Source organism: Hyperoodon ampullatus, assembly GCF_949752795.1.
Source record: "Hyperoodon ampullatus genome assembly, chromosome: 2".
Taxonomy (NCBI): domain Eukaryota; kingdom Metazoa; phylum Chordata; class Mammalia; order Artiodactyla; family Ziphiidae; genus Hyperoodon; species Hyperoodon ampullatus.
The window spans coordinates 75,542,170-75,614,258 of record NC_136915.1 but is presented as its reverse complement, the minus strand read 5'-3'; the positions used below and the strand labels follow the sequence as shown (position 1 = coordinate 75,614,258).

The 72,089-nt window shown below is 41.9% G+C and overlaps 1 protein-coding gene across 1 annotated transcript; it reads left to right on the top strand.

Moving 5' to 3' along the window:
- The first annotated feature begins 16,900 nt into the window (after positions 1-16,900).
- On the top strand, positions 16,901-64,832 carry LPAR3 (lysophosphatidic acid receptor 3). The gene is made up of 2 exons (XM_079697048.1): positions 16,901-17,651; positions 64,127-64,832. The coding sequence occupies exons 1-2, from the start codon at positions 16,916-16,918 to the stop codon at positions 64,456-64,458; spliced, it is 1,068 nt and encodes a 355-aa protein (XP_079553174.1). The 5' UTR covers positions 16,901-16,915; the 3' UTR covers positions 64,459-64,832.
- Positions 64,833-72,089: the final 7,257 nt, after the last annotated feature.

Below are 72,089 nucleotides of genomic sequence, written 5' to 3'. Positions count from 1 at the left end.
CTCTGGGACTAAGTAGTTTCAACTGGTAGTGAAAAGCACCAGTTAGTGACCCTGGACAGGGTGGTAGAGGGGAGAAGTTCTTGGGGTTGTAATGCCAGTGACCCACCCTGTCTGAGGGAGGGATTGCCTCCTTTGACCTCCCCTCCCTGGTAATCTCTCTTGGGATCCCTCTCCCCAACCTATTGGGAACAGACTTACCCTGTTGCTTTACTGGACTTGTCTCACTCCTCTGGGCCTGGCAGTGGGTTGAGGACTTTACATTGGCAATTTCATTCACTTTGCCCCAGTAACCCAGTAACCTGACAAGTTAGATCTTGTCTCCCTTTTGTAACAGAGGAAATTGAGGCTCGAAGAGGTTAAGTAACTATCCTCAGGCCCCACTGATAATAACAGTAATGAAATTAACACTCTGTGTCAGAGGCTATTCTAAGCACCTTATTTAAATCTCCCTATAGTCTTAGGAAGAAGGTGCTGTTGTTATCCCCATTTTATAGATGACAGAATTAAGGCACAGAGAGGTTAACTAACTTGCTGGTAAGTAAGGCTTCACACTCAGGCCAGTTATCTCCAGAGGCCATGCTCTTTTGCTCTTTTGATATCCAGTTTCCCCAACACCATTTGTTGAAGAGACCGTCTTTTCCCCATTGTATATTCTTGGCACCTTTGCCAAAGATCAATTGATCATATATGCATGGGTTGATTCCTAGGCTCTCTATTCTGTTCCATTGATCTATATGTCTGTCTTTATGTCAGAACCATACTTTTTTGATTACTGTAGTTTTGTATTACTATTGCTTTGTAGTATATTTTGAAACCAGGAAGTATGAGGCCTCTAGATTTGTTCTTTCTCAAGATTGTTATGGCTGTTTGGAATCCTTTGTGTTTTCACATGAATTTTAGGATTTCTTTTCTATTTCTGTAAAAAAAAGATGCTGCTGAGATTTTGATAGGAATTGTTTTGAATCTGTAAATTACCTTGAGTTGTATAGACATCTTAACAATATTAGATTCTAATCCATGAACACAGCATGTCTTTCCATTTATTTATGTCTTCTTTAATTTCTTCCATCATTGTTTTGTAGTTTTGAGTATACAAGTCTTTTGCCTCCTTGGTTATGTTTATTCTTAAGTGTTTTATTCAGTGTGATGCTATTGTAAATGAGTTGTTTTCTTAATTTCCTTTTCAGCTTGTTCGTTGTTAGCGTATAGAAATGCAACTGATTTTTGTATGTTGATTTTGTATCATACAACCTTACTGAATTCATCGATTAGTTCTAACAGTTATTTTTTGTGGGATCTTTAGGGTTTTCTACATATAAGATCATGTCATCTGCAAACATGATTTTACTCCTTCCTTTCTGATATAGATACCTTTTATATCCTTGTCTTGTCTGGCTAGGACTTGTGATACTTTGTTGAATAGAAGTGACCAGAGTGGGTCTCCTTGCCTTGTTTCTGATCTTAAAGGAAAAGCTTTCAGTTTTTCACCGTTGAGTATGATGTTCATTCTGGGGGTCATGCTCTTTAACCACTCTGCTTACCTGCTTATCTGCTAATACTTGAACCCAGAACCTGAAGCCTGTGTTCCTCTGCCACACCACATTGTCTCTCCTCTGCTTCCTCACCCCCTTCTACACTCCTGCCTCCCTGCTTTGTTTCAAGCAGCAGAAGAGGGAAGTGGCAGTCTCTTAAGCCTAGTCACTGTGGCTCTAGGCCTGTACTCTCAGGCAGGAGAAGAGTCTTTCCTGGACTGTAGTTATTTTAGTGTAAGTACAGGATGCCTTTGTTATTGGTCCTTGTTAAATTGAAGTGCTAGAGCATGAACAGTTAAAATTCCAGAATGCCAGTTGTATACTCTATTGAATTTTGGGGAAATTTTGAGTTGACTTTCTTGGGAGGTACTATCTACCATTTATTGAGTACACCCTATGTCCTAAGCATCTTGCTATGCACTTTATAAACATTGCTTTAATTATCCTTTCAACAATCGTATATAGTTGTTGTAGTTATTACGTTGTAGTTATTTTTAGAGAGGAAGGAAAAGTCTCTGGCCAGATTGGCAGTATGCCAGGTTAGAGCCATCGCTGAAAGTGATGAGCCTACATCTGACCCAGGTTCAGCTGACACCAAAGCTTCTGCTCCTTTCCCCCCGCTACCCAGCCCTCCTATGTGTCACAGCCTGCCATGCTCTCCTTGAAAGTGTTTAGGTGACCAGAACTCCACTGGTCTGGCCTTCCATTCTCTAAACCCTGTTTTAAATACCCATGCTAAAATGTCCATTTCTTTATTTATTCTGACCAATGAACGTCCATTATGCACTGGAGGAATAGAAATAAGCAAACCACAACAAAACAAAACAAAACTCCCATTCAAAAGAAAGGGAGACATGCAGCAGACATGATGAAACCCCTCTGGGCAGGAATTAAGACTTCTCTGCCCTGGTCCCTTCCTCTGCTTTATGTGAGAGGCTTCCTGGTGGTCCTGACTTTGACTCTGTTTCCTGGGAAGTTCTTCCTTGTCCATTACCCTCTGTGGCCATATCTGAAATGGGTGTTGGAAAGTGTGTGCTCCAGGCCACTCTGTGGCTTCCACAGCAGTATAATTCCTTAAAAAGTTTATAGGCTTCTGGTCTGTTTGCTTCTAGTCAGTTCCATACACCAATTACCACATCCAAATTCTATTTTGGACCAAGGTCTCAGGCATTTCTTTTTTCCCAACTTCTATGCTGGGCCCATCTCTCTTTTCCTCTCCTTAGTGGTTTCTGCCCTGAAGTCCTCTAAAACATGGACTTGGGCAGGAGGATGCATGCTTACTCTTTACTGTCGGCCTGACTTCTTTGTTCCAATGCCATGTTTTATTGAGAGGCCTTTGAGAAAGGCTGTGAGCAGTGATACTATTTTCTGCTCTACGAGGTCGAAGAAGCAGTTCACTTTTCTAACCTTCCAAGGCCTCCAGCTTCTGGATGCTGACCATTCTTTTCCACCTTTGCTTACAAACGATCCTTGCCTGAGCTCATCTCTTTCTGGGAATGCCTTGCTAAAAGCTGCGAGGAGCAGCCAGTGCCTGCTTATATCATGTTTCCTTCCAGTGCCTGCACCTAGAGCTGCCGGCTTCTTAGGCAGAGAGGCCTCCAAATACAGTGATTTGAAGACAACAGAAGTTTATTTTTCTCTCTTGTTAACAGTCCTGAGGTGAGTGGTTTGGATTTGAAGGGCTTCTTTTATCTTGTTTTTCCACTCTCCACCAGGGCAATGTTTCTCAAACTCCCTTTGTTTAAAGACTGGGTTATTTTTATTGCCGGTGTGCTGAAGACCAATACTTTTGGTTTATACTGCACTGATCACACACTTGTATTTTACAGCAGGGTCAAATTGTCACAAACATTTCTAGGTGTTTATTCACGATTTCTGTACTTATCTCCTCATTAATGGAAACTTGTCCCTGGACTACTTTGAGTTGTGCTTCTAGGGCTTTGCCCTGGTCTGAATGTTCAGTGCTGATCACAGGGCTGCTCGTGCTCCAGCTTGCAGGAAGCTGAAAGAGCTCGGAGGCACACACGCTATTTCAGGGCTAACCTGGAAGCAGCATACTTCATTCGTGCTCACAGTCCATGGGCAAGAAGTTAGTCACATGCCTCCCTGTAAGGAGGCTGGGAAATAGAGTTTTTTACTCTATAAGAAAAGGAAAACATGGTTTAACACTTTGTGCCATAGACCATAAAGCTAAATAATGATAAAAGAATTATTTATGAGAGAAATCGCAGGGCAGCAGACAATCATGGGCAAATGAGTTAGAAGAATTGTTCTGAGTTCAGTGCCCTGTCACTCAGGACAGGGCTTCTCAGAAATAGAGTCTGGGGTCCTGCTGGCCTTTTCACGCAACCAGGAGGTCAGAGGCTGGTTGTGCAGTGAGGTTAACAAGGGGGAAGTTCATGTGAGAAGAGGCTGAGAGCCATTCTCAGGAAGAAATCTAGAAATCAAATACCCAGGTTTGGAGCTGGAATCCACAAGGTGGTATTCAGAGTGCTGGGGCAGGGGCACATCTGAAGGCTTAGGACACTGCAGTAGTCAGGATCAGTGGGCATCAGGAAAGGGGTTCCAATAGTCTACCCTGAGTCCAAGCAAAGCACCGGGAGGAGGGAGAACAAAAGGTCCTGGCCAGTGTGAGCCAGACGAAGCCTCTCCAATCCCAAACCTGTCTGCCAGCTTGCAAATGCTATGCTACAAACAGCTAGTGAAGCCTGAGGCCACCATTGTTTTAGCCCCGCATTAAAACCTGGTGCTTAAACCTCAAACTTTATTCCTAATCCGACAGCTGAACTGAGGGAGGTTTCAGGTCCCAACTTGCATACATGCTACCCTTATGGTGACTTTCTTCTTGTTTATCTGAAGGCAGTTTGGGAGCTTAGTATGAGGGAGAGAGGACATGAGTGGTGTCAGGGCTTGAGCTAGTTCAGGAGTCATCCACATAGAGGAAAAAACTTGAGCAATCATAGCTCTTGTGGAAGAAAGTTTAAAGGGAAAAGAAAAGGGGGCTGAGAGCCAAGTCTAGGAGTATGTACACTTCAAGGCTGAAGAACAGCCTTGAAAAACAGGAGACAGAAATACTGAGGACAGTGGGAAAAGAACCAGGAAAAAGTAGGGTCACAGAGGCTTGGGAGGGGAGTTTCAAAAAGAGAATAACTCTCTCAGCGTCCACAGTGAAACCAAAGAAAAAGAGGACTGGAAACAAAGGAATTGTTATTGAATTATTCAATAAAATTGAACATATTTTTATTATGTGCTGATTACAGGCAAGGTTCTGTGTTTGTGCCTCAAAGAACAGGGAGACAGAAGGATACTAGCTCTGCTTCCAACAGGTTTGGAAGTGAGGCTAAGACGAATCAATATTTAATGTGATGTGTTGAATGCCACAGGAGAGCTACCAAGTATTTGTCAGCCAAATTTCTTGGAAGAATAGCCTATACTTTCTTTCCACTTCCATATCACCCGAGCATTAGTCAATACAGTGTGATCAAGTTTCTGTCTCTTCTGCTTTCAAACAGTGAACTAAAACTAACCAACACGTGAACCAGACACGCGTTGTCCACGCGCCTATATTGGGCATCAGGTGCACAGACATGAGTAAGAAACTGTTGTGGCCCTTCAGAAGCTCACAGTATGGTGGTAACGGCTGACACTGAGGCAGAGGCTGCTTCTACAGTGCAGTATCAGGGGAGTCCCCCTCCAGTGGCTAAAAGAGAGTCCGAATTTAGTAAATAAAAAGTCACCTTAGGAGAATGAATATACACATGTCTGAAAGTTCCAGGTATATAGATGTGTACAGGTTCCAGAGTCAAGGACCACCTCTGATCTCCCCCAAGTGCGTTTGTATTCATTTACGAAGAGTAGAGGTGAGGAATGCTAGAATAAGATGAAACTGTTGATGGAATAGAAATGAGTTTATTCCTGACCTCCCTCCCCCCAGTGCCTTGAGCCCCCATGCTTCTCTGTCTACTCAGGGACTAAGTCTAGCTTGTGTCCCCAGGGTCTAAAGGTCATCTGCCATTATAGCATCTCTACCTAGGTTGCAGCCTGCAGAGCTTCTGGGAGAGTAGCACTTATCCAGCGTCCCCCATGGCTGGCCCTGCCACTGGAAATGCCACTGTGGAGGATGGATCAGTAGTGCCACCAAAAGGCAGTCCTTGTAGTGATGGCTGCATGGCCTTGCATCAGGCTGCAGTGTCCCCTTTGGCTCAGGTCATCATTACCCTGACCCCCTCTGCTCTGCTCTCCTCACAGCACCTTAAGGAATACTGCTTCTTTCTCTGCAGTGTCTAGATTCAAACCTGGCTAACCTTAGGTCCTAATAAACACTTCAACCCATGTCATTTATTTCCATGGTATACAAGACCAAGAACACAGAGTTGGAACTGATCCTTGATTACACTGGAGGACATCTGTGAGGTAGACTTCAACATGCAGGGATCTGTTGGAATCCAGTGCAATCATCTTTATTGTATATAACGCCTCTAACTATGGGCAAATCACTCATTGACTGAATCACTGTGTGTAGCGAAATTTACTAGGGTTCTGGTACTCTAAGGGGACATAGGGGGCATCCAAAGAATTGTGATACTGGCCCATGCCTTTGGGAATATGGTTTATTCCTCTTTCCTTCTCTGAGAGTTGTTACACTTACAGCCAGGAAATATTATGTGTACTCAATCTTACTAAAAGATTTAAGAAAAATCTATAACATATTAACACCTTACAAATAGCACTGTTGTATTACAGTGTCTTTGAAGATATCTGTATTGCTCAGAGTTCCACAGGAAACATGATCTAGTTAATTTGGTATCTGGAGCGGGGGATGGTAACTTGGTAACTGGGGGAGGGCAGAATTCATGGAAACCAAGAGATAGTACAATGACCCAGAGCTAGAAACAGCAAGGAGCTTTTAACACCCCTCAACCTGGAAGCCAAGGGGAGGGAGAAGGAGAGGCTGCCTGCTAGGCACTAACCCAGCCAACCCATAGCAAACCAGCAGGGAGGGAGCAGGGGAAAGCAATGTCTCAGCCTTGCCCCACCCACTCCTCCCCACCTCTCGCTGTACCTCTCAGGGCAAGAGCTGGAGGGCAAGGAAACCGGTTGATTCAGTCCCACAGGGAAAAGAGCAAGTGGAGGAGGTTGGAGAGGGAGCTGGAGGGACCAATGGATGAGATCAGGCACAGCATTCAAATGCCTTTTATATGCATTTCCGTGACCTGGTTACCTTCACACAGATGTGCTGTTTTACTACGGGATGCGCATAGGGTGGGAGGGGGGGCAGGATGGGGATGGCTATGAGTTCCTTGCTTTAGTGATGAAACAGCAGTACCCTCCTTTAGAGCCTCTGAAGCCTTCATTAAAACAACCATTTCCAGGGGCTTCCCTGGTGGCGCAGTGGTTGAGAGTCCACCTGCCGATGCAGGGGACACGGGTTCGTGCCCTGGTCCGGGAAGATCCCACATGCCGTGGAGTGGCTGGTCCCGTGAGCCATGGCTGCTGGGCCTGCACGTCTGGAGCCTGTGCTCCACAACGGGAGAGGCCTCATCAGTAAGAGGCCCGCGTACCGCAAAAAAAAAAAAAAAAACAAAAAACAACCATTTCCCACTACAGCCACATGCTTTGAAAATATGACTGTCCTTTCTGTATAGAGTTTCAGAATTCAGTCAGGCATTAACCTGAGCTGGTGTGCTTTCCAGAAGCAAGGAGGGGTCACTGCAAATCACTATTCACCTATTGCTGGGAACAGCGGGGAATATTTAGAACAAGAGGCTGTTGAATACCCTTCTCAGGACTGGTGGCAGGAGATGGAGTCACAAAATGGAGAGTGAGCCAGGGAATGAATGCAGTTCATGGTTAAGTCAGGACAAACAGTTTGGACCAAAATTTTCTCTGTTGTGAATTTTATAATGTAAAGAAATCTAATTTTCTTCTTATGGGAAGTCATTGGCTGTAAGTAGGAACTTTGAAATTTCTCAAAATATATTTTCACAGAATGACGAAGTTCTTTGTACAAGAAGAATATCTCTTTCAGAGATGAATGCCCACACTTTAAATTTTGGCATTCTCTCCTCCTTCAAACATGTGATTACATGATGATCTAAGGATTATTTGGTATATAATAGAACATATGGGGTTATATTATATATAAGTATTATTCATTTTAAGCATTTTGATTAGTGTCTTTACTTTTAAGAGGGTCAGAGGACAAAATGTGTCTGTCATCTTTCCAGCCTAATGAATTAGATGAGATTAAAATCATTTACAATTGGTAAAGTAAACACAATTAGAGATTTACATTACATTTGGATAAGCTGAGTCAGGGAGTTTGCTGATCATATAAAATCCCTGTCTCACCTCGTTTGTTTGGTTTAGTTCTGTATGTTTTCAAGTTTGCCTTCCTGTTTAACCAAGAGGTTTAAGAGGTCTTCAGTCATCAGTGACATCTGAGGAACAATACATTAGATTATAGTTGTTTATTAAACAAGTCCTAGGGTAGCAGCTGTTTGTATATACCGTGGCCTCTTGTAAATCCACCCACTCGATGGAGAGAGAGAAAGCAGTGGTTGAAACAGCTGACATGCAACAGGAGGTCCTCCCTACCTACAGGACTCAGAAATGTGCACTGGCACAATAACCTGTTTATCTTGCTGAGCTCTGGCTGCAGTTGCCCCTGTGTGTCATTGAGCTGAAGATGACTTGAGGCATGGAAGTTTCTCATTTCCCAAGCGCACTGGGTGTGTGCCTGCTTCTCCTCTGTGGCTGCTGTCTTGGGGACTTTACTACCAGTAGAAGCACTCGGTGTGCTGTGGGACCTTGTTGCTCTGTGGAGAGCAGGGGGTCACAATCAGAACAATTTTATGTGCGTGAGTTTACCGTCCGTTCTTAAGAAACAGAGTAATGAAACTTTAACAAAGTTGAGTTCAGCTTTCTTAAGAGAAATGGTCTAGTGTATTAAGATAGAGTAGCAGATTTGTAAAAGCCCTACACTTAACAGGTACCCCTAAAGTAAACGTATTAGCTTTACCCAAGAATATCGAGGATCTCAATACTCTGTCAAAGATAATATCTGTTTAAGTTGAATCTCCAATAGGTGGCTACTCCTTTGTGTTATTTTACCACAGCAAAGAGTAAAATAACTGCTTATGAAACCTGCAGGCTTTATTTATTTTGCAATTACTGTGGTATAGTAGAATTGATAATATCCTCTCCCCTCTCTCTTTTTAAAATCTATTTTTAATATTTATTTATTTATAAGACCGTTTTATATTTACAGAAAACTTGAGCAGATAGAACAGAGAGTTCCCATGTTATACTCCCACTCCTACACACGGTTTCCCCTCCTATTATTAACATCTTACAGTAATATGGTATATTTGTTACAGTTAATGAACTGATGTGGATTCATCATTATTAACTAAAGTCCCACTCTATTTAGATTTTCTTACTTTCTACATAATGTTCCTTTTCTGTTCCAGGATCTGAGATACACATTATATTCAGATGTTATGTCTCCTTAGGTTCCTCTTAGCTGTGAAAGTTTCTCAGATTTTCTTTGTTTTTGATGACCTTGATGGTTTTTGAAAATGTCTCCCAACTGGGATTTGTCTGAGGTTTTTCTCAGATTAGGCTGTGGTTATGGGTTTGGGGAAGGAAGATTACAGAGTAAAGTGCCATTCTTAACATATTTTATCAAGGTTACAGACTAGCAACATGACTTATCACTGTTGTTGTTGACCTTGATCACCTGGCTGAAGTCATGTTTGTCAAGTTTCTCCACTGAAAAGTGAGCCTCCCCCTTTCATACTGTCCTCTTTGGGAGGAAGTCACCATGTACAGTCCACACTTACAGAGTGGGAAATATGTTCCCCTCCTTTAGAGTGGAATATCTACATAATTTATTTGGAATTCTTCTGCATGGGAGATATGTCTCTTCTTTTTCATTTATTTTTTTTTCAGTCATTTACTTCCAACAATGTGGGCTAATAGATTTTAAAAAAATACATTGGGTTATATAGTCCAATCCTACTTTATTTAATTTGTTGCTCAAATTGTTCTACCTTGGCCATTGGGTCTCCCTTTCTTTGGAAGTTATGTTCAAAGAGAAGTCATAATTTCTGATGTTCATACAGACAGTGGGTGGGGGGTCTCTACAGTGGGACTGCCCTTCAGACCACCCTCTCTTGTCTGCTCTGGTAAAGCCTCTGTTCAAGGGTGGCAAACACCACTCCTCACACCTCTCAGCCAGCAGGGCTTGGAGCCAAGTCTACAGAAGAAAATGAAAGAGTTCTGAGACCCAAATTAGAGAGTATGCAGCAGTAGAAGAAAGTAATAATGCTCAGTTTGGGTAGGGGGCACGTGTGCCCAAGGATACTTAATTTAATTCTACATTTAACTAGTATTTACTGAGTGCCTGCTGTGTGCTGGTCATTGTTCCACCACAAAGTCCCTGACTTCCTAAGCACACGGGGTTGGGGGGGGGCGCAGACCATAACCCCAAGCAGATGGTGTCAGGTAGTGAGAAATGCTGTAAAAAAAATAAAGCAGAGGAAAGGGCGATAGTGCCCTGAGGGCAGGGGTTTGGGTGAGGTGCTTTTTTTTACAAAAGGGCAGGGAATAGAATCTGGTGAAATGACATTTAAGCTGGAATGAGGTGGCAAAGTGAGCCCTGAAGGTATCTGGGGGAAGAGGCTTCTGGCAGGAGCAGCAGTTTAAGGGCCTTGAAACTAATGGCTAGAATGAACCTCAAGAATCATATGTGGATTTAAATCTCCCATACTATCCTAATTTTGCCATTAACATGAATTATTAAAAGAATTCAGTGAGCAAACATGATTGCTTAGAAGGAGTGGTCTCTTTTCTGGCCGCTAGCGTACCAACTAACCTAATCTCCAACTCCCATCTGGCTGGAGTTTCCAGATTGGGGAGGATAGTTCTACATTTGTAGACCACAGGAAAAGAAAATGTGCACAGCACCAAATGATCTTGTTTCAATGTACCCTGTTTTGTCCTAAGGGGAAAAAGAAAGTGTTATTGAAAGTCAACTAAAAGGCCAGCAGTAACTTGTCTCGTAAGATGTAGCTCGAAATAAGCTGCTTGAGTGGTTTTCACATGTCTTAATTTTCATAATTGTTTCCACATTATGGGCTGGCTGGACAGTTTTTCAGAGAATCAAGTTTGGGAGAGTCTAAATGAAAGCTTTACTCCTGAAGTTTTCATCTGGATTCCACATATAGACTTTCTAAACCATCATTTTATGAAGTCTTAAATTACTGAAGTTTGAAGTTGTGGTAATACCTCCAAAGTTTAACATCTTTTGTTTCTGGGTCAGAACTATTCAAACCCTCTAAACCTTAAGTATAAAAAAAGAAAAAGAAAAAGAAAAAAAAAACAGCTTGTGATTTGGCAGAATTAAAGTTTAGCAACGTTAGTCTTGAAATTGTATTGTGTGCCCTGCTTACTGTAAAATTTGAAAACATATTTTCAGAAAAAAATGCTTTTTCTGTACTTCTCAGGGCTTTTAAAACAAAATAAAAAACCCGAAGTGTATTTACAATGCCCAACTTTTTTTTATAGTGCAAGACAGTCTTTGAACGTGATTTGATGGGATCAGTCTATTTTGGTAATCCCATGGTTGTTGTTAAGTATGACTATAGTTCTTTTTCTGTCTGGTGTTTCATTTGTCTGTGGAGAGAAAATGTAGTGTTGTAGAGAAGCACACAAGCCTGGGAGCATAGCTGCCTGAAGAGAAGCCAGGATCTTCCACTTACTAGTTGTGCAACCTTAGGCGAGGTTGCTTCAGTTTCCTCACCTGCAAAATGGATATGCTAGTAGTATCTACATCACTGTGGGGAGGATTAAATGAGATGACCTACATAAAATGCTTAGTCCAACACCAGGCACAAAGTAATCACTCAAATATTAGCAATTAAAAATAGTAATAATGAAGTCAAGATATTAAGTAACTAACCCAAGAACACATAGTTAATTAGTGAAGTTCTCTAATTGGCATATTTAGTGGGTGATGTGTAAGTCATCAAAGGCATTTAACTGAACCTCTTCATTTTAGTGGGGGAAGAGATAGTGTCGGGTGCAGATTCATTTTTTTCCTTCCACACATGCTGATGCTATAGACATGAGCATAAAAGGCAAGGCCCCTGCTCTCCTGGAGCGAAATGGTCTAGCAGTGGGGGGTGAATAATAAAGGCAAACACACACACACAAAATACATCACAACTGGTAGAGAAAACAAGGCTCTCTGATAGCGAGACCTGGGGGTTACTTTCGATTGGTCAGAGAGGGGTATCTCTGTGGAGGGGATGTTTAGGCTTAGATAATAGAATCATACTTTAAGGTTTGAGAGAGGTCGAGAAACTATGTCGATAATTTGTTATAAGCTCACTAAAGTTTTTGGTAATTTCCACCTAAGAGAATATGGTAATCTGTAGTTAATATGTACTGGGAACTGTCAACAAGCTTGATAGCATATGGCAGAGAGAAAAAATCAAAAGTACTAATTCAGGAACTTCTAGTTATTCATATTTGGGGCTCTGGGGCAATTGTGTTAGGAAATGTTTTATAAGAGAGTTGGGGAAAGTGACGTCTTGATTTGGTCAGTTGTCAGCATATAAGATTTTGTGGTTACATGAAGTTTTAAGTAGAAAACCATTTTATTTTCGTTAACACTGGAAAATACTAAAGTGCACTGTGCTGCTAAGAGTAGTAATAATGAACATAAGTGAATCCTTGAGGCTTTTCCTTTGAGCATTAATTTTGATTTTTCATTGTCGTAGTTGTCAAAGAAAGGTAGATTAAGTAGGATATGTGCTCCTAAGACAGAATTTGTAGACTAACATTTAAAAGTCTATTTATTTATTTATTACAGAAAATGTGGAACATAGAAAAAACTGGAAAGAATTTTTAAAAAATGACCCGAAATTCTACCATTCTTAATTAACTATTTACACTTTGAGTTTTTTTCCTTATTTTCTTTCTATATCTTTTAAAAATAGTTAAGACATACAAACACAAGCACATTTGTGTGTGTTTATATGTATGTTATATATGTATGTATACATAAATATCTGTATATATACATATATATTTATAATTAAAATAATGGCATATGCTTTTCCTCATATTACTACAACTTCATAGTAAACATGGTTTTCAATGGCTGTATAATATTCCATCCTGTGGAATCTTTTTCATCAGTTCCCTATATGAACCTTTTATATTCTCATTGTCTATTTCTCCCAAAAGTAGAATTCGAGGCTTGGAGGTAAGGAACTGTGTGGTGGGAGTTCTGGTTAATCATGGTTTTCCTGTGGTTTTCAACTTTGTAAGACAAAACTGCTTCTCATTCTCAGGACGAATTTTGCTAAAATATGTCAAAGAACATGCCATTTTGGTGTTGATGGGGGAAAGTTGAACTTGAAGATTTTTGAAGTAAGAATCATTGAGGCTTTAGGGCATCATCTGATTACAAATTCAACCAAATTTATGAACCAAAATAAATGTTAAGACCCCTTTAAAAGGAAATTAGGATCCATAAACAAGACAAAAAGACAACTCTCAGAATGGGAGAAAATATTTGCAAATGAAGCAACTGACAAAGGATTAATTTCCAAAATGCACAAGCAGCTCATGCAGCTCAATATCAAAAAACAAACAACCCGATCCAAAAATGGGCAGAAGACCTAAATAGACATTTCTCCAAAGAAGATATACAGATTGCCAACAAACACACGAAAGAAAGCTCCACATCATTAATCATTAGAGAACTGCAAATCAAAACTACAATGAGGTATCATCTCACACCAGTCAGAATGGCCATCATCAAAAAATCTAGAAACAATAAATGCTGGAGAGGGTGTGGAGAAAAGGGAACCCTCTTGCACTGTTGGTGGGAATGTAAATTGATACAGCCACTATGGAGAACAGTATGGAGGTTCCTTAAAAGACTAAATATAGAACTACCATATGACCCAGCAATCCCACTACTGGGCATATACCCTGAGAAAACCATAATTCAAAAAGAGTCATGTACCAAATATTCATTGCAGCTCTATTTACAATAGCCAGGACATGGAAGCAACCTAAGTGTCCATCAACAGATGAATGGATAAAGAACATGTAGCACATATATACAATGGAATGTTACTCAGCCATGAAAAGGAATGAAATTGAGTTATTTGTAGTGAGGTAGATGGACCTAGAGTCTGTCATACAGAGAGAAGTAAGTCAGAAAGAGCAAAACAAATATCATATGCTAACACATATATATGGAATCTAAAAAAAAAAAAAAGGCCATGAAGAACCTAGGGGCAGGACGGGAATAAAGATGCAGACCTATTAGAGAATGGACTTGACATGGGGAGGGGGAAGGGTAAGCTGGGACAAAGTGAGAGAGCGGCATGGGCATATATACACTACCAAATGTAAAACTGATAGCTAGTGGGGAGCAGCCGCATAGCACAGGGAGATCAGCTCGGTGCTTTGTGACCACCTAGAGGGGTGGGATAGGGAGGGTGGGAGGGAGGGAGACGCAAGAGGGAAGAGATATGGAGATATATGTATATGTATAGCTGATTCACTTTGTTATAAAGCAGAAGCCAGCACACCATTGTAAAGCAATTATACTCCAATAAAGATGTTTAAAGAAAAAAAAGGAAATTAGGAAAATTTAAAGTTTTTTGGTAGTATGTTAATTCCTACATCTTTCTGACAATTTAATCTTGATTAAACTGATGAGTTAATCAAGAATAATATAATTTTAAAATTAGAAATGTGCTTCTCTTAGCTATCTAAAGCATGTAGCAAAATAAAAAGGATTTTTCATTCGTGATAGGACACATAATAATTGCATACATAGGGACTTCCCTGGTGGCGCAGTGGTTAAGAATCCACCTACCAGTGCAGGGGACATGGGTTCGAGCCCTGGTCCGGGAAGATCCCACATGCCGCGGAGCAACTAAGTCCGTGTGCCGTTGCTACTGAGCCTGCGCTCTAGAGCCGATGAGCCACAATTACTGAGCCTACGTGCTGCAACTACTGAAACCTGCAAACCTAGAGCCCATGCTCCGCAACAAGAGAAGCCACTGCCATGAGAAGACCGTGCACCGCAATGAAGAGTAGCCCCAGCTTGCTGCAACCAGAGAAAGCCCGCGCGCAGCAACGAAAACCAAGTGCAGCCCAAAATAAATAAATAAATTTATTTATTTAAAAAAATTGCATACATAAGAAGACACATGATCATTAAAATTTCTTATGTGGTTTTTGGATTTTTTTGTCTTGAATTTCTGTGTACTTTCAGTACTGTTGAAAGCTACATTTTCCCCTTGGATATTAAAATTGAATTTCACTAGATTAGTATCTGCTATTCAACTCCTATATGTGCTGGTGGGATTAGAAATATGATCTATCTCAAGGGCAGTTCAACAACATGTATCAGAAAACTTTAAATAAATTTATATTCTTTACTTCATCAACTTGAAATCCATAGATTAATCCTAAGGAAATAATTGGCCAAGTGTGTAAAGATTAATGCATAAGAATGTAGCCTTGCTTGTAAAAGTGAAATATTGGAAACAACCTAAATATTAGGGATGAGTTAAGTAAAGTGTGGTATTTTCAAACTGGAATATTATGAAGCTATTAAAATTATCATGTAGATCTATAGTTTTAATTTGGGAAAATTATCATGATGTAGTGTAGATATATTGCCCTGCTGTATCTTTGTTTTGTCCTTATTAAAATGGAATCCCCCTTCCTTGTAATTGAAAGGCACTAGAACCATTTGTCTCTTGAGACCACTCCCATTTTGTTTATTTTAAGCATATAAAATGATATTTTACCTTTCATTATTTACAGCAGGGATGCATATATCTAATTCATTAAAAATATCATTATACCATTAAAATATAAATATATAAAAAGAAGACTATCTATGATAAATTTCTATTTTGTACTACTTCAAGCTGATATTTGATCCACTTATCCTGATTCTGGATGTGGTATTGGACTGTAGAATTTATAAGAGCCTAAAGAGCTGGGGATTTCTAGTAAGCTTTTACTTTTAGAGCCACTTCATTCCCACCAGTGGACTGCTCAGTGCCTGGGCCTTCTGGATCTCCAGCTTTCCAGCAAAAAAGTTGTAACCTTGTTTCTTGAGAGAGAGCCCGTGGTCATTCTCCCCAGAAGCTAGATTTTCTGGCCTTCAACCCCAGTCTCCATTGATTGGACACTTCTTGGCTATAGCCAGACTACTGTGAGGCAGAACACCTGGTCTTCCTAATAAGCATAGATGGATGGGCATTGTTTGAGTCCTTGCCCAGCCCCTCCTTGGCCAGAATCCCTCACTTTTGGGCTGCAAGAGATCTAGTCCCGAGATTAGTGTCTTGCCTGTCTGTTTGATACCCCATTTTGGGGTCTACTTTCAGACATGTGTCTGGAGGACTTGCCCTTCCTTGGCAGGAGTGTTCTCACACCCTTGGACTCCAGATCCTAGTCTTACCCATGGAGGCCTGGTCTTCTACTACCATCAGTATTGAAGAGAGCCCAGGGAAGGAAACTAACTTGAAGTGATTGAGGTGGAAAATCCAATATGCAAACTCACACTGGTACAATTTGGATTAGGAGAATAAGAAAGAAGTGAACAAAAAGGTAAGGAAGGAAGATTGAGGCCAAAGTGGCCAGCCCTGCACCACATGCTTAACAAGTATTGTCATTGTAGTTTGAAACTAAAAGATGGCAAAAGGAGAATCAGGATTGGAATCAGAAGTGGTAGAAAATTAATCTCTTGGGGAAGCCATTTGGTCATGTGAAGAGTAACTCAACACCTGTTATCTGGGCAAGAATGTGCCTGGCATTACCAACCTGCCCTTGATTAATGAACAGAACCTATAAATAAGAAATGAGCTGGAAACCACCAGGAGAAGGCTTAACGTGCTAGGCTATAATTGTTACCAGTGTGGGGGGGATTATTGCAAGGCTCAGAATATTTGACCTATTACTGCCTCCATGACCATTCATTCATTCAGCCAACCAGCCAGCCAACCATTCAGCAAATACCTGTCTTGAGGCAGCCAGGGCAGATGGGTCCTGGGGTTGTCATGGTGAACAAAATAGACACAGACCCTCCCTCACTGTGCTTGTGCCTAAACTGGGAAACAGACAACGATGACTGATATGAGATAAATGCTGTGATAGGTGGTCGGGGGCCAGGGTCCTGGAGCAAAGGACATTTACACTGAGATTTGAAGGATGAACAGGAGTTGACTAGAACAAGGGGCTTAGCAATTGCAATTGGTGGTTTAGTGATTGATTTTTCCAAAGAGTGATATTTGTTTCTTTAAATTTCTTTCTAGGATGTTCAGTTCTTCTCCACAATGAATGAGTGTTACTATGATAAGCAGATGGACTTTTTTTATAATAGGAGCAACACTGACACTGCCAATGAGTGGACAGGAACGAAGCTTGTAACTGTTTTGTGTGTTGGAACATTTTTCTGCCTGTTTATCTTTTTTTCTAATTCTCTGGTCATCGCAGCAGTAATCAAAAACAGAAAGCTTCATTTCCCCTTCTACTACCTGTTGGCTAACCTAGCTGCTGCAGATTTCTTTGCTGGAATTGCCTATGTATACCTGATGTTTAACACTGGCCCAGTTTCAAAAACTCTGACTGTCAACCGCTGGTTTCTCCGCCAGGGGCTTCTGGACACTAGCTTAACAGCCTCCCTGACCAATTTGTTTGTTATTGCCGTGGAGAGGCACATGTCAATCATGAGGATGCGAGTCCACAGCAACCTGACCAAAAAGAGAGTGACGCTGCTCATCTTGCTCATCTGGGCCATTGCCATCTTTATGGGGGCTGTCCCCACACTGGGCTGGAATTGCCTCTGCGACATCTCTGCCTGCTCTTCCCTGGCCCCCATTTATAGCAGGAGTTACCTCATTTTCTGGACTGTGTCCAACCTCATGGCCTTCTTCATTATGGTCGTGGTGTACCTGCGGATCTACATGTACGTAAAGAGGAAAACCAACGTCTTATCTCCGCATACAAGTGGATCCATCAGCCACCGGAGGACACCCATGAAGCTAATGAAGACGGTGATGACTGTCTTAGGTAAGAGGAACCAAGTCAGCCATTATTCCCCTTCATTCAGCAAATATTTGTTGAGCACCTGCTGTATACAAGGCACTTACTAGGTAGTAGGAATGCAGCAGTGAACATGAACAGACCGAAACCCTCACCTGTCTGGAGCTTATACTCTAATAGGGGAAGACGATATAAGTATTCTAATGGGGACAAACAAAATAATTTTACAGTACATTTTATTATAAAATTTGTAAAATAAGATGTTGAGTGGTCTAATGGGGAAAAATAAAGCAGGGAAGAGAGGTAAGGAGTGCACTAAGCAGGTATAGTTTGCAATTTTAAAAAGTGTTGTGAGGGACAGCTTCACCTAGCAGGCGACATTTTAGCCAAGATGGGAGAGTGATGAGGGAGTGAACCATGTGGGTGTGGGGAGAAGGGTGTTCCAGGCAGCAGATGCAGTGAGCATAGGAGGCTGAACAGCAAGGGGGCCAGTGTGGCTGGAGTGGAGTGGAGGGAGGGTGGGAGGTGATGAGGTCAGAGAGTTGAGGTGGTATAGGTGGAGTGACTCAGATTCAGTCAGGCTGCACAGTTAATCACAAAGCCTTTGCTTTTCTGAGGGAGAGGAGGAGAAGACATTGGAAGGTTTTGAACGAGGGAGTGACGTGATCTGACTTGAATTTTTTTTTTAACATCTTTATTGGAGTATAATTGCTTTACAATGGTGTGTTAGTTTCTGCTTTATAACAAAGTGAATCAGTTATACGTATACATATATCCCCATATCTCTTTCCTCTTGCGTCTCCCTCCCTCCCACCCTCTCTATCCCACCCCTCTAGGTGGTCACAAAGCACTGAGCTGATCTCCCTGTGCTATGCAGCTGCTTCCCATGACTTGAATTTTAATGGCATCTCTCTGGCTGCTGTTTTGAGGAAGTACTGTAGTGGGGCAAGGGTAAAAACAGAGAACTGCTTAAGAGAGTATTTCAGTACTCAAGAGAGATGGTAATGACTAGGACCAGAGGGCAGTCTAGAGGTGATGCAACAAGGTTGCATTCTGAATTTTTTTACATGGTAGAGTCAATAGGATTTGCTGAGCAGTAAGGTATGAAGAAAGGCGGGAGGAGGAGGGGAGGGTGGAGCACGTCATTTGTGGAGATGCAGAAGACAGAAGAGAAGATTAGGGGGGAAGGTTGGGAGTCTGGCTTTGGACTAGCTAAGTTTAGGATTTTATTAGACAGTGAATTGAATTTCCCCTATTGAACTGATCCTATTGAATCAAGAGTTGAGGATTTAGGTCTGGGCTGGAGATCTATATTTGAGAGTCGTTTGGGGACAAATACGGTATTTTAAACCACAAGACTGGATGAGCCCACCATGGAGGTGAGTGTGGATGGAAGAGAGAAGAGGACTGAGGAGCAAGCCCTGGGGTACTCCAACGTAGGGAGGGTGGGAAGGCAGGGAACAACGTCACAAGAGTCCGGGAAAAGGAGAAGCCTGAAAACCCAGGAGAATATGGTGGCCTGGAGGCTGTGAGAAGGAAAGGGTGTATCAGCAATGTTAATACTCCTCAGAGGTGGAGTCAGATGTAGTCTTAGCAGAGTGGTAGTTGTTTGGTGACCTTGAGAAGATCAAAACTAGTGTAGCCAAGAGCCTGATGAGAAGGAAATGAAACGGAGGGAGGAGAGTCTTTAAGACAGAGTTTAAACAGCTCTGAAGAGTTTTGCTCTCCACTGTGAGCCCTGGACCAAGAAGACACTTTTGGGGCAAAGAACTTTCCCTTTATTTTGTTTTCTCTATGGCAGGTAGCCAGTTGTGCCCCAATTCCAGTCCCGGGTTACAGGTAGAATTTGTGATATGTGAGCAAACAAGAACTTTTGTGGCTTCACAGGCCTTGTGTTCTACGTTAGAGAGGTCATTTTCTCACCATGTGTGGTGGCTGCAGCCATGGGGACCATTATTGAGAGAGAGCCAGGACTATATTCCTTTTAATTCCCAATGTGAAGGAACTATAAAATGAATTCTTGGGAAACAATTCATAATAGAGGATGCAGGGTATATATGGTGTGGTATGGGAGCCATCATGATGTCTGTAGGTCGTGAAACTGCTAATAAGATTTGGAGGTCAGCAGACACATAGTGTGATAGTTAAAATAACTTGAAACTGAGGATTTATTTTTGTTAACAAATATTTATGTAGGGTTTAATATGTGTCAAGCATTGTCCTAAGTGTTTTACAGATATTAACTTATTTAATTCCCATGGCAACCCTGTGAGATATTCCCATGGCAACCCTGTGAGATAGGCGCTACTGTCATCCCCCTACCAGATGAAGAAACTGAGTGGAGAGTTTAAGCAGTATGCCCAAGGTCACTTGTTATTAATGGTGGAAGCAAGACTGACCAGTTGGCCTTTGGAGTCCACATGTTTATTACCACACTCTGTAGCTAGTTATGCTAGCTACACTCTGTAGCTAGTTTTGCTTTATTTGGACATTTTACTGGCCTCCTCTTCTGCTTTGACCACCTCATTCTCCTTTTAGTGTCTTGACAAGAACATAGACAACAGTAAGAAAAAGAGTAGTCACATTAATCCATTTTTCCACTCTTGAGCTAGAGCTATTGATGTTTTTGGTACTTATTGGTAGTGTCAGCAACTCTGCTACTTTCCCTGCTTAACTTGCAAGCATAAACATTTGCTTGGCTATGTATCTTGAGAAACTACCTGCCTAATTAAAGAGAAAACTTTTTTCCATCATGTTCTATATTATATACAGCACGAGATGGCAAAAAAAACTTCTGTCATCCTAGGTAGGACTTTTTGTGAGATGGTCATCATGGTCACCAGCTTCAGTGTCATATGTAACTTTGGAATGTATGGAAGGGCTTAAAATAAAAGAGCTGTGTGGTTTGGGCGGGTGTGGTGTTGGATAAGGGCAAAACCAGAAGAAACAGCGAAATTGCCGAGTAGGTTAAGAGAAGTCAGGGCATCAAGATGAAACAACATTGGGGAATTGGTTAACATCAGGAAGACAGTTTGGTGTGGAGGACCTGGGGAAGTTCCTCAGTGGTGAGACAGAGGGATCTGGTGGAAGACAAGAAGTCTGGGGACAGGGGAAATGAAACCGAAGAGCTAGGTGGTATGAGGTTTTTAGGCTTCCAGCTCCTGACTTCTTCAGATAACAGATTTGGGTTTTAGCCCCACCTCTGTGATTTTCTACAGGGGTGATCTGAAGCACATTAGCTCACCTTTTCTTGGTTAAATTTCCTCATCTGAGGTTGAATAGGTAAACTTTAAATTCTTTCCAAGTTATGAAATTCAGTAATCCTACCATGACAGTAAGAAGCCAAAGCCAACACAGAGTTCATGGATTGACTGTGTATCAAAGCACAGAGTCCCCTTCCATGAGAGCATCTTTCATGGTGTTCCTTAGGAAGGAAGCCCCTTAGTTGCTCTATCTGGTACATGTAAGAATTTGGTTGCCTAATACAGGTGTCTCTCATATGATAGTACATGCATTAGAAAAATCAACAGGACTGGCAGGACCTACCATCACTGTAGTCATTGGTTCTGAGTATATGGAAATTAATAGCTTAATACTTACTTCATTAATGATTACCTGATTTTAAAAACTTCATGATAAAATGCTAAACCTTTCTGTTTACTCCTTGATATATATTTTGTAGGAAAGGCTAATTTAAGATTAAAGTTTCTTATATATGTAACTTCTTTTAAGTCTTAGAAAGTTAATCAATAAATATATATCAACTGTCTGTTAAATAGCATCTAAGAGGCAAAGGGCTGCATGTATTCAGTGAGCTTAATCTCATTTCAGAGAAGGAAGAATGGATAACTAGGGGCTGTAGAGTTTGGGGAAGGCTTCTTAGGGAGCTTGAGGTGTGATCTGGAAGGATGGGTGGGATTTGTATTGGCAGGAGGGAAAGAATTCTATGTAGGAGAAACATTATAATCAGAAGTGTGATGGCAGAGACATGTAAAGCTTTTGCAGTAACACAAGGAAGGCCCCATGGAACTCAGATGCATGTTGATGTACAAGGGGAAATAACTCAGCTATGAGCCAGAAAAGTTTAGTTGGCCATCCTCTTTGGAAGGAGAGGGGTAGACCAGATGACCTTTGTGTTTCTCTGTGGCTTTAGGATTTTGGTTGAACACAAAAAGCATATAGAGCCGGATGGGGAGCAGACTCTTTCCTGGATGAGGGAGGTGGTGGTAGTGACGATGGCGGTGTGGATTTTAAGTCTGTGTGTGACTGGAAAGGCATCTAGGCATTGTGTTCCCATTTCAGCAGACCTGAGGCAGAATGCTGCTCACTTCTGGGTTATAATGTGTGATGGGCCCTTTACATGAAAGAAGTTGCTTATTTTTTTATTTTATTTATTTATTTATTTATTGGCTGCATTGGGTCTTCGTTGCTGCATGCGGGCTTTCTCCAGTTGCGGCAAGCTGGGGCCGCTTTTCGCTGCGGTGGGCAGGCCTCCCATTGCGGTGGCCTCTCTCGTTGAGGAGCACAGGATCCAGGAGTGCGGGCCTTAGCCGTTGCAGCACACGGGCTTAGCAGCTGTGGCTCACGGGCTCCAGAGCTCAGGCTCAGCAGCTGTGGCGCACAGGCCCAGCTGCTCCGAGGCATGTGGGATCTTCCCGGACCAGGGCTCGAACCCATGTCCCCTCCTTTGGCAGGCAGACTCCCAACCACTGCACCACCAGTTGCTTGTTGAATGTTCTCATCGAAAAGACATTGGAGACATATGATCCTACTTTCCACAGGGCACCAAGGCCCTGCCTAAGAGAGACTCCTGTATTTTGAAATCTTACTTGTCAGCCAGCCTAATCAGCCACAGCAACCCCAAACACATAAGATACCCCATGTGGAAACCTCTTATTTATTGTCAAACAACATACTATGTGAACTGTGCACACATGGATGTTTTATTTTCCAGGAAATGGGCTGGGCTTTCTTTTATTCTGCAGTATCTTGAAATGCAAAAGAAAAGAAAGATTCAAAGGATTTGTGAACCATACTTTTGAAATCTTTCGTAAACCTTCCTGTCTCTTAGGATGGTGATTTTCAAATTGCAAGTTGTGACCTACTGGCAAGTAGTGAACTCAATTAGGAGATTGTAACTGACACTTCTAAAAAATGACATAAAGTAGGAAAGAAGAGAAAATATCAGAGTGCATTGCGTATAGTAGGTGTAAGTGTATTTCATAATGTTTGTGCGTGTGTGAGACTGGATTATGGTGTGTGTGTGTGTATATATATATATATATATATATATATATATATTTTTTTTTTTTTTTTTTTTGGTATGGGTTATAGTGAAGAACATTTGAAAAACCATGGTCTTAGGGTCCAGGTTACTTTTCTGGCCAATAAGGATAGAGCTTTTCAAAAATATGGGCAACATTACAGTTAAGGGACTTTGAAAATATTTGTGGTCATTGAAACAAAGAGCTGGAATTTTTAATTTCTCCCTTCTACTTTTCCACTCCAATCAATGCTGAATCCACCTTGCCTTCTCTCCGGGGAGAGGGGAGGGGGACAAAGCGGTGGTAAGAGAAGAAACAGTACCAGGAGTTCTCATGCTAGGAAATGGGTGAAAATTTCGTGCCATATACGCCTTGCTAGAGTACTACTAACAATCATACATGACATTCCTGCGACACTATGTCGTTTTCAGTGTTTTAATACGTTATTCTCATTTGGTCTCATGGAAATTCTGTACGGTTAAGTGGGGAAGATAGCATTATCCTGTTTTCTTCCTACTCCCCTAAATGCACCCTCTACTCAGCTATAAGTAATTATTTACAGTTTTTCACTTTGCATTGCTAGGCCTTTGCTTCAGCTGGAATACCTTTCCTCTTGTTTTGCCTGGGAAACTTGCATTCGTCTTGTAAGATTCAACTCAAGGGCTTATCTTCTCTGAATCTTGCCTAGATGAATCTGATCCTACCTCCTTTGGGCCACTCTCTATCTTGTCCATACCTCAGTCAGTGTACTTCATTTGTTTACATGCCTTTATCTTGAACTAGGGTGTACATTCTTTGAAGTTGAGGTCTGTACCTTATTTATCTACCTTTGCATATGTAACGTGTAGCACGCTGTCTGGAACACACTTGTTGAGGTTATAACAGAAGGAACAAGTGAGGAAATCAGGTTTCCTCATGTGCAGTCTGACCTTTGGCAGGCTCTGGCTGTGACATGCCTGTGAGGTAAACAGTGGCATGAGGGGAGTGAGTGGGTATCCCATTTCATAGGGTGGGAAACTGAGGTCTATCTTGGGAAGAGGAAAACAAACGAACATTTTTTGATTGCTTACTATGAGGGGGTCTGCATCTTACACGCTTTTAGGATGTTCTTTCATTTAACCCTCATAACAACTCTCTGCAGATCTGTTTAATAGATGAGGAAACTCGGATGGACTTAAGCATCTTCCCCATAGACCCATACTGGAAAAAATAATAATAGTTAATATCCACTGTGTGCAATACATGGTTTCTGAGACACGTTTTATTGCATTTAATCTCCATGACAACCCTATGAGGGAGGTTCTGTTATTATTACCAGGAAACTGAGGCCCAGAGAGGTTCAGTGTCTTGCCCAAGATTAGTAGCAGAGCTGAGATTCAAATCCAAGCAGATTGGCTCCAGGAACCAATTTTTCAAGGTTAATTAGCAGCCTCTTGAAAGTGATAGGGCTAGAACAACATCTACCCACGTAATGACGTTTATAACTTGTATCTCCCTTAATTTCTAGTTAAGTTTATTTCAGTAAAGGTACTTGATCTCTCGATGTTTACCTTGCTCTTGATTTTTTCTTTTTTTTTTGAGGTACGCGGGCCTCTCACTGCTGTGGCCTCTCCCACTGCGGAGCACAGGCTCCGGACGTGCAAGCCCAGCGGCCACGGCTCACGGGCCCAGCCGCTCCGCGGCACGTGGGATCCTCCCGGACCGGGTCACGAACCCGCGTCCCCTGCATCGGCAGGCTGACTCTCAACCACCGCGCCACCAGGGAAGCCCAGCTCTTGATATGTTTTAAAGATTCTGCAGCTTGGTGACAGTTATGACAACATCTCCCAGGGAATGACAGCTCCACATTCTTCAAACTTTATGTTCATTAAAGTAGATGGCAAGAGCAGGGGCTTTGGAATAGGGAGGGAACCAGATTTAAATCCTGGCTTTGCAGCTTCCAAGTTGCATGACCCTGAGCAATTCACCTGACCTCCCTGTGACTTAGTTTCCCCATCTGTAAAATGGGGATAATATCAGTAGCCCTGGCATGGCAAGTTTTTATGGATACAATGAGACAATACACATAAAATACCTAGTGTAGTGCTTGACACATAGAAGGTACTAAACAATTTACATAGTAAGCACTAAGAAGAGTTCGGTAATCTGAAGAGCCTTGCCCTGTATTCAAGCAGAGTGCTCTTGTTTCCCCAGTAATGTCGCAGGTACTGTGGAGAGGGGGACTAGGGACCTACTGTTGGCACCATCATAACGGCAGGTTTTGTATTGTGGGCAAGTAGCCAGGAGGAAGCTAACTGGATGTGCTTTGCAAAGGCTATCCGACAGCAGACAAATGGCACCACTTCAGTTCCTGGAGACCCAGGCCAGTCTGAAAGCACGGTCACCACAGATCTGAAAAGCTCTGTGCTTGCATTGCTAGTCCCTGTAAACCATCTTCTACCACCCCCCCACCCCACCCCCACCGCCCCCAGTGCCGGTGAAATTCTGTTAATGATTCCTATCTCTGCCAAATGATCTTTGCATTAATAATTCATTTTGCTTTTGCAACATTTATGAATAAAACATGATAAGTGAGACCCTGACCATCAAATGTTAGCTTAATAAGAATCCTGTAATATAGCACCAACATCTTGTGTGTGGATCTATAAAACATTCCTCATGAGAAACTGTCCCCATCTTGCTAATGAATCCTACCAGGATTCCTAGTTAACCAAGTACTATTACCACCTTTACTAGGATTGGGAAATGTGCCCTTTGTCTGAAAAGAATTGGGAACACACACACACACACACACACACGCACGCATGCACACACACAGAAACCAGGAGTGAAGAGAAACTAACTACAGTCCCCAGGAATTCTGAAACATTTGTTTTTAGCTTCTGTGACCTTGTAGTGGCTTCTACATCACAGAAGCCTGCTTCCAATGTTTGCTGCCTTGCATGCCTTTGTAATCAAATATCTGTTAAAAAAAAAAAAAGTTAAAGCTTTGCTTTAAGAAATGCTGAGTGAAACGATCAGATTTTTGGCACTCAAGAGTTTGCTTGTTGCTGTGCAGTCATATCAGAATGACTAATTCTTTTCAGAGTCAAGCCACCCAGGCACCACTACTCAGTATGTTTTGTCCAGGGGTGTTTGTACTTTTGTCTTGAAAACAGCTAATCAAAGGAGCACCTTTGTGGCAGACGCTTTTCCTCTGGGCTTCATGTCATTGCAGCAGGGGCCTTCGGGAGAGGGACCTTTGCTTCCAGGCAAGCTGTAAATGAATGAGGACAAAAATGTAATCGCTCCCCAGGTGCTGCCCCCAACAATACAGTGTGACAGACCCCTCCATTCTGAGGGGGAACGTGGTGATTGAGAAAACCTCAACATCTGATGTTAGAGGGAAAATAGCTTCAAATTTAAAAAAAAATCCATCACTGTATGCCTCTCCATCCCACCTTTTCAAATTGTCTGCACTTCTTGATATCTTTTCTTAACCCCACATTTTTAGGAGTCTGTTCCTCCCCTTCTGCCTCTGCTATATGTAGCCCTTTGTTATCTCGAGTCTGGCTTTTGGTTCTTTTATTTTTTATTTTTTTTCCCGCTTTACTGTTTCAGATGCCTTCCTTTGCAGTCACTTCAAAAGTCATTTTACCAGATCTTTGTCGTCGTTTCCAGTGTAATCACTGCTCTGCCTTCTTCCTGCTTCTGTTGCCTCTGTATACCCCTTCAGTTCTTTTAATTTAAATCCATTCAGCTTCTTTTATTTCCCTATCACACTCCCTCCTTCAGAACTGTTTTTCTCTGGTTTTTCATCTTTTTAGAAACCTGAAACCTTCCTCTTCAGCCGGAACAATTATTGAATATTTCCTGAGTATAAGGTACAGGAACACTTCTCAGGTTCTACCTCTTTGTTTTTTTCCCCCAACTTTATTGAGGAATAATTGTCAAATATAATTGTATATTTTTAAAGTATACAACATGATGATTTGATAGACATACACATTGCAGAACGATTACCAAGATCAAGATAATTAACACATTTCATCTGTCACATAGTTAACTGTTCCTTTTTTTGTGGTGAGAATGCTTAAGAGACGCTCTCAGAAACTTTCAAGTATACAGTACTGTATTATTAACTACAGTCATCATGCTATACATTAGATCCTCAGAACTTACACTTCTTCTAACTGAAAATTTGTACCTTTGACCTACATCTCTCATTCCTCCTCCCCCTGCCTCTGGTACCCACCATTCTGTTTCATTTCTGTGAACTCAGCCTTTTGTCTTTTTTTTTTTAAAGATTCCACATATATGTGGTGTGTACAGCATTTGTCTTTCTCTGTCTGACTTATTTCACTTAACAGAGAAGTTTCATTACCCAACTACATCCAACTCTCCTGCACCCAGCCTCCTGGAAGGGTTAGAGTTCCAGAACTCAGTCATGCCCTCTCTCAGGGCCTTGACTTCTGCCGAAGGAGAATGTAGTTGTTACCTGTCACATCACTTGACTAACTTAACACCTGGAATAGCATGGTATATGTTGATCCATGGTAGAATTTTTACCAAATCCGTGTTAACATTGTTTGTACTTTTAAAATTTCCACTGGGACTGCATTCATTGTGTAGCTAAAGCAAACATTTTGGGGAGGAATTAGGAGTTAAGGGTGTTTGCTGGAATCATAGCCTGTCACAGACCTAGGGGTCAACATGGAAGCTGGGATAAAGGGTGGGCAAACCAGGCAGTATTGGTGGGGGTATACCAGGTGGGCAGCCCTTCCTCTTGCTGTAGTCCAGGTACCTGCTCTTTCTCCCTCCTCACCAGACTGGTATCATAGCTCTGCAGAGTGCGAGAAGGAAAGATCCCATTACCTAGAAAATCAATATCTGTTGAGAGATTTATCCAAGTTCATCTTGTAAATCATTGCTAGTGTTGGGGCCAGAGCTCCGGATTTCCTAGTTTCTGCTTCTTCTTGTGGGTCTCTCTTCTTGCTTTGGTGAAAGACACCTGTGCTTGGGTGCCTGAGTGGCAGTGATAAACAATAAGTTGTTTATTTCCATCAAGTCAGAGAGTTTATAGTGGGCCTATTTTATCCTTTACATTTTCTTAACAAGAAGAGATTTCTACTTTTTATACTTTCTCCTCATAAACATTTATTGAGTACCTACTTGATTTTAGGCAGTATACTAACTATAAGACATGGCCTCTGTCCTGAAGGCTACGAATCTGTGCTGCTCTGATGTTTTATGGTTGTCAGGAGATAGCCATGGTTTGAGTCAACAGTTGGGTTACATATGAGATAGATTACACAATGGCAGATCTGCTTTGTGTGGCTTTTTGGGCGAATGACTTATAGGGAACCCTATTTATAGGCTTACCTGAGGAATGAAGAAGCTTACCAAAAAAAGATAAAAAGAAATATAGATAAAAAGAAACAAAGAAATATAGATAAAAAGAAACAAAGAAATATATACAAGAGCAAAGTGAATGGTCCAGGCAAATAGTGCTGTGGGTTTGGATGGTCTTTGGAGGCCTCCTTGAAGAGAGGGGATATGAGTGGATCTCAGTGTGACAAGTGGAGAGGAGAGGGTAAGGCCTTACTGGTAGGGGGAAAGATAGGGCAGGAGACAGGCATACATACACCTAGGGAGACCATGCCAGGGCCAGGACAGGGAGGAGGGCGGGGACAGGGCAGGCAGGTTTCTGGAATAAGGGCTTTGCATGGTTTGAGAAGTGACTGGACCAGAGATTGGAAGGCCTTGAATCCTAAGATTGTGTGGACTTTATTGTCAAGTGTCTACAGAGACTGAGTAGAACACCTTGGTGTGTGGATTGGGCCAAGAGTAGGAATAAGGCACTAGGGAGGGGTGGCACCTGTGGCTAACTGGACAGTTCAACTTTTGTTAAAATCCCTGCAGGCTGGGCTTCCCTGGTGGTGCAGTGGTTGAGAGTCCGCCTGCTGATGTGGGGGACACAGGTTCGTGCCCCGGTCTGGGAGGATCCCACATGCCACAGAGCGGCTGGGCCCATGAGCCATGGCCGCTGAGCCTGCGCGTCCGGAGCCTGTGCTCTGCAACGGGAAAGGCCACAACAGTGAGAGGCCCGCGTACCGCAAAAAAAAAAAAAAAAAAAATCCCTGCAGTCTAAGTTAAATAGGTCTGTGGCCAGTCATAAGCCCATAGCTAAGTTGCCTCCATTGAGCCCCTGTAGGATCTTGGGGTATTGGTGGGTTGAGAAGAAGGTGGGAGTTGCGAGGTGGGCTGGAGAGGGAGAGATCACTTAGGGGACTGCTGAGATTGGCCCAGGGCTCTGTGGGCGGTAGGTAGCTCAGATGCCCGAGAGAGACAGAGCTGGCCCTTCATAGTAGGTGCTACAGGAAAGCACATCTGTCACTAGCAGGCCCAGTCTACACGGGGAGGGAGGAGCAGCCAGGGAGGACCAATGGGGACTGCAGGGGAGCAGAAGGGGAGCAGTCCAGTGGAGCATGAGCTTGTGGAAATCTGGTAGGAGACAAAGGTGGAATAAGCAGGTGGCCAAGGTCAGAGAGATCTGGAAGCAGGAATCCATCATGGGAAGTAGGATTCAGGGGCAGGGGACTGGCAAAAACAAGATTGGACCTAATCAAACTTTTCCCACTTTCCTTAAGGCTTTTGAGCTTTGCCCTTTTTCCCCTCCCAGCTGACCTCTCCTTCCTTGCTTCCTTCTAACCAAGAAGATAGAAGTTATCTGGCATGAATTCCCCTAATTTCCCTCCCTTCACTGGCTTAGCCAACCTACAAAGGTCCCCCCATAACCTTCTAGCTTTTCTGTGAGACTCATTTCCCACCTCCCCAGGAGCCTCATCCTTATTCTTGCTCTCCTGTGCTCTATTTTTGGTCATTAAAAAATATAACCCTTGATCTTACCTCCCTTTTCTAACTACTGCTCTGTCTCCTTCCATTTATTATCCTGTTTTCTTAATACCTTAAACCATGATAAGCTAGCTCTGACCCTGCCACTCTACTAAGACCGTGCTGATGAAGCCACCATCGCCATTCTGTTGCTTAACATTGAGTCTGTCTGGATTCCCTCCTCCCTGTTTTCCCTGCCCCAGGCCTTCCTCCATACCACCAACTGAGGGATCTTCCTAAAAAGCACAATTAACTCTGATCTTTTCTCGCTCCTCCTACATATTACATAAAACTCAAATGCCTTAGCTGGAATTGCAAGGCCCCTTTCACAGCTCTGTTCCCAGTCTTCTTTTCCAAATGCCTCTTCACACTCACCTCCCCAGCCCATTCTTCCATTGTGTCAGGCTTCTCACCACCACTCTGGAGGAATGCAGGGACGGCTTGATACTCCTTGCGGTTTTTCTTAGCAGGGCAAAATCATATCCATCTTTCAGGATCCTTCTCTGTGATATCGTCTGACTCTCTCAGGCAGAGTTAATTATGCAGTGCTTCTATAGCACACTATTTATATGCATAAAAGTATTTAGCTCACTTGATTACAATTTATTTGCTAAATGCCCTTACCTCTTACCAGACTGGGAGCTTGTCAAGGTCAGGACTGTGTCTATCTTCATTCTGCAGTGCCTGGCACACAGTAGGTACTCAACAAATGTTTATATAATGAACTAACAAACATATTTACTGGATGAGTCACTGGGAGGCAGCTGCCCCAGCCTCCATCCTTGTCCTTGTCATAACCACAGGGATGGTCCTACTGCCACTCAGGATCCTTCTTACTAACCCTAGGGTATCTTAACCTGATTTCTTCCTGGAATGCAGGCCCCCTATGTCCTGCTTCTCACCAGTGGTCTTGTTTTGAGCTGGGGGAAATTTGAAGAGGGTAGCAAGTAAAGCTGGGATGGGAATTGACTTGTGTGAAGAGTGACCCTAAGGCATCAAAGGAGATTTCTTTGGGAGGCATGGGACTAGAGGTTGAGGGAGCTCCAGAAAATACCTGGAGTTTATGTTAGTTGGGAAGCAATTACATCAGGGCTGCTGACAGGTCCAGCTATATAATTTGTGGACCTCTTGTAAGAAAGGCAGGAAAGGGGAGGATTGAGAGTGGATTGAGAGTTTAGGGTTAGCAGATGCAGCCTATTATATATAGACTGGATAAACAGCAAGGTCCTACTGTATAGCACAGGGAACTATATTCAATATCCTGTGATAAGCCGTCATGGAAAAGAATATAAAAAAGAATGTATATATAAGTATAACTGAATCACTTTGCTGTACAGCAGAAATTAACACAACATTGTAAATCAACTATACTTCAATAAAAAATTTTTTTTTTAATTATAACAAAAAGGCAGGGGAAAGAAGTGCTACTTTCCTTTCTTCTGCACATCTCCTCTACTCACACTCATGCTCATTGTCCCGTCAAGCTTTACTTACAAAAAAATAAGTTCAAAGGTACACTTAGGATTTCAAGGCAGCAACAGCAGAGCTTTAAGCCAGGCTCAGGGCCCTTGTGAGTGACTTGTGACTGCACAGGCTTCATGCCCACGAGGCTGGCCCTGGCTGCTGAGTTTGACCCCTTGACCTTAACTAGCCCAGGACCCAGCTACTGTGATGCACAGCACTTTGAACGACTTGGGTCTCATTGAATTTGCTCCTTCAGTTTTATGAGGACCAGTCATGTGTGTCGTTTCATGATGTCTCCTCGATTGCGAGAGAGGTGTTTTCTTAGAGCCTTCCTTGTCTTCACTAGGGCCTGTGCCTGTTTCCAGGGTCCTGTTTCCAGGGTGAGGCTCGTTATCACCAGGCTTGAGCACTGATGGGAGGTGGAGTGGGGCTGCGTGGCTGAGACAGGCCCAGGGCTCCCGCTTAGAGCTTATACGTTACTGGGCTTTCAGATCTGGACTCACCAATGAGTCAGGGAACGGTCTGTTCCTGCTCTGTATCTGCTCTGAGTTGCCTGTCTGTGTCCAGGGCAAGGCTTATGAGATAAGTGCTGTATTCAGAGCACTTCACCTCATGACTGGGTCACCTCAAGAACCCTGCAAATGGGCCTTGTGCAAAAGGTCAGGACTTGCTACTCGAACAATTCCTCCTTTGAGAGGTCCGTGTTTTCCTCCCCAGGACACGTTCCAAGCTCCTCGATCCTGGGGCTTCTCATCGCTAGGTCTGATGTTCTGTGGAAGGCTCTGGGTTCCACAGGAATTGTAGTGAGTTTATTCCTGAGGATCCAGATGCTGGAAAGCATGTAGCCAAGTTCCTAGAATCTGCATGGCCGCTTAGGTATCTTGCTGTTTCTCCAGAGACACATGGCAAGCCTTTTTGTTTAGGCTTACAAACACACATTTATTTTCTCACAGTTTGGAGGCTGGAAGTCTAAGATCAAGCAGGGCTGGTTTTTACTGAGACCTGTCTCCTTGGCTTGTAGATGGATGTCTCCTTGCTGTGTCCTCACATGGCCTTTTTTCTAACCATGACATGGCAGACTTTTGAAAGCCATCTCCGAGTGGAGTTCAGTGCTGTCACTGAGGCTAGGGAACATAAGGATGTTGAAGTGGCACAGCAGACCTGAGTGGTTCTGGGCGCTCCATTGACTCTCTGTGCATCTTGGAAGCTGAAACTGTGTCTCTTCAGTAGCATGGAATGGACCCTCAGAAGGACATTGATGTGGTCCTACAAGAGGTTAATGCTAATTTATGGGGTAATAACTGGACTCTCCTCATTTGGAGGGGAAGTCTTGTTCCTCTGCTTTAAGGCAACTTGCAGTTCAGAGACGGCAGCATTGGCATGAGCCTGGAGAATCTTTAGGATTCCTGATTCTTCTTTGTTGGCCTCTGTATAACAAGGGGCCATGTAGACCCTCCTGACTCAGGGAGTCTCTCTGAATGCAGTCCCCAGGGACAATGCCAAGAACCAACCCCTGAATTCTGGATTTCTATCATTTGGGAGAAATATTGGCCAGCCTGGGGGCCCTGCAGGGACAGTCTGGAAGTTCTTAAGTTGAGGGCTTTCTTGGATTCCCTCAATCTCAGGAATGACGTAACATAGGAGACTTCACTGTTAGGTGGGAGAGTCAGGCCTAAACCTCCCCAGATGGAAAAGTGATGCTTGGGCTCAGCCTGAGGGTGGTCTCAGTGATTATAGAGTGGAGAAGCCATGGCCTTCAGGATCTGGCAAAGAAGGATGGGGATCTCTAAACCGAGGAGTTCCCTGGGATCTGGCTCTGCAGCCCCTCTGAAGCCCCCAGGGTTAGGCTCTGGGAAGCTGGGATTTCAGGGCAGCCTCAAGAAGCTTCAGGGTCTCAGGAAAGAGTGGCCTCCTTGGATCGTTTAGAGGCACTGGCGATTCAGAGAACACAGCCAAGCCAGAGCTCATCAGCCAGAGGCAGCCCTGGACAACGGAAAAGAGAGTAGCCTAGGGTCCGAGGGTTCTGTAGGAGAGGCCTCATTCTCTTAAGGTCCCTTGAAGACTTTTTGGAGCACAGTAATACCTGTCCCACGTTTGTCAGTCAAGGGCATATGCTGAGACCACCCTTCCTATGCTGAGCAAGGAAGGCTGGGTGCAAAGCTCGCTGAATTCATGTCTCCATGGGAGATAAAGTTCTCTAGCAGCTGTGGGCTCCTCTGGAGTTTCCTAAGGAGCTCTCTGGGCATTCCCTTGGCATGGGAAGTGGATGCCTGGAGACCTGAGGGGGCAGATGGCCCCCTGCAGTCCGGTGGCCACCTAGGTGGAGCTTTTCCCACACTTCCAGACAGGGATAGGGTCACAGAGTGATGGCAGGAGCCCCCTGTAGGGTTAAGGAAGTAGTGCAGGTGGGGGCTGGCCATGTTTAGGTGGAGAGCACTGTTCCCTTCAAGCTGCCACTCTCCGAGCTCTGTAGCAGGTGCAGGCTGGGGCGGCTGGCAGGCGGGGGCTGGGCTGTAGGGGTCACAGTGGAGGGAGGGAGCTGACTCTGGACCTGTGCCTGCTGTTAAAGGAGGTACTGAGGGAGTGCCACAGAGTAAAGTGTAAAGTGGTGGGTCCTCAATGACAGCACGGGCCCAAGAACAGTGCCCAGGAGCCACCAAGGAAGGGTTTGGGATCCAGCCAGGAGAGCTGGGGACAACAGATGCCACTTTCTGCAGCAGCCAGGTACAGGCAGCCCTCTTGAGAGCAGCAGCTGGAAGTCAGGGTCAGGGAAACCTGGCTGTGGATAACAGGAACTTGATCATCGACCCAGGCCCGGCTGGGATCACCATGGGTGGATGGATGCACGATGAGCGGGGGGCCAGAAGGTCCCTGACAGGAGCTGGGGAGAGGCCCAGCCTCAGCAGACCTTGAGTGTCAGGTCACCATGGAGACCTAATTCGTGGGGCTGGGATATAAGGCAGACACCAGGGTTAAGCCTGAACTGAGGCTTGAGGCTCTTCAGATTCCTCCTGATCAGAGATAGGCTCTAACTGGTTCCAAGTGCTTGGTTTGGAGGGTTGAGGAAAGAGGGCCCAGACAATTCATTACAGAATGTGGTGGTACTTTGCATCAAGATCCCCCAGGCAACATTTTCCACATATGCGGAGCTCTCTCTCCCCTCCTACACACACATACCAGTTTCTACTTCAGTGGTCTGCTGGCACAGCCCTGACATGCATGTTTTGAAAAAACTACCAGGGTGTTCTGAATGCCCTCATCCCATGCATAAACACCTCAGAGGCAAGAGTTCCTGTGATGGCAGTGAGAAAAGCAAAGGAAAGATGGAATTAAAAGACATTAAAATGATAGATGCCTCAGAAGGTGGAGACATATCGACATGAGGGGAGCAGCAAAAGGATGACTTTAGCTTCAGAATTTTACATTTGGATGACTGAAAGAACAAAGAAAATGGTGGTTTAGAGATGGAAGAAGTTCAGTGAAATAGAGAGACCCAAACCCAAATCTCTGATATAAAATATCATTTCTTTAAAAACCTTTAGAAAATATGTGCTCCCCCAAGCCCAATCTCTAGGAGAATAACCTGCAGGGTAGACCCTCACAACTTCCAGATACCACATCAAAGCTGCATCATTTGCTCTGATAGGACCCATCTATTTAATACATTTCTTCCCTTCTGCCTCTATATCATGGAGACTTAACACATTTTTTGTCCTTGTCTTGTTCTTTTCGCTATAGGAATAAACTATTTTGTTAGGTTGAAATTAGCCAGTGTGAATTTGTGTCAGGTCTCATTTGCCCTGACACAAATAACCCCTTTGTGGGTAATGAAAACAATTTAATGGTGTGGTCTAAAGGAGAAGACAATATTATTCAAGTGATTAACACCAGGGGACTTCTCGCTGACCTCTCACGATGACCTGCAAACTGTGCTTCCAGTATTATTGCACTCTTGAGGAAGCATGGAGTGAAAGGTTGCCCCCAAATATTTTAGAGAATGCTTTATGTGGAAAAAGTCATAAAATACAGGCAGAGAAAGATAAGTAGCTGTAAGTGAGAGGGATGAAGGGACTTCGGGAATTAACCTGATGACAAGGTCGACTCGTTTGGAGCAGCACGTCTTCAACACCAGTATGTCTGAATTAGGTACAGGACCCTGTTGCTATAGCATCTTGAAGATAAAAATTGCACAGGGTTCTGCAATATTGCGTTTTGCGATTCTCTAATAGGACTGCAACTTTCAAGGAAGTGCAAATTAGGCCTAGCATCTCTAGCCTTAATTATTTTTTTTCTTTTAATATTTCTTTATTTTCTTTATTTTTTTGGCTGCATCGGGTCTTAGTTGTGGCACATGGGATCTTTCATTGCGGTGCGGGTTTCACTGCTCTCCATTGTGGCATGTGGGCTTCTCTCTAGTTGTGGCGTGAGGGCTCCAGAGCGTGTGGGCTCAGTAGTTGTGGTGCACGGGCTTAGTTGCTCCACCGCATGTGGGATCTTAGTTCCACCACCAGGTATCGAACCTGCATCCCCTGCATTGGAAGGTGGATTCTTTACCACTGGACCACCAGGGAAGTCCCTAGCCTTAATTCTGAGTGTCGAGTGAACACCTTTGAGGCAGGGAGTGGTGCCTCCATCTTGTTCATCTTTACATTGTACTGTGAACTACACACAGTTGGGCTCAAGAAATGTTTGTTGATTTGAATTATCCAAGCAAAGAAATCTTTTTTTTTTTTTTTTTTTGCGGTACGTGGGCCTCTAACTGTTGTGGCCTCTCCCGTTGCGGAGCACAGGCTCCGGACGCGCAGTCTCAGCAGCCATGGCTCACGGGCCCAGCCGCTCTGCGGCATGTGGGATCTTCCCGGACCTGGGCACGAACCCGAGTCCCCTGCATCGGCAGGCGGACTCTCAACCACTGCGCCACCAGGGAAGCCCGCCAAGCAAAGAAATCTTTAAGAAGACAGTCTTTTCCTGCCTTGAGACATGGATGGTACTCCCAAGGAACAGAGGAATAATTATTATTTAAAACTAATGTCTAGGAGCAGTGTAATTGGTAGTTGTTTACTGTTTAGTTATATAGCTGAAACATCTTTAAAATGCCTGTTTTAACACTTAGGAAAATTTATCTGGGAAGTCTTTTTTTTTTTTTTTTGCGGTACGCGGGCCTCTCACCGTTGTGGCCTCTCCCGTTGCGGAGCACAGGCTCCAGACGTGCAGGCTCAGTGGCCATGGCTCACGGGCCTAGCCGCTCCGCGGCATGTGGGATCTTCCCGGACTGGGGCACAAACCCGTGTCCCCTGCATCGGCAGGCGGGCTCTCAACCACTGCGCCACCAGGGAAGCCCTGGGAAGTCTTTTTTACAATCTTTTATGATCAATAAACATACTATCTCAAATTTGGTTTTTAGACCCATAGTAGTGGGAAATTGATAGAACTTTGTAACATTGATTAAAATTTGCTTGCTTAGGCAGAAATAGAAATACAGATGTAGAGAACTAACGTATGAGGGGAAAAGCGCGATGGGGGGTGGGATGAATTGGGAGATTGGGATTGACATATATACACTAATATGTATAAAATAGATAATTAATAAGAACCTGCTGTATAAAAAAAGTTCAAAAAAAAAAGAAAAAGCAGAACATCTGAATATACCAATAACCATGTAATAAATTGAAACACTTGTAAAAGAGGTATTCTCTGAAAAGGTATGAAGCTCAGATGGTTTTAGCAAGAAGTTCTTCCAAATTCTGAGAAGGAATGATATTTTTGTCCTGTTTAAACTGTTATAAAGCATGGAAGACATGCAAAATGTCACAATTCATGTTATCAAATTATGTTGCTGTTCTTTATAACTACTCTTCCCCACACCCCACTCAGCCCCAAGCTTTATGATTTATAATTTGCTGCCTCAAGAATTTTTGAACAGTTATCGCTCCTCTTTTGCAAAAACTCCATTGAAGAGATCAGTTTAAGTATTTTCATGGCGGAGACCAGTTTTTCCTTAGAAAAAAGCCACAAAGAAGTTCCCTTGAACTGGTAAGAAAGAAAGATTTATAATTCCCTAAAACATCAGGGACCTGTACTGTGTGTTCTGGCATATTCTAGAAAGCAGTAAAACCTCTGGGGAAAATGGCAGCACAGGGATCTAGGACTGAAAAATAGGTGGCTTGGGAGCAGCTGAGGAGCAGAGATGACTGATGACAAGAGTTTCCTCCAATGCCTTGGTACTTTGTAAGACCCCAGAAGCTTTATACTACCTCAGTAATAGGAAGGGGACTCAAGAATAACTGACTGAATTTCCTGCCAACCTGGGGGCCTATGTGCTTGAAGTTGGAAGTAAATTGATTTAAAAGTAATAAAAACTGTGATATTTCTGTCACAATTGAGTTTGTACATTAAGATCATACCCACTACATACAGATTAAAATTTTTAAAAATATATTTCTGGTGAATTAAATCTGGGAGAATAATAAAAAAAATCTCACTGGGATAATTCTACAAATATAAGAATGGTTAAATATAGAAAAAAAATTTTGCTTGCTTGAGGGAATTCCCTGGCAGTCCAGTGGTTAGGACTCCACACTTTCACTGCTGAGGTCCCGGGTTCAATCCCTGGTCAGGGAACTAAGATCCCACAAGCTGCACAGCACAGACAAAAAAAAAAAAAAAGCTTGCTTGAAGCTGAAGGAATTGGAGCCCACATACCTTATTTAGAAGTGAGCCCTCTTATTTGAAGCCTTGGCAAGAGTTATAACTTACGGGACGATGGCTGAGTGGGACAGGTAGGACATGTCCCGCCCACTTGTTTGTACACCGTTTGTATATAATGGTAACAGTGCCACAACAAGCAAACCTTCAGAAACTTCCCACTGACTGAAGTATCCCTTTCTGCAATTTGGTGGAATCAGTGTCCCTGCTTTTTTCTAAGTCTTATTTTTTCCTCTAGGTAAATGCATGTTTGAATCAAGACCTACATTTTCTTCGTTTTTAAAATGCTGAATATTTATTCTGAAGAAGTTTTCCTAAACTGCTCTGATTTTAGATGCATAAAAGCATTTATTTGAGCATAATTCAAAAGGTTAATTGGCCTTGGTGAAGATGGACCAACACACTTTGCAGGAAAAGAAACATACAGGGTTTTTTTCGCTGCAGTTGTATTTTATTTTATAGTTCCAAAGGTGCTTATTACTGCTCCTCACTAGACCCAGTCCCTTTCACCTTGGAGGGAATCATAGTCTACAGAGTCTATTCACCTACGTTCTCTCTGGGTAATGCATGGGATGAAGCGGGGGTTTAACCTCAGAGCATTTGATTCTAGTTCTGCAGTCTATGGGGGAAATTTAATTTCTCTCCACCCAAATTTCTTCACCTGGAAAAGTCATAACACAGATCCTTCCTAGAGTGTATCCTTAGGAATAAATGATAGCATGCTAACAAGAAGCTTAAACAATATACATAATGGCTTCTTGGAATTTAAAATGTTTTTAAAACTCATGCCATCATTTTGATTTAGCTACCCAATAACCCTGAGCAGTAGCCTCATTTTATGGATCAGGAATAAATAAAGCCTAGAGAGGTGATAGAATTTGTTAATCTGAATGTCAGCGATGAAAGCTCAGAATGTAAATAATTTTATAAATATTAAAGTGTTCCAGCTCCAGAATTTAAATGATGTTTAAAACCTTTATTATTTTTGTTATTAGGAATGTGGCATTTGCTTGTTGCTAAAACGTACACATGACATAAATGTATTATATTTAGAAAGTGAAAGTCCCACTCAGCCCCCTCTTTAGAGCAGTCAGCACCACTGTTAACAGTTTGATGTGTCGTCTTGGAGACATTTTCCCTGCAAATAAAAGTGTGTGATGCACACATATAGTGATGATTTTTGTACAGAAAGGTGTTCTTGATACTCATAATTGTTCTCTAGCTTGCTTTGTTCCCTTGACCATAATATCTTGGATTTGTTTTTTTGTTTTTTGGGGTTTTGTTGGTCATGTCAGTATCAACATATGTATCTAATTCTCTTTGGTGACTATATAAGATTACATTGTATTCCACACGGAATTGTTGATATTTTACGGACTATTTCTAATTTTTCACCCTTATCAATAATGCTGCAGGGAACACCTTGTATATACATCTTCGAGGATTTGTGGGACTATTTTGTGGCCTATATTATTTGAGAATTAACAGGTCAAGAAAATACCTGTTTAAAATTTTGTTAGATATTTCTAAATTGTCCTCCAATGGATTATATCAAACTGCACTCCCACAAACAGTGCGGTATTCTTTCTTCTCATGCTTTCCATCAGTACCAGGTTTATATAATTCACATACCTTTAAATGAAGTGTTCCTGCTTTAGCACAAGACGTGTGAAAGGGTGAGAGCTATCCATTTCCCAACTCCTGTCAGCAAACCAAGGGCAGAAAGCACAGAGTAAATCAAAGCTGACAGGGAGCTAGAAATGGAGTGACTTGGCTTCCATTCCCATTCATTCATTCAAATACCCTTAACTGAGGGCCGTTATGGGCCAGGCCCTATTTAGGCCTTGGGAATAGAGTGATAAAAGACAAAGTACCTACCTTCGTGAACTTACATTCTAGTGGACGTGAACCATAAATAAATTAGAATATTATCTCAAATAGTGTGAAGCTCTCTGATGAAAAATAAAGCAGGGGAAGGGATAAAGAGTGGCAGGGAAGGGATAAAGAGTGACAGGGCAGAGGTGGGTGGAGGGAAGAGGGGTGGTCCTGGAAGTTTCTCTGCTGATGTGATGCCTGAATAGAACCCCCGATACAGTGAGAGCTGAGCCCAGCTGATCAGAGAGGGTCCACCCAGACAGAGCTGGCAGCAGCAAGAGAAAAAGCCCGAGAAAGGAACAGTTTGGTGGGTTCCAGAAATAGCCCTAAAGCTTCACTGACTTTTGATCTTCCAGAAGAGGATAATTGAGCTACTTACTTTCTTTATAGAAGGCCATGTTCAGGTGAAGGAACTTGGAAATGCTTATGTCTCTTTAGTAAAGCAATGCTCTTAGTGTAGACTGGGATTCTAACCACTAAAATCCACCAGCAAGTCTCTGCCAGGGTCCAGCAGATGTGGAGTTTTCACACAGTCTCTCTCCCTAGCAGTAAGACCACCTGTGTTGAAACATAAAAGTGTAAAACGGACCCACTGCCCCTCCAGCCTGGAGAAGTTTAGACCAACACACTTTTATGACTGACATAGCCTTCCTCCTACTTTCTTGCTTCCTAAGAACCCAGTTCTTTGTTAAAGTGTTTTAACACCACCAGAGAGAAGAAATCACAATAAAAAACCAAGTTTTTTTGGAAGATGGTTGCAGAAAGAAGCTTCCACTCTCCAGGCCTAGGAAGTTACTCCTGTGTCTAAGGATGTGTCACCCCCTCCCCCCCTCCTCTGACTCAGGCAAAGGCTGAGGGCAGCAGCCAGGAGACTGAGGGGTAGCTGTGTGGGGTGTGAAAGAGGATGTGCTGAAAGCAAAAAGGCAGCTTTAAATGTGAGGATGAAGGCAGGAGTTAAGAAGAGCCTCCATAGGCACTGAACTACTGGCTCATCCCTGACACACACTCTAGGCTTGAGTTCCTTTTAGTGATGTGAAGACTGAGACAGGAGTTTACTTCCTCATCAGCACTTGGTTCCCTCCTTTTAGAGCTCATCTTTTAAGGAAAGGATGAAGCTGCCTGGCCATAAGGCTTATAGAGGCCAAAGCCTTGCTTATTGGGTGGTTTATGTTGCCTGCGTACCAGCTCCTCTATGTCTCAACATGTGGCGAATCTTTTTTTTTTTTTCTTTGCCCTTCTCCAAGAGTCTTATGTAAGAAGGCTCAAACAAGAAAAACCTCCCTGTGAACAAAGCAGCACCACTGGAAGATTTTGATATTCATGCCAAATGTGATACTGAACTTGAAATTCAAACATAGGGCTGTTGTTATTATCTTCTACTTCTAAAAGGAACTCCCAAGTCTACCCTCATTTACCTGCATGAAGAAAAACTGTACTTACTCAGAAGTGCTTTAACAGATAATTTTTTTTAAATGACAAGTTTGTAAGAGTGCTATGAATAAACAGACTGATGAGGTTTAAAATCTGCATGAATACTTTGCATTTTATAGAAATGAAAACTAATCTACTAAAGTGCGTTTCTTTAATGCATCTCTTCAAAGCTCTAACTTATGAAGCTAAAGGAAATGTAGGAAAATAATTTCTGCAAGTTTATTTATATCATTAAAACCACTTGTGTGGCCATACATTATGTTCCCCCCATCCCAAACTCTTTGGGAACTTTTTGGCTTTTGACCAATGACTGAACTCCTTTTGTCTGCAAGTCCAAAATTACAGCAAATGATTGATCTGATTGTGGTGGTTATGAAATATCTGGAAGAAACTATATATTTCAGTTTCTGGCCCTATGCTTAAATTTAGAGTTCCATTCATTTATTAACTATCATCTTAATTGCAAAAACAGGGACCAACTCATGTCAGCTGAAGTGAAAAAGAGAGGAACAGGAGTGCCATAGAACCAAGAACGTGTAGATCACCAGACCTAAGGGATGGCCTGGAACCAGGTCTTGGAAAGCCCTGTGTTCTCCAGGAAATTCTTTTCCCTTTTCATCTGAGTTTCTTCTATGTGCTTATTTTATTCTTATCTCCCTCTGCAAACTGCTTTTTATTGTCCAGCTACTTCTATCTAGACTGTGCAAAATATAGCAACCAGTAGCTCCTATGTGTGTATATCAAGGTCTCTCTCTCCTATTGACATATTCTCTGGGATGGAACTCAACTGGCCCAGCCTGAAATCATATGCTAAACCTTAGACCATTCACATCTGGCCAGAAGCTGGGGTCTATGGATGAGATTTTGATTGGTCCAGTCTGAGTCAGGTGTTTCAAAGGAACCAATTTTGGTCAGGAGTAGAATCAAGTATGCCAGGAACCTCAGCTGTGTAACCATGTAGATGGAGTGTGTGAAGGAAAGATAGTGAGAAACAAAGAGAGAATGACAGAGAGACAGAGACAGAGAGGGATAAGGGATATGATACTTAATTACTACAAATCTGAGACACAGACAGAGAGATTGAGGGGGTATGCAGTCACCAGAGAAGAGGGAATCTTTGACTTGTAGGTGTCCATTTTAATCCCAAAACATGATGCCCTACACACTGCATAACTTGAAAGTGTAGAGGTGGGTACTTGGAGAATGATAGAAGAGCCACTGAGAATTTCCTAGAATCTTATGCGGGGAAGGGTGGGGGTTCATCCATTTTTCTTTACCACTAAAGGACAAACTCCACTTCAGTGAAATCTAAGGACTCTCCAGATTTTTAGTTGTAGTGGGGTTTTGTTGTTACAAAATTTTTTTATTAAATTAATGAATAAAACAAACATTATCTGTCATAAGGCACCATTGGTTGTTCTTCCAAACCTCTCAGGCAAATAAAGAATTTCATGATTATGCTACATTTTAAGTAGAATTTAATCTCCATCACAAAAATGGGAAATGGAGTTTCAGGAATTCATTTTTGACTTGGGATCTAGAAAGAAAAGATAGGAACCTCAATGAATACTGTATTATTTTCATTGCCAAGCATTGGCAAAGAATGGATCATTGTTGAGAACTGAAGGATAACGTTTATAGTAAAAGTTCTGGTTGCTGTTTCTTCACAAGGAAATTCCAGTGAGTATTTAAATGGGTCATGGACGTGAGGACCAAGGCTTTGGATTGCTCAGCAGAGGGTCTACTCTGAATGAAACTTTTCTCTATTTATGTGTCTCTTTTGGTGAAAACCAGCCACTGTTTCAGCAAATGGGGTCTCCATTCCAGTATTCTCTAAGCAAAGACACTGTCCCTAACAAGGGATGCAATACTCAGTTACTCCACAAAATCCTGGCACAGTGTCTATTCCTTTGGTTATATCTTTTCTTAGATCAAATTATTGTTTTAATAAGACATCTGCTTTGTTTTTAAGAGCACACAATTAAATCCCTGTTGAGATCTGAGGATTAAAGTTTTTTCACTGTCAGTGAGTAAATTGTTCAGGAAATTTTCCCCGTAAAATGGAATTTCTTTGGTCCTAACCATTCTCACAAATCTGAGCTTGTCCTGTTAGCTAGTCTTAGGAAACATTTCCCAAAAGCTTTCTTGTAAATTTATTCCTCATATGTAGGAGTTTATCTTTTATGTAAGTGGTGTGCTCTGAAACTTCTAGATCATTTCCTCTTTAGAGTTAGTTACAGCCGACTCATTCATCTGCTGTTTTTGTTAGTTAGTTGTTTTTGTTGTTTTTTAAAAAGTCTGCTGATGAGATTATTTTGTAAGGAATCCATCCTTAGGCTATTTCCTTGATGCTTTGTAACAAGTATTTGGGCAGTGATGTTTAATTCTAGGACGAGCATATTTTTGAGGTTTGTCACTTTATCTTAGTTTCTCTTGCCTGTAAAGTTGAACTAATGATATTCATCATTTTACAAGTGCTTTTAGTTTCTTCCTTAACATGAATGCTAATAATAGCAAGCACTTGTATAGTCCTTCTATGTTCCAGGAACTCATCTAAGCACTCTACAGCTATCAACTTATTTAACTCTTCCATGAACTGTGTATTATCATTATCCCCATTCTAGGCAGAGAAGTAAAGTAACTTGCTCAAGGTTACACAGTTAGTCATTGGAAGAGCTGAGATCTGAATGCAGATTGCTCCTGGCATGTGCTCCTAACCCTATACCATATTGCCAAGCACTGTCATCACTTATTAATTCAGCAATCATTCACCGAGCTTCATCTAGGAGACCACCAAAAATCAGACATGTCTTTCCTTCAGGACCTGCAGTCTGTGGTGCAGAAAATTGGGAAAATAGATAATTGTAAGTTTTATGATAAACACAGGGGGCTCTGGGAGCACTTAGAAGAGGCACATAACCCAGCTTTGAGAGATCATGTGATATCATCTCTAAAACGGGAACATGATAATCCCTACCTCAAAGGGTTGTTGAGAGGACTCAGTGACTGGATGCATAAAAATGCCTTGAACAGAACCACTCATATTAAGTGGAAGCTACTGTTTTTATTAAACTGAGCACTGGAAGCTGTGGAGTTGTGTGAGGAACTGGCCCATGGATGTTTAAAGTGTGTTGGAAGCAGAGGAAGCTGCAGGGACAAAGACCCAGAAACGAAAGACGACATGGCCTATTCAGGGCACTGCCAGTAACACAGAAAGTAGGAACAAGGGGTGAGGGGAGCAAGGAGGCTGGTGGGTCAGTCAGGGAGAGGTCATCAGGGACCTGCTGGTCAGGCTGGTGACTTTGGACTCGTCCTGAAGATGTCCTAAACAAGGAGGCAGCTTTGTCAGACTTGACTCATACAGAGATCTCTGACCACACTTTGCAGAATATAGAGGCAGGAAGGCCATTTGGAAAGCTATTAAATTAACCCAGGCTTGGGATGATGGTGATCCGATCTAAGGGAAGCATAGGATGGTTGGAAAGAAACGAATGCATTAGAGAGATATTAATGAGGTAGAATTGACAGTACTTGGTGATTGTTTGCATGCGAAGGTGGGAGAAGGGAAAAGTCCTTTGGGGTGACACCCAAATTCTGGCCTGGACAACTGAGTGGACAGTGGTCCTATTCCCTGGAACTCATGGCATGTAACCCATATATGAGTGCAGGTTCTGGCAGCATTGAGAAAGGGACCATGAGAGATGGCAGAGTACACAGTGAAAGAGGATGGCCTATGAAAGAATCCACGATGGATCTGGCGTCAATACTGGGTGGCACAGATTTCTTAACATTTGTACAGAGAGGCTAATAACCAGACTGTTGGCACAGGACTGTTGGAAACAGTGATCCTCACCCTCAGATACCTTTTGCTCTGAGGATCCCCACTGGCCCCCTAGCCTCCAGAGCCTGCCCTAGCAGGAGGTGAATGCAACTTGTTTCTCAAGGAGTTGGCTTCATGCTCTTTATGCCCCAATACATGTTAGACCTGTGTTTTATAGAGCACTGGCGTTCTAGGGGGAATTTTAAAATCACATGCTATTATGCCAGGAAGGACCTCAAAGGCCATCTAGTTCAACCACCCCTGGAGGATATTTCACAAGTAGATGTGATAATACTGAATTATGTGTATTGTAAGGATACCGTTTCTGAATCACACCGTTTTTCTTCCAGCTCCAAATAAGATTGTTTTCACCCTAGTTTTTGTGCCAATAAGAACATAACTCTCCCCAGCCTCACTACCCTCCTGTTTCTGTATCTTGTTATCTCCATTAGATTTCAGCCTTTCTTTTCAGTGGCAACAAGCTGATATGAATAGTATTTGTGTGTGTGTGTCATATATATATATATATATATATATATATATATGTATATATACCATATTTCCATGTTTTATGATGAGAAACTCCTGCCTAAGTTTGGCATTTCATATACCCTGTGTTAATTCCGTCAGAGTTGATGTCACTTGGGTTTTTTCTAGAATAGGAAAGGACCCCAGATTCTCCTAACTGGCCCCAACCTGGCTCAGAACCTGCAGGAAAGCGTATCTGCTGACCATGTAGAGTCAACCTGGGGGAAGTTTCTGTCTTTCTTTAAATAAAGTGCTATGTTCATATCAAGGGAGTTTTAAAATAAATAAGTGATAAAGTAAATGTTTTTCTTTCAGGGATAGGATTATTTTTTTCTTAAGAATGTAGGGCTTTTAATTTGTTAAATAGATCAGCCTTAATTTTATTATTTGCTAGTAAGATTTACTAACCCCTCTGTGTCTCAGTTTCCTCACCTACGAAATGAAGCAATTAGAAAGCACAGAAATGACTTTATTTTGAGACTGTGATTTTAAGATTTTGTTCTAATTTTCTAAATAAAGTCCCAAATGAGCAATTATGGTTGACTGTAAATGAAATGTTATTATTCTTCCCTAGGATGCAGTGTATATGTGGAAAGAAGCAACAGTTTTGAACTTTAAAATTTGAAATTTCATTTTCTGACCACCTTTACAAGACCTTTGAGTATTTTACAAATATGAGCAGCTTTGTATGAAGTCAGAAGATAAGTCATGAATTTATATTGCATAACTAACTACTTTAATGTTTGATGAAGAATCTTACATGCTCAGCAAAACTGTAGAATAGATTTTTAATTAAAAAAATAAGAAGTGGTGCTCATAAAACACCACATAAATTAAATAACAAATTAGCTCAGTTTATAATTTGTGATAAGGTTGCTAGGAGAGTAGATAGGAGCATGCTATAGATAGTATGTATATGTGGATGTCAAGAAGCCCTTTGTTAATTGGACGTCGTATTCTGGTGATCAAGAGGAACTGTGGGCAGGATGATAGAATAGTCAGAAGATTCACCAGTACCTGAACAGGTACACCTGAGCCCTGGTGATTAGGGACAGGCTTGATGTCAACCTAGCAAGAATCTCAAGGATGCCAGAGAACTCTGCACTTGGTCTGTATTTCCCCAGCAAAGTAGCAACGACTTAGAGAAGATGGAAAAAACATTACTTGCAGGTGTCAAAATATGTAGGTAGCAAAAAGAGAGAAGAATAGCTAATATGTTAGGTAGGAGGTTCCTTATTCAAACAGCTGTCAACAGAGTAGAATGATCTGCCAAAGCAAGCGAGAACAGCACTTTATAAGAATAGATATGGTCATTAGGTTTAGACAAAACACACACACACACACACGCGTGCACGCACACGCACACACACACACACACCACACACACTGCAGTTATACAACCAAAAAGATAAGGAAGATCTTAAAAACAATATATGTATATACGTTTGGGGGAAAAAAAGAACTAAGGGTTTTTACTGACCAGAAGTGCTGTCGTGTCGAGGACATCACGCTGTCCCAGAGGAGAGTGTGGTCATAGGCATCCTCATGGAATGTGAAGGATCTATGCTTAGGAAAGAAAGTGTGTTGCTTTCTCTGGATACAAGGACGTCCACAGTGGTACCGTAAGGCCAGATCTGGACATCACATTTTGAGAGGAATATTGTCAGTGTAGTCAGTACCTACTGGAGAGTGACTGGGGTTTGAAAGGATCCAGAACAGATGAAGGAACTGGAATTGTCACCAAAGAAGAGAAGAAATGAGGACATAACAGTTATTTTAAAACATTTTATGTGTTCAAAAAAAGGAATTATATTTTAGAAATTTGGTAGTTAAAGCTAGGATCAAGGGGTAGAAATTTGAGAAAGAATATTTTCACTCATTATCAGAAGAACTTTGTAAAAATTAGAGCTGTTCTCCAATGGAGCTGGCTGCCTAGTGATACAGGTGGGCTTCCCCTTGCTAGAGGTGCTGGGTAACTGATAGATGACTCTCATGTGTAGTGCTACTTAGGGATTCTTACACAACGTGGGAGGATAGATGGACAAACTGTAAGAACGCTTGTGAATCCCAGAGTCTATGACTCTATAAAAAATGTTTGTTAGGTTTATTGATAACATTTTTGTGCAGGTATGGGAAGACGACTTGATCTTATTTGAACTAGGAGCAAGCATTAAATACTTTAGTTGGTTGGGTGTATATCATCCACATAAAGCAAAACAATCTTGCCAAAGGCCTTATGCAGTACATGAGCTCTGGCTGGGCTAATTAGAATTGCCAAGCAAATGAGAGGATTCATAATGAAACCTCCACACGGTGAAAACTAGGTTCTGTGAAATTGAGGTTCCAGGCTATAGACGTCACTCCTGTTCATTTATCTTCTCGTTTGCTGTTGGCTCCTTCCTACCTGGTGATGCAAGAGTCAGATTCTGCTCTGATAGGATGAAAAGATCTTCTTGTACTTGGACAAATATCTACATATATCTTTAGACCATTCTTCAATTCACTCATTTGATCACTCACTCATTAATAAGTATTGGTTAAGTGTCTGCTTTATGTCAGGCACTCTGCTAAGAACTGGGAATGCAAAAGTAAATTGGCTGTATCTAGTTGTAATCCTTGAGGTACATATGGTCTAGTAGAGAAAACAGGCATGAAAATGAAAAATATTTGCAGCATTGCTAGTGCTGTAACAGAGATGTGCTGAATGGACGGGACTCCGCAGGCTACTTCTGTCACTCAGGCCTTTTCACTTAGTTCCTCCTATACAGCTATGTTCTAAAAGACTAAATTTTAAAAAAATAAAAAATAAAGACTAAATTTATTGAAAAAAAGTCATTATCCCTATGGGATTACTTAGGAAATAGCAACTAGTTATTGCATCTCAAATAACTCTAGTTTCTTAGTATTTTTCCACATCTTCCCACTCTGGAGTTTGATTCTGACCATCTTTAAACCTGGAAAGCAGGGTCCACAGCAAGAATGACTAACACATCATGTCTCACTCAGTGCTGAGCAATGATCTGGATATTTTATGTATAATCAGTGATGTAGCCCTTACAGCAATCCCAGGAGGTGGGCGTCCTTATTATCTCCATGTTACAGATAAGGTTACTGAGGTACAGGTGGGTTAAATAGGTTAAATAAAAATCACCCAAGGGTACCCCAAAGCAAGCGTACCTCTGGGATTTGAACCCAGTAGTTTGGCGCTAGGGGCCGAGCTGTTAAAATGCTCCTCTGACCAATGCTGTTTTAGGTTTTCCAAATATCAGATCACAAAAGGAGTACACATAAGGGATGCTGATCACGATGATGTCTTTGTGCTAAATGCTGCACTGAAGGGCCTTATACCTGTTCTCCCAACTGGGCCTCACCAACCCCACGAGGGGAATTTTAGTGTCTGTTTTACAGATGAGGAAACAAGGCTTAGCAAGTTTAAGTAAATTACCCGAGTTTACCTAACTAGTAAATCCTTCAGTATATGTATATCATTAGGTTAAAAGATCAAATTAGTCATTGTACCCAATAATAAATGAACACATTTGCTTCAGGAAAATAAAAAGGTATATGTTGAAAGAGGAAGTGTTTAATGTTTTCCTGTGGGGGAGGGGCTAAAGGATAAGAAGATGAGCTTTCTGTTATTTGAGTATCACGATGTCTTTAGTTCCACAGTTTGAGTGAGACAGTATCTCAGACTTTATTTATTTGCCCTTTATTGAACTTAGGGTATTTGATGTGCCCAATATCCTGGACGAAGGTAAATAGATAGTTTCTAGTTCAAAGATAGACTCCTTTAAACTTTGAACAATCTTTCTCAGCATCTATATTTATGTGATTTGGATGTTTCGTCTTCACTGATTGACAATTTATAAACTATTTATTGTCGCTTACACATTTTGACTTATTAATCTCATTTGATTAATAGGATAGTAAAAATAACATTTTAAACAGAGTTCTTTCAAGCTATGATATAATATGTCTTAAATGTGTTTGATTAACCCAAATGTGGAAACACATGGACTGTAAGAAGAACCTCAGACTCTTCTGTTCTAGATTATAATAAACCATCTCAAATCAGAAGAGGAGTCCTTGGTTTCCCAGGTACCTATGATAACATGGTTTATAGTTTCTCTGGGAGAAAAATGCACGGGGAGTTTTCCGAGCTTGCTGGTATTGCAGCACCAAGGTACAGTGCCTCATCTCAAAGGTATTGGTATATTTATATGTCATGTGTGTGGTCAGTAGGTTAGGGACATTTCAGCTTTCCTTTCCTGCTTCCTTGAAAACTGAGCAACTGCTAAGCATCCAGCCCCAATCAAGTGTCAGGAATCCAAGGTGAATATGGCAGCATCTCTGCCCTTCAGGTGCTCTCAACCCAGCTGGCCAGATGGAGGGATAATCTACTAATGGTGTCTGATTTGACAGTAAGTATGTGGAGAGCCTATGGAAATGTGGGATGGGGACATTTGGCTCAGCCTTGGGAGGAGTGTCTGAGGAAAGCTGCACACAGGAGGTAACAAGGGAGCTGCTTTCAAAGGAGGAGGAGGAGACTATCAGGCCATCAGATGGCAGAGGGGAGAATGTGAATCAAGCATGGCACCACAACCGGTTTGCCTCCTTCCTTCCTCCCTTTGACCTGCCCTCTCTCTGGATTGTGTGTGTGTGTGTGTGTGTGTGTGTGTGTGTGATTAACTAGAATGCCATTGTATTTATTTGGATGGAGGAAATAAAGTTACCAAGAGGTTTAGATACTCAATACCTGGCAAATCAAGTTACCATTAGACGTTGTTTTTTGTACAGAATCGGAACAATAGAGACATCCCAGCCATGAGAAAGGCTGACCTTGACCAAGAACTCTTCTCCCTCTGAATTGCATACAGTCGTTCTAGACATCCCTGGCTCTGATGACATTCTTTCTCCTGAGATGTTAGTGCCTTCAGTCAGATTTCAGAAAAGGTGTTGCAGGTCTGGGAACTATAATGTCTCTTTAAGATGACTTTGGTATAGGGCTGAATTAAAAAAAATGACCTTTTTCCTCTCATTTCCGGGTTCTTACAGGATACTTTGTTGGCATCTCCTTGTACTTGGCACTCCTGGCAAGTGTACTCCTGGCACTCCTTGTTTGCAGTGTCCATTGTCTCTTTCACTGTTATCTGTTATACATATTCTATTTATGACCTCCAACCTTACTTTGCTTTCTTCTCCTTTCATCCTTACTGTATACTTAAGCCACCCATTCCCTCATATTCCTTCTATCAAGCTTTGAAAGTTTGTTCAATGCAAACTGAGAATATGCTTCCAAATTATGGGTTTTTTTCTTTTTCTGATTACATAGTTTGTTCATTAAGTTATTAAGCAGGTTGTGCTTTACCAATAATTTTATTTTTCTTGAATATGAACCTGATGGAGAATGGCTTTTCTTAAATGCCTGTAGGCCTACACCATTCACTGTCACCAAATTACATTTCACAGAGGAGTCCACAGAGTATATCCAAATTGAAGACTTTTCCTTTTCAGTGGAAGGATCCCCAAGTGGGATGTAAGCAGATATGGTCATCAAACTTTAAGACCTAGGTTTGTATAAAATCCAGCACTTCACACATTCACCCTGAGCATGAGACTCCCTTGGGACATCTGTTAAACATTCAGATTCTTGGGCCCCACTCCAGGCTCCTGGAATCAGAACCTCCAGAAGGGAACTAGAAGGCGCTGTATATAAGAAAGGTGTTTGTAGGTGAGTTAAATGGGCAAAGTCCTCACTTCCATGTTTTCTGTCCAACTGGGATGATGGGCAATTAGTAAATGAAGCAGCCAACCAGTCAACAAATAAACAAGGTAAGTGCAGAGAGTGATATAAGGAAATCAAACAGAATAATATTTTAGGGAATGACTGGGTTGGGCTACTTTATATGGCACAAAGGAAAAGCTCTCCAAAGGGTACACTTGGGGCTGAACTACGAGAAGGAGCCAGTGAAATCAGGAACTGGGAAAGAGCTAGTATGTTTCACCTTATTTACCTGTGTCCTGGGTAATTAACACAATTATTGGCACCTCTTGGGGCTCAATGAATTTTCGTTGGATGATGCATGCAGTCCTGGGATCGCAATGCTTATATCACAAATAGGATACAAGCAGAATTCCTGAAGAAAAAGAGAAAATGAAGAAAAGTAGATAAAGGAGAGCATCTGGGATGAATCGGACATGGCTGGGGGTTGGGGAGGGTGGCAGCAGGGCAGCTAAGGAGTTGAGGAATAAAGAAAATTAGAAAACAAGGCTATGTTTGCACCTCTAGCATCACTGAATTGCTGGTTAAAAGGTTAATCAGTAATTATTGCCATATTCTTGGGACTTGAGCACTGTGCTCTGACTAGCATTGCTTTCTAAATTACAAAGTAAACTTTAAAAAGTCTTTAGAAAACAAAGACAGTGTCACATTACATTCCTTTAAAGCAAATTATGGTAAATACCAATTCCAACAAGCTTAGGGACAAGTTACATATGATCAAAAGTAGCAAGTTAAAGGTATTTTGACAGATTCTGAATGGCGCTCTGATTCATACACCTGGCAAGTTGAAACTATAGATGTTTGTCACTTGGATTCTTTTTTTTCCCCACTTGGTAGCAGAAAGCATAACAAACACAAAATGAGTTATTGGAGAAGCTGGCTATTTAAGAACTAGTGGGGTGTATTTACAGCGGACTATCTACACATCTGCATGTAGAGAAGGAAGCTGTAGGTGAAACTCAGAATCAGCCAGTGTAGGAGCCAGAAGGAAACTTACAGGTCATTATGGTCCAAATCCCTTAATATACAGATGAAGAAACTGGAGGCAGAGACATAGAATTACCTTTTCAAATTACTCTAGTCCAGGGTCTGCATTTGAATCAAGATCCCTTACTTCTTCATTTAATAAGCTTCTATTAAGTACCTATTATGTGTATGGCACATGGCCAAGCACTGTGTATCCCAAGCTGAAGAAGGTGCAAAAGGGATCTCCTCTGAGGATGTCAGTGTAGCAGGGTAGCCAAAATAGGATAGAGTGTAATAGATTGTGTGTGCACACGCGTACACACAGGTGTGGGCCTATGACAGCGACCAAAGCTTTCACACTTCAGCAAGCTTTCACACTTTCACACAACAGCAACACACCAGATGTGTTCATAAATTGCCTGAGGAAGCACAGCAGGGGAAGTGTCCCACACCATCTGGGCAGTCAGAATGAACATTTTCTGAGTGTCTTCTGTGTTAGGCACTCTCCACCCATTATCGCAGTAGATCTCCCAAAAAATCCTGTCAGGTCAGTATCCTTCATGCTCATTCCATAGCTAAGAAGTGGAGGGAGGCTCAGGAAGGTGAACTGATTTGCCTGTGGGCATAAACCAGGATTTCAACTCTGGGTCTGCTTGATCTTTAGCCTATGCTCTTTTTTTTTTTTTTTTTTTTTTACTATAATAGGGATGGTAAGTGGATGTCATCTCAAGGGCAAATTCCAGCTGATTGCTAGAGGCTGAGCACTGTGCTGTGAAGGCTCCCAGGCCATCTGGGTTCAGAAGCACATAGTGGATTAATGATGGCGGCCATGGGAGTAGGACGGAAAGGGGTAGCCCTGAGTCAGGACTTCGTACTTCCTGAGCTATACCATACCGTCACTCTTCCAGGCCCAACTCTCTCTAAGTCAAGTCTCCTACATCCTGTTCCTTTCCTCTGAGCTCAAGATGGTATTTTGTGCCATCTGGGTGTCTAGAATCTTGTCTCCTAATCAGGTCAGCTTCCCTGTACATTGTCCCATGCTGCAACCCTTTTCAAAATTTTCAGCCCCATCAAAGATATCCCTTTTGCATTGCCTCACAACCCTGCTCCATGCTGATGACAGCTTATGTGATATGTAGATTATTACATGCCTACAGCTTAATATGTTCGTGTCTAGGTAAGGTGCAGGCCTTCCTAATTCAAAGAAGTGACTCCAGCAGAAAGAAGTTCAGACCCTTGGGCAGGCTAGCTGGGATCTGTCAGTCTTTAAGATTATACCAGACAAATAGCTGCTGACCTCACACCTTTTCTTAGATGCTGGAGAGCCCTTGATATAATAGTTAGTGAGGTACTGAGGTATTGTAGGTCCACGCATACGGTACTTAAAGAGGAATCTGGAGGTGGAGATGGTGTTTTCTTACTGTTGCAGTTTATGATTTCCAGCTGTTGCCCTGAGTTAGACACTACAATTAGGTCTAGGCTGTGGTTCTAGCTAGTATGCCTCTGCTTTAAATTTTATCTCATAACTCCTTGACAGCAAAGAATTTCAACTTTCCAAAGCTGGCCACAAGTTTGAAACAAGTGTCTAAAAGCAGTTGTTAGAGTCAAAAGATACAGCGGTAGTAACAACCGTGTTAAATGAATCATTTGTGGAATGCTTAACTGCTCATCATCTATTTGAAGTGTCTCAGTGTTTTTTGTTTTCTGCAGTAAAAATAAGTCAGGTTTACTCCAGGTATATATTTTCATTCCTTTCACATATGTGACAATCTATTTTCTGAATTATTGGACTTCTAAAACACTGTGGGTAAACAAGTATGAATTTGAATGCAAACCACATCTGGAGGTGTTATTTTTAAATTATTGAATAAATTCTTTAGTATCATAAGAGCATTTTTACTTGAATATTCTATTAGTATGTAACTTACACATTGTAATACTTCTAACCAAGAATAGCTATTAACTTTAAATTTTTACTTTTAAAATTCTTTTCAAATAAGAAGAGAGCTTCCATAGGATGAGGTTCCTAGCCTGATTTTTATGTAGAGTTGTAATTTTCTATTTTAGTAAATCAGACAGCCCTGTGGCTTAGTAGGTTAGCATTATTGCTGGTGCCCTGCTGTTTTTTCCTGGATTAAAAACAAAGAATAACAGAGTGAACATATTTAAAATATATCCTCTTGTTTGATGAAATGAGTAGCCTGTGTGCCAAAGTGAGACTATTCTGTGTGAGTGATTGCTTTTATCACTATGGATGTTTTATTTATGTGCCACTCACATGTCAAGTTTTCTTTTTAATTGTATGTATGAATTTTTAAACAGAGGAAAATAAGGCTAACTAGATGGAATAGAAAAGTATGAGTCCTAAAGAACAGGAGTCATACAACTTGAGGTCTGAATCTTCTATACATCTTGTCTGTCACCTAAACCCCAAGAACTATCTTAAATACATTGCAGTGAGGGGCCCTTCTCCCATATGGACTGGTATTCTTTCCTATAATGTATGTATCTTCTTTCATATAATGTAGCCATGAGGTGTTAACCAGGGTATTGTTTGAAATATTTTGAAAACTTCCAAATAAGGGGGATAGTGGTTGTAGATTATTTCAGCATAATATTGACTAGGGAGTTTGAAAGATTTTTGATTTCACTTGTCACCAATATTTTCAGTTGTAACAGTCTCTTCTAAAGTGTTAGACATTCCTTAACTTGATGTTTCTGATTACCTTAAATTGCAGTCATTAAATATCATTTCAGAACTTAATTGAATATTCTAGTGTATGATTCACTATACTTTAGAAACTTGTATTGAATTCATGATACTGGTTTTTGAGTACAGCACTGAAACTCATTGAATTACTAGAGGAAAGCTCAGTGGCAATCTAATTGGACTATTAGTGAGTCTCTTAAACAGGTACTGAAAGAACATAGAATATCATTAAAATAAAAAAAATAGGGCTTCCCTGGTGGCACAGTGGTTGGGGGTCCGCCTGCCGATGCAGGGGACACGGGTTCGTGCCCCGGCCCGGGAAGATCCCACATGCCGCGGAGTGGCTGGGCCCGTGAGGCCATGGCCGCTGAGCCTGCGCGTCCGGAGCCTGTGCTCTGCAACGGGAGAGGCCATGGCAGTGAGAGGCCCGCGTACCGCAAAAAAAAAAAAAAAAAAAAATGTTTCTTATCAACATAACTGACCTGTCACGTGGCACTAGAAGGATGTTATATTTGTTATTCAAATGTAATCATCTGGAAGACATTCACTCTTAGTGGCTGACACATGGCAGGTGGTTGCCTAGTAAGTATTTATTAATGAAAGAACATACGGCTTCAGTTCCACCTACTGCTGATGACTCCCAAGTTAACATTTCAATTTGGAGCTCTCAGAGTTCCGACCCACAGTTCTGGCTGCCTTCTACTCGTCTATGCCTCGAGGAGCCACAGATATTCTAAGTGCCCGATGCCTAAAATTGAATCACCATCTCTTCCTTCTAAGCCTATCCCTCCTCTCTCTCCCGCTTGGTTATCAGAATCCCATGCTACCCAGTCACCCTGGATTCTTTCCTCTCCCTCACTACCTAGATCCAGTTGTTTATACATCGAGTCTTACAGGTTTTCCTCCTTACCACCTCACTGACCTGGCTACGTCTCTCCAACTCCATCAGATCCTTAGACTTTCCACCTGAATTTTAGCTGGTCTTCAGAGGAGTCTCCATGCCTAGGTCAGTGGTCCTATACTTCACCCTACTAAAGCATTCCCCAGGGAGCTCGTTAAAACCGGAGATACCCAGATCATACCTTCATCAGTTTATCATTTGGTAGGTCTGGGTGGGACCCAGAAATCTGAATTTCAAGCAGTCAGCCCAGGTGATTGTGATGCAGGGGGAGCGTCACATACCTCCATTCCATCCTGAGCACTCAGACACAGGTTTGCTTTAAAATATAAGACTTATCCATGCTCTTGATTAAAAATCTTCAAAGAACTACCATTCTACAGCAGTCATTTTCAAACCTAGGCCAGCGAGGTTCCCAGGGGTTCCTCAGAGGTGCCTCAGTGTATGTATGTGTAGCGGGGAGCGGGGGGAGCACTGTAGTGTGAAGATCGGAGTGAATTCTCCAGGAAGATCTTTATTCAACTCCCCCCACCCCATCTCCTTCTTTAGTCAGAGCAGCTCTGATATTGGAGTTTAACAAGAGATTTTCTTTGGGAAGTCATCCTCTACTTAAAAAAAAAAATGATCTACAGAAGTAGGTTTCAATTTTTATTTTTTAATCAGGACCCCACAGTGAGAAATAATGTACATTCTCTATCATGGCCCAATACATACACATAGTTTTGTATGTAATTGAAACAAGTTTCATGAAACATACCATTACTATACTTGATGTATCCTGATGTTTTCTGTTCTATTTTATTTTTTAGAAAAAAGCTGGTTGCAACCTACTAAATTGATTTCACAAGCCACTGATGAGTTGCAACTGAGCCTGAAACACCTCAGCTCTTAACCTTTCTCATTAGGTTTCCTTTATGAACCGTGGAACCTAGAAATATTTTCTTAATCCTCCCATGACGGTGTATGACTCATACCATTCTAGGTGCTTGGGAGAGAGGTTAATTCATTACATACCACGGATACTTGAGGGCATTCACCTGATGAACTCCTGGTTGAAAAAAGACTTATGGGGTGTGTTCTATACAATAAATCCAAACTCCTGAGAACTGCCCACAGGGCCCTTCCAGGTCTGACCCATGTTCATCTTTCAGGCTTCATCTTACTTCCCTAGTAACCTTCCTGGGTTAAAACCATCCTAAACTGTTTGGAATTCCCCAAGTACATCATGCTACTTCTCACCTCTGCACAGTCATTCTTGACCTTCAATACTCAGCTCAACTGAGTGTCATTTCACCTGACACCTTCCTGGACAGTAATCAGAATCATCACGTCCTGTTTCCCTGCCTGTCAGTGCCTGAAGGGCAGGACGGCACACTGTTTGCATCAGCAAGTGCTGCAGCTCATGCGTTACCTGGCCCCATGTGGCCTCTTAATAAAGTTCAGTTATGTTCAATGGACTCATCGTCTCTGCTACTGAGTATGGAGCTCTATACTTCATTCTGAGGACACAGACAGGTATGAGGCACAGCCTACATGCTTAGGAAGCTTGCAATGGGCCCGAGAGACAGGACGTATGTATTAAAAACGACCTCAGAATAGCACAACGCTCAAGAGTTTGCATGGGGGAATCAGGCCTGGGTTCAAATTCTGACTCTTCTATTTGTTGGCTTCTGACTAAACCTAGGACAAACTCTTGAGCTGTTCTGAAGTTCAAATTCATCATATGTGAGACGGAAAATAAGAGTGGCAACTTCACAGGGCCATGAGTTTTAAACAATGGGTGTATGTAAAGCTCTAAGCACACTGCCCAGCCCAGAGCTCTTGGGAAATGTTAGAGTGGAATTAAGCAGGTAATATGCCCAGTGCCATGTGGATGTTGTAGGTGGAAAATGCCACAGGAGTTGAGAGGAGGGAATGGTCACTGTTTGTTGGACATATGGGAAAGGTCCAGTGGAGGAGCTAAGCTTAAAATGAAAAGTAGACCTTAGATTAGGAGCCAGGAAGGCATTCCTGGCAGGGCGAACCAGAGCGCCAACAAAGGCCAGTGGAGGACAGTATATGCCTTGCCTGTAGACTAGTTTCCCTGCTAGTGTTTGTACATTTCATTTATGCATAAGATGTACTCAAACATTCTGTCCAAATAGAAGCTGAAGGTATTGATCTGAAGGTGATTTTCTTGTTCTAAAGAATTCTGCCCCCTTTCTCTTTTCCATGACTTTTTGCCAAGTGTGTATGGAGTCTACAATTTTGCTGACAGGATCAGCTTGATTAAACCATTTTGGTCAGCATAGAAAAATGGTTTGTAAAACTGGCCATGCATCATAATCACCCAGGGAACTTTTTAGTACTGCAGATTTCCATGTACCACCCCAGAGAGTCTGACCATTGGCTCTGATCTAGGACCAGGAGATCTGCATTATTAAAAAAGCTCCCCTGGGAATTTGATGGCCAGCCAGCTTTGGGAACTGGTAGCTCAGAGAATTCATCTTAATCAGTTTTTAGCCATACTGTCTGATAATGGTGTATGGGAAACTAATACGTTGAATTTGTTTGAATTTTATGGGGAGTTGATACTCATAGTTTGTAGAATTTAGCAGTTTTCTACTTGGAAAAGAGTTCAGAAGCCACTTAACCCTCTCTCTCTCATTTAGGAAAAATCTCTTCCCTTTGTACATCTCAGGATGATCTGGGCAAAGTAAATACCCTGGCCAAGGGAGGCTCTCTATCTGCCGAACAACAAATTCCTCTCCTAATAGCTTCATTTCCTTAAAAAGAAGTCTTACATTCACATTCTGCCTTTTGGTACTTTTCCATTTGTCTCAGGGTGACCTTCAAGATAAGTCATGCTTCTCTCTATGTGATGGCCCTTCAGGTCTTTGGGAATAGTTAACATAATGTGGTTTTCCTTTGCCTTTTCTTTTCCAAGAGAAACATGCTTGATTTCTTCCATCAGTTCCCAGATAGATACCTTTAGATCTGCTCCTACTTGTTAATGCCTGATTTAGGGGAAAAAAAAAAAAGATCCGGGCTTGGCATATGTCTCTTTGAAAGCCTTGTTTGGTCCCAGCTCTCTTGGTCTGAGCATTGAGTTTAAATACTCAAAAAACATTCATCTTAGTTTTTTCCTCTAGAAATTTTTGGAAATTGATAAGGGACTGACTGATATATATTTCTCAGGATGTACCCTCTGCCCCTCTTTTAAGAACTGGGACAGACAGAAACATTTGTATGTTTCTGACATCTCCCACATTCTCCAAGTGTTCTCCAAAAAGACGGATTCCCAAGGCCAAAACCATTCCTGACATTTTCTTCTCTTTTAAATGTTTTTGGGGACCTCATATATGCTGCTGCTGACATACAGTAAAAACTCCCAAGGAATGAGCTGTTTAGATAAACTGTGCCCCCGCTCTGAGATGTGTTTGGAGGTAGAGCTTGGCCACTGGTGGAGGAGTTGGGGAGCTGCAGTTTCCCAGGGTTCCTGCTCGGCGTGCAATCATCACCTCAGACAGCACCGCTGAAGCACCCATCAGCAGTGCAGTGTGTGGCAGCTGTTCTGTCAGAGACTTGCCTTTTGTTGTTCTTGGAAACGGTGTAAAGAAAAAGTCAGCAGATTTTTTTTTTTTTTGATAAATTTTATTTATTTATTTTTGGCTGCATTGGGTTTCCGTTGCTGCGCACGGGCTTTCTCTAGTTGCGGCAAGCAGGGGCTGCTCTTCGTTGCAGTGAGGGGGCTTCTCATTGTGGTGGCTTCTCTTGTTGCGGAGCACGGGCTCTAGGCACACGGGCTTCCGTAGTTGTGGCACGTGGGCTTAGTAGTTGTGGCGCGCGGGCTCTAGAGTGCAGGTTCAGTAGTTGTGGCGCGCGGGCTTAGTTGCTCCGCAGCATGTAGGATCTTCCCGGACCAGGGCTCGAACCCTTTTCCCCTGCATTGGCAGGCGGATTCTTAACCACTGTGCCACCAGGGAAGCCCCAGGTCAGCAGATTTTTGTTGCTCTTCTTACCTGTATTTTTGTTGAAATTCTTTCTCCTTTCTTTCCTCCCCCTCCCTTCCTTCCTTCTTTCCTTCTTCATCGTTTTTGCTTCCTCCCTCCCTCCCTCCCTCCCTTCCTTCCTTCCTTTGCCAGAAATTCTTTCTGTTAGCAAAGCAAAGAATGACTTGGTTGTGATATACTGTATGCAGTTTCACAGTCAGGTATGATATTCTATGAACGGGACTTTAAAGGTCAGAAGTACCCTCCCCGCTTCCCCATCACTTACTTTAGAAATAATATCCTTTGCAGCTCACTGCTGAGCAGCCTAGCATGTGAAAAGAAGCACAGGCCCTGGGGCCAGGCTGCCTGTTCAAATCCTGGCCCTTCCACTTATCATGGCTTTGAGCAGGTTACCAATTTCTCTGTGGTTCACTTTCCTCAGGTTTAAAATGAGGGTTTTATATATATAAATGAGAGTTATATGTGTGTGTGTGTGTGTGTGTGTGTGTGTGTGTGTGTGTAATAGTACCTATTTCCAAGGGTTGCTATGAGGATTAAATGGTTAATTCATATAAAATGCTTACAAGAGTGCCTGGTGTATAACCATTGCTCAGTGAAAAGTGTGTCAGTGTTGACTGAATGAATTATTTTATGAAATTCAATGCAAAAGGAAAATGTATGTGAAGTACCACATTATGACAAACAGGGCATCAATTTGAAGATTTATTTAGAGTGTTTAGGTCCCCTGATTAATCCAAACTAGAATTTTATGCTAGGGAAAAAAGCTTTAATGATTTTTAAAAATCCAATTTTAAAAACAGTCTTTAGGAAAACATGTTGGCAATTTACTTTTATCCTTTTTTCTGACATGTGTGTGAAATATATCATTCAAACAAAATTATATAAGATATATGTACAGTTTAAAGAATAACACTTAAAAGAATATTAAAAATTTAAAACACCTGTGTACTTGCCACCCAATTTAATAGAACATTTTCAGTGTCTTTAGAACCTCTTTGTGCCCTATCCTGGTGGCCCCCTCTCTCCTGTAGAAATAACCATATTATAAATTTCGTGTTAATCATCTTGCTTTTCTTCATGGTTTTAGCACATATGGTTATAATGTTAGACATCAAATTATTTAGATTCACTTTTTTAACTATACAATTAACATTGATTTTGATTATTAGTATACCGTTGACCCTTGAACAACAGGGGTTTGAACTGAGCGAGTCCATTTATGTGCAGAATTTTTTCAGTAAATACATGCTACAGTGCTACATAATCTGATCTGAGGTTGGTTGTATCTACAGATGTGGAATCATAGATACGAGGGCCAAATGTAAAGTTATATACGGATTTTCGACTGTGCAGGGGTCAGTGCCCCTAACCCTTGTGTTGTTTAAGGATCAACTTATCTGGATTCATTTCCAGCATCTTAATTTTTTCTTTATCCCATTTTTCTATGTTTCCCTCCTTTGTTATGCATTGAGACTTTTTTTTTTTTTTTTTTTTGCGGTATGCGGGCCTCTCACTGTTGTGGCCTCTCCCGTTGTGGAGCACAGGCTCCGGACATGCAGCCTCAGCGGCCATGGCTCACGGGCCCAGCTGCTCCGCAGCATGTGGGATCTTCCCGGATCAGGGCACGAACCCATGTCCCCTGCATCGGCAGGCGGACTCTCAACCACTGCGCCACCAGGGAAGCCCGAGACTTTTTTTTTTTCCTTTCCTTTACTTGCATCCTTCCCCCTCCATTGGTTTAGAAGTTATATACACTATTAAATTTTGACATGCGTATTTAACTAAGTATAAAGTTTATCAATATTTCTCCCTCCTACCCATTAACACAAAAACCTTGGAACACTCCCACTAGGATTTCTTTGGAATTCTGCAATCTCACACAAAAAGGACTCTTCACATCAAATTTGGTAGCTACATCTTTTGATGTCTGCTTTGTTTAGTTCTTCCCTCCTGACAACATAGTAACCCTGTCTCAGAAATGGCAGAGAGAACAAAAGTGTTACTTCTATGGGAAATACAGACCACTGGAGCTGGATGCAGCCTTAAAGGTTATCTAAATTAGTGTTTTTCAAACTTTTTGACTAATTCCAACAGTCAAAAATAATATTTTATTTTATAACCAATGCACACATAAATATAGTATATAAAACTGAAACAAAAGTTTCATGAAACAATACTTCTCTTGGTCTGTGTAATATACTCTGAGCTATTCCATTCCATTTGCATTTCCATTCTTTCGTTAAAAAAAAAAAAGAAACTTTTCCCAATTCATTAAATTGATTGCATACTCACTAAGGTGCCTTGGCCCACAGTTTGAAAAACCCAGAACTTGCCTAACATCCTCAGTTTACAGTTTAAGAAGATGAAGCCCAGACCGATGACATGGATCTCCCAGAGTTGTACAGTAAGTGAAGAATTAGGACCCAAATCCCTGATATTTTATCTCTAAGTTCACTTCTTTCTTCACATATGTCAGCCAAACCCAAAATAATACAGGATGGAGAAAAAAGGGAGCCATTGGAGAGCTGTAGTTATGAAATGGGAACTGAAACCCCCTGAGAACTCCTGCACATCTACTTTTGGCAGATGTCTTTGACAAAGCATCTCATGATAACCACTGCTGAGTGAACCCAACACGGTATTAGACACCCCTTTTCATTACCTCTGACTCTTAACAACCACTTCATAAATCGGGATCATTATCCTTATTAAATAAGGGAATGAAGGCTCAGAAGAGTAATTTGCCTCACTAGCAGCGTGTAAGGTGAGGGGCTGGGCGTAGCTGTCTGACCCCATAGCTCATGGAGTTTCACGGCCTCATACTGCCTCTTTATAATTCTTGACTTGACTTGCTTATTATTATATCTCTCAGAAGGAAGATAAAGCACCAAGAGGAATACTGTCCAGGTCTGACTCTAAGCAGGAAGGGTAACTAGTTGGTGATACGGTTCACAGACTCGCTTGTTCGTTCTATCTCTCCCATTAGCACTTTTGTTCCCGCACTGCAGGGTCTTCACCTCATTCACTGCATAGTACAGTTCTTGGCACATTGAAACCTCACAATGACTATTTGTTCAGTGGATAAGTAAGGGCCTTCAGAAATCAGAAGGACTTTGGGAGAAAGAAACCACGTCCCAGTATGGAGGCAGGTCCCATAGTGGCCCAGTGTACAGCCTGTGGAGGAAGACTGCCTAGGTTCAAAATTCAATGTCCCTTACAAGCTATTTGCCTTTAAGCAAGTTACTGAACTTCTCTTGTGCCTCAGTTTCCTGAGGATGATAATGATGTCTATTTCAGAGTGTGGTTCTATGAGTTAATAAAGGGAAGCATTGATGTGTTAGCTGTCATTGTTATCTGATGTTACGATGACTAAGTAGGGAAATATTGAACATGTGTCTCATATTTTAGGAAAAACATACCAGAAAGTTTGAGGTAAGCTAAGTATGATCATATGGGTAGAGACTCAGAACAGACCCCCCATTCGTGTGCCATTGGTGCTAAAATTATGCTAAATAAATAAATGTGCTAATAAAAAGCACATCTCTATCTCATCATGAAAGAGAAAGATTTATTTCTGACAAAAATATCTCATCCTAGAACAGATTATTAAAGGAGATGGCCTATGAATATGTCAAAAAGAATTTAGTGCTTACTCAGCAGCAACTTGAATTTGTAAAGAATACAGTTTTTGAGCAGGTGACTTGATTAAAAGACTAGGAGACTCCCATAGATGCAATGCATCTTATTTTCAGGAAAACATTTGGAACGTCTGATTTGGAGAACAGTAGAGTGCAGGGTTAAGTGTGTGAGGCTTCCCCACATAGACCCTGGGATTTGACCTCAGTTTTCTCACCTGCAGAGTGTGGATAATGACTGCACAGCCTCCTAGTGTGATTCAGAGAACAAACAGAAATAAGGTCCGTGTTGTGCTCAATAAGTAAGAGATAAGTGTAAGCCCCTAATTACGGTACCTGGGTAAGCAGATAAGAAGGTGAAGTGGAACGTGGTTAAGAGTCTGTTTGCTTCTAATAAGCCCAGTCTCAAATGCTCAGAGGAAGGCTGGAAGTTTGCTTTGCAGTTGTCAGAACAAATCCTCAAGGTCCCTTGACACCCCGGACCGAAGACTGGGCGAGAAGAAACCCAAATAATTAGCCTGAGGTCTGAGTGCCTGTTGCTTCCTCTCTCTCCCTCCAGGGGCCTTTGTCGTGTGCTGGACACCAGGTCTGGTGGTTCTGCTGCTCGATGGCCTGAACTGCACGTGGTGCAACGTGCAGCATGTGAAAAGGTGGTTCCTGCTGCTGGCGCTGCTTAACTCCGTCATGAACCCCATCATCTACTCCTACAAGGATGAGGACATGTACAGCACCATGAAGAGGATGCTCTGCTGCTTCTCGCAGGAGAAGAACCCAGAGAGGCGGCCCTCCCACATCCCCTCCATGGTCCTCAGCCAGAGCGACACGGGGGGCAGCCAGTATATGGAGGATAACAGCAACCGAGACCAGGTCTGCAACAAGAGCAGCTCCTAGGCTTCAATGCCCCTCTGCCTGGCCCAGCCTCCTCTGGGAGAACTGTTCAGAATGGTTACCTGTCTCCAACTAAGCCCACGTACAGTGTTATTTGAGCTCTGAATGAATCATTGGGAAATTTCTTTAAAAATTGTTTTTCATCATTTAAAAGCATGGGCAGGAAAGAGAGGACACAATGCATTTAGAGAAAACGCACAGAAAGAGGGAAGGCAGCATGGTGGATTCCTGCCTGACATCCTGTGAACCCCTTGGAGCATCGCCCACCAGGCCATGCATCCTGGGCTCTGCCACCATCTTGTAGCCATTCTCTTTGTGTTTCTGAAGGATGCTGTTAAAGGGCTTAGGCCAAAATAAATAAAAATGTCACTTGAGCCACCTTATGTAGCTGCTTGGAAAGCCTATGTAGTTCTTTCTGCATGCATTTGAAATTTTAAAAAATGCTTCAACAGTGATGTTTTTCTCCTCAAACAAATCATGGCCAGTAGCTAGGTGTGCAATAGCAATCTCAGAATAACAAATCAGTCAGGGCTCCAGATTAATTAACTTGATTTTTAACTGAAAGAACATTCTGAGGAAAAAGATTTACTTTGAAGTAATAACAAAAAAGGTAAACGTTAAAAACTCTTCTTGCAGGAAAAAGAAAAAGAGGCCTTGACGTGGTCCTCTCAGTGTGCGTGCGTGTGTACACACACCTGTATATTTACACACTTCGAATTTGTATTTAAATGCATCACAGACAGTGATGGTGAAATAAATTTACTGACCACCTAGACTTTCCAGTCTAGGACTACAGTTGTAGAAATGACCTGTTGTGCCCTAAAATAGAAAGAGGTGATTTGTTTGAAAACAGATATTCAGCAGGGTAAAAAAGTACATTAGCATGCGGGCTGAGTTCCTTGCATATAGGATCAAATATGAGCTTAAATGAGTCTTTCTATCCAGTTCCTTCCATGCCACTGGTGACTTGTCAGATTTAGTATTTAGAATAATTTTCACACCTCATATTTTACCCCCAATTATTGACATGTTTCCACTACTTGTTTTACTTGTGGAATGAATTTTGATCTGGGTTCTATTTGAAAGTTTTCTCCTTCAAAGACCTAAGTAGGCAACATGAAAGGCAAGTCAGTAAGAAAAAAAAAATTTTATATACATAGGCTACTGACCAGAGTTTTCTATGTAAAGCATATAGAGTATCTTCTGATTCTAAAATGAGAATAACTTCAAGGCAGATATTATAGTATTTATGTAGTTTGCAAAAGAAGTTTACATTTTTTTTTTGCTATTGTGGTGTAACATTTATGTGCAAGAACTACTTGTAATAAAAGGATTTGAGAAGTCATGCTTTTAGATATAATGGCCTAAAATAGAGAGTAGTATGATTTAAAGGTATAGATCTCACAAACTGTGTAGTAAGTGGGTCTATCTGAAGCTTATACCAAAGCTACCTATAAAATAAAATTAAAAAAGAGGATCTGTTTTCTGTTGTTGGAGGTGCATTATTACTTTGTGTATTTTCTAAGTAAAAATATAGTTTGTGGTAGCTATGACACGTTTCTATTGCAGAAGAAAAATCAGATTTGCCAGGAAGTACATACTCTCAGTGTTTTATATAAGCATTTTGAATCTGCATCTGGGCAAAGGGTGGAGAATTGAGATTGAATTCCCATCCCTGAATAGCTACTAAGGGATCTTTAAAGGTTTTATTTTGAGCAAAGCACCATTTTTAGTACCCTGCAGCAGAATGTCATGTTCAGAATGGTGTCTGGAAGGGATCCAACTATGGAGACTTAGGGTGGAAATATATAGCTTTTGCTTTTATGCACACACATATCTCAGCACTTGTGCAAGAGTAGAGTCATGTATATTTGCAGATGACAAGTGCCAGCCATCACAGGGCTCACCAAGAACACAGCAAAACCATCTCTTAGTTGGGGAAAAAAAACAAGGAAAGAATGTTCCTATTCAAGTCCTAGGACCCCGAGTTTATCTGCAAGTCACTGTGATGATGATTCTAAAAATTTGATCTAGACCTTTTCAGACCAGCCCTTGACTCAAAGCATGGGCTACTCCTGAGCCAAGCAAGATTTCATTTTCTCCTTAGATTTGTAGCACTGTCCAAGGTGTTCTGTTAAATCTATATGGGTGAGAGAGTTTAGTCCTTCATGAAGACTGCCTGCTTGGAAAGAAAGAATTTTTTGGAAGTAAACTGAAGTTTCTTGGTGACATTTTTTTTTAAGTGACTGGTAGACTTGAGGCCATAATGTAACTTTTAGAAGCCCTAAGCACTGAAATGATTATGCCTCCATTTGTGTAATTCCAAATAAAAACAGTACTTAACCATAGAACAAATGTAAGCCTTGAACAAAACTCTAATTTCCTTCACAGTTAGCACTTTGATGCTTTTTATAAATGTTGACAATCAAAATTTAGCAATTTCGATGCCGCTGCTGCCCTGGCACCCTGAGTTTGGATGGCCCAGGATCAGGGCCTGGGAGAGCCCAGCAGCAGCAGCAGCATCAGGCAGTGAGGGGACCGGGGAGGCATGGGGGATGCAGCTCTTTTCATCTTCTGGTGCTGCCCCACATGGACTACAAGGCATGCCATGCCCCGTGCTTGTAGACTAACTGTAGGAGGTTGAGAGTGTTTTGTTCTTATTAGCTCACCAATTCTCTAATCATTCAGGGAGTGCGGGCAATAAGAATGCTTGGCCCTCTTTTAATTGATTGACTAGGCATAATGAAAGCAAGCCCCATGAAGGCATTCATGAAGGTGACTTAATGACAAACACAAGCCCTGTTAGAACCTGGAGTGAAAATAACCAGAGCATTGTTCTACACGATGATGCATCTCCTGGCATACTAAAAAGAATTTAAAACACACAAAGACAGATCTGACTTCTGGGATGTTTACCAGAGAATTCTATCCCCTTGGTGGACCACTAAATGTGAGCTTAAATTGGAAACTCCTAGAGCTCCTTCCAACTTTACACACTGTCTTTCAGGCATAGGAGTTGGGGTTAGAATCACTTAAAGACATGAAGGAGCTTTAAGAGAGATGCATTTTGTGAGGGATGCTCTGCCGAACACGTCACATAATTTACAATACTCATAATGTAAGACTGGTTTTCACAGAGGAGTAAACATTAGGATGGGAGATGCTGTTGCTGTAGGGTTTTTTTTTTTTCTTTTTGGCCCTAATCCTCTATCTATTTTTACATCATTCTCTCTAGAGCCTTTTAGAGTGTGCTCTCTCCTAAATTAATAGATGGTAAAGTTTTAATGGCAGTGGTTATGGGTTCAGAGTATTTTATTATATATAACTTCTGAGATAAGGTTTATGGTGCAAACAATAGGACAACGGTCACTAAAATCACATGGGGAGATTCTGGTACACGTGAATAAGAGGGTGGGTCATGTTATATATATAATGCAGTACCTCTGCATGTCAATCCATGAACATGGTTTGCAATTTACTGGGTCAGCCAAGTTTGGAATTTGCAGTTCTTGCCAGCTTTTTTTTTTTTTTTTTTTTGCAGTACACGGGCCTCTCACTATTGTGGCCTCTCCTGTTGCGGAGCACAGGCTCCGGACGCGCAGGCTCAGCGGCCATGGCTCATGGGCCCAGCCACTCCACGGCATGTGGGATCTTCCTGGACCAGGGCACGAACCCGTGTCCCCTAGCATCGGCAGGCGGACTCTCAACCACTGTGCCACCAGGGAAGCCCTTGCCAGCTTTTTAGAGAGTTTCAACTTTATAAAAATTTTTCTGTATTAGCAACTTCAAGTTTACATAATTCAAATTTCCAAAAGCTGCATCTGTATTGTATTTGTTACTGAGATTAGCACTTACACATTCTTTGTTAGTCGTAAGGTCGTATTGAAGAAAAGGGGGTGGCACCTGTCAGAAGTCCATGTTACATCTTTGTGCATATTAGAAAACACTGTCCCTTCCTCAAGACACTTTACCTGCATCTATTGGAAAGCATCTAATACATTTTGTATTAGAACTTTTGTTAGAACTTTACTACTACTTGTCAGACAACTTCCTAACACATAAGCGTGTTCACAGTATGATTGGCACACATAGAGTTGTTCAGTTCACCACTCACCCAAATGTAATGACAACCATCTTAAAGAAAGCACAAGATTGAAATTCAGAATACCTAGGTTCTGAGTTCTGTTCTGTTCTGTCCTAAACTATCTATGAAATTCTAGATATGATTTATGATCTCCTAAATGATAAGCTTAAATGATCTGTAAGGACCTTTTCAGCTCCAAAATTCTGTCATTCTATACATCACCTCCCAGATGTGAATCATGGAAAGAACCCCAAGTCTTTGGATTCGTTGGGTTTTACTCCTTGCATAGGGATTTCAAATAAAAGGAGCTCTGTTTCTATTTATTGCAGTGGTTCTCAAGCTTTAGTGTACGTAAGGATCACCTAGGAGAGACCATTTAAAATCTATGAGATTGAGGCAGGTGTGAAATGTGTAACTGTAAACCCATCATCAATACGAGAAGGAATTTCTGGAATACAATGGAACTGCTAATCAAAATGGAGAACCTAAGAGACTTGAAGATCTGCTTATGTGTGCTAAAGTGAACTTAAATTCAAAGTGTGTGAGTTGATGTTTACTCCATCAAGGCAAATGGGAACCCACAAATTTACTTTTACATGTAATTTAACCAAAATCTTTGAATAGTCCCTAGGTGCTAGGGAACAAACAAGCAAAAAGTCCCTGCCATTAAAAGAATGAACAAAATCATAAATTAAACATACACACAAGTAATTGAAGGGAAATAAAATGAAAGGGAGCTGAAAATATTAAGGATGGACATATGTGGAGGTAGCCATCCTCCAGATATCACTTGGAACATTGTTTGATATTGGTGTTGCATTTTTTAGATACGGCCTCTGTAATATAATTCTTAATATAGAATTCTCCAAGACCTAGGGGAAGAAAAAGAAATCACATAAAGGGGCTACTCTGGGAGTTAAAATCTGTTTACAATTTATGGGTTGGGGATCTGGTACCGATCATCTAAACTAGACTTGTCTTTTTCTTAAGTGGACACCTGACCACAGGTTTATATAAATTAGGAGATGGGATATTTCCGTCAGTCTTCAGTTCGAAAACCAGAAACCACTCTGGGTACTTGAAGCAGGAAGGTATTTAAAATAGGCAATTAAGTGCTTATAAAATAGTTGGAAAGGCTAGAGGAGCAAAGGTGAGGGAAGCCCATTGTTAGCTCTCAGGTTTGCAGCTAACCTGTAGGGAATTATTGCCACACAGGTCAGGAACTTGTGGAAACTGCTTCCTGAGGGATACTCAGAGGCCACTGCCAAATCTAACATCTGCTGCTAGGGGAAGACTATGTCTCCTGCTTCCCTTCTGCCCTCCTCATCTCTTGTCTCTGGCACTGGCAGAATCTAAACTGGGATATTTGCTGGCTTTGTATTCTGAGAAATAGAATTCCCAGGCTTCCAACCTTTCAGATTCAGGGGAGAGCAGAGAAAGGGCCAGCAATCCAGCTGATTGCTGACAGACAATACAGCAGATGGAAAAAGAAAAAAGGAAGGGAGTGGGTCATCTTGGCTTCTGAGACTTTTGCCTTGCGGAGATAGGGGTCCTATTAGTTTATCTTGACTGTGGGTAGAAGATAATATAACTAGTTCTAGAGTAAGGGATGAAAATTCTCTAAAAAGTAAAGTGTTGGTATGTGTAAGTTATGGGTTCCCCCTTACAGTATATGGATCTTCTGAAGGCTGAATGGGTAAATAAGACAAAAAAGAGCATAAGAGCATGGTTTACTTATTGGCTATTCATTATCCAAACCTGTGATATCAAAACTGAGATTAGAGCACAAGAAATAAAATGTGTGGTCACAGTTGATATACAGCCGTGGCATATTTAGTACTACTTAATCTTTCCTTTAGGTTTCCAGATGATGAGAATAGGACCTTGAAACAATAATGAGTGAGCCAAGGTAGGTGTAAAATGCAGATGTGCAAAGTTATTTAGAAGTCAGAACTGTGTGTTCCATGGCCTTAAAAGATGCAATGGATCAAGACTTTTCTAGAGTTGAATGGTAATAGATCTAAGTTTCAGAGTTTGTGGTTTTTTGGGGAAAGTAACACTAAAGTTTCTTCTTTTGATGGAAATAAGGGCCTGATTTATGCATCGTTGTGAGAAAGTTGTAATGTAAGGATTATCTTGATTTTACAAATGAGGAAACTGAAGACCACAAGATTAAATGAGTACTTAAGTGACTGAGTCAGGATCAAACTTAGCTAGCTAAGTTCTTCTTCAGAGGTTTTTCTCTATTAAGAAAAAGTTTCCTACCACTGTATATAACTTCAGATTTCAAAGAGCCAATGTTTACTAATAATAGGTTAGCCATTTTAGGGACTGAGAACGTTTATGCTCATTGAGCAATTCAACTTCTAAGAATGTATGCTAAAGAAATGATTCTAAATTAAGAAAAGGTTTATTACACAAAGGTGATCAAAACAACATGATTTATAACACTGGAAACTTCTAAACAATGTAAATATTCAAGCATGTGACAAATGTAAGGCATTGTAGTCAAGCAAATGGACTCTGGAATCAAATTGCCTGCATTCATATCTCAGCCATTCCACTTACTAACTCTGTGACTTTGGGCAATTCCTCTGTGCATTAAGTATCTCACCTATAAAATGGGGATCGAGAGTCTACCTCCCTCACAGAGTTGTTGTAGATTCAATAAATTATATGTCAAGCACTTAGAACAATGCTGGGCACTGTGTAAGTGTACTTATTGTTATTGATGGAATGCTATTTGGCGATTTTAAGTTATGGGTATGGATAATCTAATAACATTGAAAAATGTGTATGATGTAGGATATACCAATGGAGTGGATATGGCAACAAGAGATTTGTCTTAAGACAACTTCAAGTGTTTTGATCCAAACCACTACAAAAATGGGATTTCTTTTTACAATGGAGAAGGTGGTAGGAGCAGCAGATTTGGGGATGGGTAGGAATCAGGAATTCAGGTTCAGTGTGATACTAGATGTGGCAGAGGTACATGCAGGTGGAGATGTCGAGAAGGCAACTGGAGAAACAAATCTGCTGCTTGGGGGAGAGGTCCAGGCTGGAGATATTAATCTTGGAGTCACCAGTGTATAAATAGTATTTATAACCACGAGGCTGGACTAAATCACACAGGGAGAGTAAGTGTAGATGGATTAACAGATTTGAGAACTGACCCGTGGGCATTTGCAATGTTGGAGGTCAGGGAAATGAGGAGTCAGTTGAGGAGACAGGAGGAGCAGCCAGTGGTGTAGGGAGGGAACCAAGAGTCAGTGAGACCCGGGAATGATCAACTGTATCAAATGCTGTGACTTGAGGCTTGAGAAGTGACTGCTGATTTGGCCTTGGAGGTGTTTGGTGACCTGACAAAGCTGTTTCAGTACCGTGGTGGTGAAAGCCCAATTGGAGGGGGTTCAAGAGAGATTGGGAGGAGAGGATAGGAGACAAGTGAGGACTGTTTTTTTTTTCTGGCCACACCACGCAGCATGCAGGGTCTTAGTTCCCTGACCAGGGATCAAACCTGTGCCCATTGCAGTGGAAGCACGAAGTCTTA

Coding starts and splice junctions, on each gene's coding strand:
- LPAR3 (XM_079697048.1), top strand. CDS start 16,916: ATGAATGAGTGTTACTATGATAAGCAGATGGACTTTTTTTATAATAGG. Junction 17,652..64,126: donor GACGGTGATGACTGTCTTAG/GTAAGAGGAACC, acceptor CTCTCCCTCCAG/GGGCCTTTGTCGTGTGCTGG.